This window comes from Taudactylus pleione, unplaced genomic scaffold (assembly GCF_031769625.1).
Source record: "Taudactylus pleione unplaced genomic scaffold, aTauple2 ptg000398l, whole genome shotgun sequence".
Taxonomy (NCBI): Eukaryota; Metazoa; Chordata; class Amphibia; order Anura; family Myobatrachidae; genus Taudactylus; species Taudactylus pleione.
Window position 1 is genome coordinate 1,748,718 of NW_028284800.1, and position 72,089 is coordinate 1,820,806.

Below are 72,089 nucleotides of genomic sequence, written 5' to 3' on the forward strand. Positions count from 1 at the left end.
TGTACAAGTATGCATCTAAATGCACAAGGACTGGGGCGCCCACTTTGAGCAGCTGCAGTTGCAACCATCGAAAATTGCACCATCCCTAAACTAGGTGCAGAATCTCTGTCAGAGTACGGCCTCCGATGAACGCCATTAAGTGTCTGTGTTCGTAACCATTCCTGCGATACGCCCGTGACACTAAAGTAACACACCCATCAGACAGAATATCTGTCAGTGCGACTCTATGTGTAGGCAGTTGCAAAAAATTGCCAATTTATGTGACCATTGGTATTGCGTTCAATTTAGAATCAGCATCCGTTTCCAGAATTAATCCAAAAATCACAATGTATATGCAGGACGATTAAACTTTTGAAAAAAATGGAGATAGATGCCCATCCCTACTCTTTATGCGCATGTGCAGTGAAGCTTTGTTTTGACTACACTGCACTTGCACAGAGGACAGGGATTACAGGCAGTGTGGAACTACCAACATAGTACATTGTGTGGCAGCTATATGCTTATCTCTGGCCCCTCTAGCTGCTGTGCCCCCTGTTCCAGCAGTAGTTCCACCATTTGGACCACGTTGCACAGTTAGGATCTGTTTCTCAGTTGCGCATAAAGTGACTGTATTTGTGGTCAGCCATGGAAGCCAGATTTACTATCTTATGCTAACGCAAGAATCGATAGGGCTAATCGCACAGAGCTTTTGATACACACCAATGACACTATCATGACACTCCCATGGCACTCCCAAGCAAGATTACATGTGCAATGTCATGGGAGAACTGATCCATATGAGTTCCGTACAGAATAGGCGGAGATACACCAAAATTTAGTGGGTGACAGCAATCTCACTCTATGAAAGTGCTGAATCTGCAGTTAACCACAGGGTGTGATGGCATACAATATCTATATTGCGCAAGGAACACGCCCATTAAGGTATCTGCCTTAATGATCAGAATGTCATTGCTTTTTTGGCCTTTAGTGGCAAAAATTCAGTAGGTTTTGTGAAATTTCAGATGTCTAATGAAGCCTTAATGGGACATGTGAAACCGTGGGTTTTTTTGTCTATGGAGTATTTATATTATGATTTTATACTATTTGTGATGGTGCTAAACTATTTATATGACGATGTTATAATATGTATATGGTGGTGTTATAATATTTATGTGAGAGTGCTATACTTTTTATTTATATGATGGTGCTGTATTATTTGTGATGCATTTTAGATGTATTTCATATAACATTTTAAATTGATCATTAATTATTTTATATTTAACTGAATGTATATATCATTACACATGGATATTTAAGATATAGAATAATACTTGAGAAATGGGAAAGAGGAAAAGGCACCTGATAGTGTAATATATTTAGTAGGAAGATGTTGGACATACGACCTCCTCCATCCACCAGCATATGGACTAAGAAACAGGCAGCTATTGAAGCGTCTGCACTAGCACTTTATTGGACTTTTTTATTCAGCTAAGTTTTTATGACTTTTTACTTAGCCATACCTAATATATACCTCGATTTATGTAATTTTGTTTTTTATCTATTGTACCTTCCCCCTCCATTTTATAGACCCCACGTTGTCATTACCCTTTTTGTCCCCCATATTCTATTAAAACTTTTTTATATACATTAATTATATTAAGAGTATTTTTTTCACTCCTTAATACACTATTATTAATATTATCAAATTTTTTACTATATATTTAAATTGCACGGGTCACTTTTTTTGGAATACTGGAATATTCATAAATGGAATATATCTACTAACTCCTCCTAAAAATCTGGTACGCATATAAAACTTACTTGTCATATGTCCAACATCTTCCTACTAAATATATTACACTATCAGGCGCCTTTTCCTCTTTCCCATTTCTCTAGATTTCATTTAGCTGGTGGCCTAAATCAGCACCCTGAGGAAAAAGCTGCCATCCCTTATTTATTTGGAGAAGTGTATTTTTATTCTAGAATTTTTTAATAAGGACAATTTTTTTAACAAGGACACCCCTTTTTTTTTCACTTGGACACTAATTGACTTTATATCATCAGAAAGCGCTAGTTCCTAGACTATTGTTTTTTTCATAGAATAATACTTATCAAATAACATTTCCATGTACTAATTCTTTGAAACTCATGTTTTACAGATTAACAAGTGTTGGGAGCGTTCATACTGTTAATTAATCTACTGGTTTTACCTGGCCCCTACCTACAAAAGGCAATTCCCCACCTACACAACTAAGAGGTCTACAGTATGTACTAAGCCTTGCAGAGAGAGGACAGAGATAAAGTACCAACCAATCAGCTTCTGTCATTTTTCAAACAAAATGACAGTTATGAGCTGATTGGTTGGTACTTTATCTCCGTCCACTTTATCTCTCTCCAAGACTTAGTACATAGACCGCAATAGTCTCCAGAGTGGATGTTTGATGATGTTTATACAGGGGAAGATCTGGATTCTAGACCACACTGCCGAGCATCATGCCCAATTTGGCTATACACATAGGTCACAATAAGTAATCGGCCATATTGCAAAAGTCATCCATGATTTTTCGCAGGTGCTACAGTAGCTGATTAAGAGGTCACAGATTTTTAATCAATACTGAACATATGAAATGAAAAAGTGAAACTCCTCAGGAATCTGATTATTCCATGGTAACAGCCGTTGCTTTATCCTGGTATATATAATAAGGAATTACGGATTGATCTTAATGAGAAGCGCTGCGGCCACAGGAACAGCTGAAATGACCGAAAATGAGCTGCTGCACATGTCGTCCTATGCACCTTTGCACCGTAGCACCATTCAGATGCAGCAGGCTGCGGAGGGGAAGATGGAACCAGATTGGACTCGATTGGCTGACTCTACAGATGATGAAGCCAGCACAGGTTAGTCATTTATATATTATTGGGATATTGTGGGGCGGTACTATTGGCATAATAGGAATAGGGGCACATCTATTGTTTTAATATTTGTTGGGGACACTAGTGTCTGGATAATATAAAATGGGAGCATAATGTGAATTGAGGACTCTAGTGAGTGGTATACTGTGATCTGAAGGCACTGCTGTGTAGCAAAAGGTGAATTTGGGACAGTGTGTGAATTAGGAGCAAAAGGCCTGATTCAGAGCCGGACGCAATTAGCACTCGCTCGTCCAGAAAATAGGGGTGGCTATTCAAATCAACCGTTCGCTCTTTGCGGTTTGTTCACGCCTCTAGGTCTGAACGAGCGAACAAAACTTGCGGTCGTTTTTTTAAAAAATACGCCCCCTGGCTGCTCGCATCCTACGTCATGTCCGCTATTTATTAGATTAATCGAGTACATCGACCAGGGTATGAACTGCTCGCTATTCTTGGGGTTGGTTTTTGCTACCACAATTTTGCGTGCAGTTCTGGCTATAAAATAACCCAGTGACGTGGTCAATGACGCTGCTGTTTTAATTATGCACACCCATAAAACGCCCGTTTTGACCTTTAAGCACGCCTGCGTTTGGATCTCCACTCCCCGTTTTCAAGCACCTTCCCCCGTTACCACCCACATACGCCTACTTCTGTCACTCAAATTATCAGGCATTCGCTATTTTGCGAGCACATGAATTTCGACTGCACTGACTGGTTCGCGCATGCGTATAACGATCCGTACGCATGCGCAGTTGGGCAAACATCGCTCGGAGCCCAAATCAGGCCCAAAGTGTGCTATATAATGTGGATTAGGGGCACAATGTGACATATGTGAATTGGAGACACTTAGGGCCATATTCAATTTCTGGCGAAAAGCCGTTTTTGGCGAAAATGTTTCGCTGGTGATGTCATTTCGCCAGGTGAGAAGTTATCCCCGTATTCAATTCCAAAGACTTTTCACCAGTGCGAACAGTCTGCGCCTTGTAACCAGCGGAAAAGATTTGCCTATGAGTAGGGGTCGGAAAAAAGTGCAGAATTGCGGTTTTGGGGTACACACTTCTGAAAACCACCCTGCACCCTTTGGACAGTCCTCCAAAGGTAAATTGCGTAAAATAAAAAATAAAAAAATACTTTAGAACACCCCAAAAAAGTACTTTCATTTTGGAGGCTAAAAAAAACCAGAGGTTGGGGGACTAAATTAAAAACTAGCAAAATAGACTCCAGAGGGTCCCCCAAGTATGCCCAAGCTGTTTTTTTTTTATTGCAGGTGCTTGCTGAAAGTGCGTTTTTTACGTTTTTTTAAAACCTCACTTTAGCAATTTTTAACCATGCTAGCACCCATTTTCATGTACCCCATATTTACTGGAACTACTTATTTTAGCCAAAAAAACCTGCTAAATGCTATTCTTCACCAGTTGTGGAAAGACGCTAAATAGCAGCAATTGAGAGCATTTAAGCACCCCAAATACCTTCAGCAGGGCTATACGGGGGTATCCATAGTGATCCCCCATGTCAGTGCATCTTTTGGGGGGTGTCATCTGACAGCACTTTTCGCCTGTTTGAGTTTCGCCGGGACACGTTTTCGCGTCCTTTGCAATTGAATAGCGTGAAAAGCGGGAACGAGCGCGATACTTATCCGGAGGCAAAACCAGCGATGATGGCGGAAAGCGCAATTGAATACGGCCCATAGTGGCATATCGTGAATTGGGGGCACAGTGTGGCATGTACTGTGAATTTGGGGCACAATATGCCTTATCATGTGAAGTTGGGACACACTGCGGCATATAACGTGAATTAGAAGCACAGTGTGGCATATAATGTAATTTAGGAGCACAGGGCTTGATTCAGAGCCGGACGCTCGCTCTGAATAAGGGCTTTTTTTTTTTGTGCGGCCTCCTGGCCGCTCGCATAGCTGTGGGTGACCATCCACAGCTATTGCGAGCGACCAGGTTGATGGTCGCGATGGTCAAGACCATTGCGACCATCGGGTTTGCGATGAGACCCTTGTGGTAGGGTCTCGTGGCCGCAAGCCCCAGAGAGCTTCTGGCTGTAATAGAGCCAGAAGCTCTCCCACTGACATCACTGGTGATATCAGTGGGGCCGCCCCCAAACGGGGTGAGCTGTCAATCACCATTGACAGCTCGCCCCCTTTGGTGCGAGACCCGGAGCGACGGAGCACCCGTCGCTAGCCGGGTCTCGCACATGCGCACGACGGAGCCGGCTCCGTCGTGCGCATGCCCAGTGGACAAACATCGACCCGGTTGCGAGCGCTCAGCGCTTGCGACCGGGTCTGAATCAGGCCCACAGTGTGGTATATAACATGAATTGAGGCACAGTCTTATAATGTGGGGCACAGTATGACATATAATGTCATTTAGGAGCACAATGTGGTATATAACGTGAATTGAGGCACAGTCTTATAATGTGAATTTGGGGCACAGTATGACATATAATGAGGATTAGGAGCACAGTGTGGTATATAACGTGAATTAGGGGCACAGTCTTACAATGTGAATTTGGGGCACAGTATGACATATAATGAGGATTAGGAGCACAGTGTGGTATATAACGTGAATTAGGGGCACAGTCTTACAATGTGAATTTGGGGCACAGTATGACATATAATGTGGATTAGGAGCACAGTGTGTCATATAATGGGAACTTTTTTGGTGGCCTAACATTTAAGTCTCAGCTGGTGGCAGAAGTGTTTTAAAAGCATCTAAAATGTAATTTACGATATGAAAGTCCCTAAAAGTTATGGGAAGTGGGGCTATGCAGCCCCCAGGCCCCTGTCCTTCACTTAAAATTGTCATTCCACAACAGTGTTTGTGTGCACGTATTATTCATCACTGTCATGTTTCCCTCATGTTTGTTTGCAGGGTATGTTTTAGTTCCAATATAAGTATTCTGCCAGAACTTTAATGAACAGGTTTCAAGGGGAAACTTTTTATGCCTCTGCGCAGTCTCAGGGTAGATCTGACGAACATTGAAATTTGAAGGAGGGCAGGTATCAGCATAGGATGTGAAGGGAGAAGGGGACTGAGCTGCCCCATCTCTCTAGGACCACCTTAAGTCCTGCTTATTTCAACTCTGTACCTACCGGAAAGGGATAGGGGTCCTAAAAAGTGTACTGGCCTCAAGTATACTAGCCCCAGGAAGAGCACATATATCTACTTTGGTAAGTCACTCTAAGGAAGAGGGAGGTCTAGGTTGTGGATTGGGGGCGTAGCATCTGTCAGATGCCGATATTCATGCAAATGGTCGATGTATTTCAACTGCACGTCTGTCTAAAAGGGCCGGTACACACTGGACGATGTTTTAGTGTGTACCAACTTCATAAGCGACGTGACCCAGTGTGGTTCCGGCATCGGCAAGTGCGTAAACCTTGCTGATGCCTGCAACGACGGCGAGGGCCATGCTGCATTCGGCCGAGTCCCATCTAGCCATCGGCCCCTCTGGCATTTGCCAGAAGTGCCAGTTGGCCAGTCAGGCCCTGTTGCTGAGTGTCAGGGTAAAATAAACTGGAGCCAGAAAAAAAAGTATTTCTGCATCCCAACCATCCTCCCTCTTAGCCTGGCTACATACCAAGTGTACATGGAATCAGTGATCTTATACAGCAATAATATATATTGGATCCTATGTGTAATTCAGAACAGATGTAATTAATATATTTAAGTGTGCTCCATCTTCCTTACATTGCCATGTATGTACAGTATGACCATTGCAGTTCTCACATAAAACCTCTAGCCCTGCCTGAGATGCTCGTTGCTCTGTATATAATGTTGGAGGGTTACCACCTGTACCGATACCATACTTGCCTTCAGGTGTAAATGCCTTTGGACTCGTACTCATAGGAATTTATAAGAACAGTTTATAGTTGGGATACGTCCAGTGAGTATAAACAGAGCCAGCAGGGCACTCCCTGAGCTGGCTCGGAGTGCCCCCGCCCATGTGACATCATGCAATAGGGGTCAGGAGCCAGAGCTCTGTGACGGGCGCTTCCTTAGGATGTGCCAGCCGCCTCTCTCAGTAGCGGGGTGCCCTTCCAGGTATGCCAGGGTTTTTCAGCAGGTACCACTGAAGCATTACTGGTCTCCCCCCTCTGCCAATTATACTTGGTATAATCCTGGCCTGCAGTCTCCTGTACATAAATGTATGATGAGATTTTCCTAGAACTGTGCCTTCTCCTGCAGGTGTCACCACAGCTGTCTGTGAATATGTTATAGTCAGTGTCACCTAGAGGATAACAAGAGGTGTCACAAACATTGTCAATGTTATGTAATATGGTCTTTTCTTATTCACTTAGCAGGAATCCCAAACTGCCTGGGAGGGCGACCAGATGGCACAGGACACAGGACTTGGAGTTTTACAGGACAGTGCAGGTAAGGCTTGTATAATACCCTGCTACAGACACTGTAAGATGAAAGCTGGCTGTACACGTAGCAAGACTACTGAAATGGCTCATTAGCCACCATGAAAGTTGTGACCATATATTTTGATTGCAGCTGATGATGGAGATGCCAACTTAGAGCATCTTTAGACAGTGAAATACCGCTTAGGGGCAACCACCGTCCGCATCATCAAAACTAGCGTCAGCCCCATGCTAGGTGCAGATAGTCCATCAGAGTATGGCCAGTGATGTCAAGAGCTCACACGCCCCTCTCACCCCCCAAAAAACCCCACTTAAGGTGGCCATACATGGCACGATATAGGTGCTATATCGTGCCGTGTATGGGCACGATATCGTATCTGATATCGTGCTGCGCGCTCCTGCGGGGTCGTACATCACAACCCCAGGTCTTCCTGCAAAACCATCTGACCTGGGATGCGAAGTACGATCCCATTCAAATGGTGGAGGGGGGAGCCGGCATATCGTGTGGTCTGCGGGGACCACACGAATGCCGGCAGTGACAGCACAATCCGTCTGCTGACGGATCGCACCCTGTTTGGCCAGCATTACAGCAGACCTCTAAGCAGCACTGCAAAGTGTCCCCCTCAGGAGCTGACCTTCAGAAAGTTACTTGCTCTTTTTTGCTTTACTCCCACCACAGAATCCGACTCACAGAGACACTTTCTGCTCTCTTAAGCGTCTATTTACAAAGCCTTGGATGGAGATAAAGTGGGCAGAGGTAAAGTACCAACCAACCACCTCCTAAATGTCATTTTTCAAACACAGACAGTTAGGAGATGATTGGCTGGTACTTTAACACTTTTTCTTCATCCAAGGATTAGTACATAGACCCCTTACTTTATGTTGGCACTGGCACCTGCTGAAAGGAATTTCCTACAATACACATAAACTACTGTCTTTGCTTGATATTGCAGATCGAAAACAGGCCAATAATAAATCTACCAGATGGCAAGAATGTGATAATATCGATGAAGCACTTCCTTCCGACATACCAATCTTTACCGAGTAAGATAAAGAATTTTGTTCAGAAGTTATCAAATGGGCAGAATATTGAGGACAAACAACACTTAATTGCCAAATAGATTTTTAGCAGAGGTTCTCTAACCAGTATTGCAGACAGGGCTGTAGAGTCAGTTGTTGAGTCAGAAGCAATTTTGGGTGGCCACCACACAAGGCCAGATGTGCCCACCAATTCCTGGGAACAGGTCCCCAGTGGCACCTGTGCCTAGACAGGGCAACTGCTACTTCTGAATACATACAGAGCAGCTCAGTATTTCTTTAAGCATTACACTATGTTCACAATGCTGAAGGGGGTAATGTTTGGCATAGTGGGTACGATGAGTGGCCTAGTGTACATAGTGGGGGCACTGTGTGGCGTAATTTGCGTAATGGGATAATGTTTGGCATAGTGGCTGCAATGTGTGGCATAATGTACATAGTGGGGGCACTATATGGTAGAATTTACATAATGGGGTAATGTTTGGCATAGTGGGTGCAATATGTGGCAAAGTGTACATACACTCCCTGCATTGGTTATAAGGCACAATGATCCCTATGGTTACATGCATTTTCTGAAAAGTATCAGTGTGTTTTCATCAACAAGTAGATCTTACTAACGGTTTTCAGCCTCATTTACATTTGGATGCAAGTCAATGTTATAGCACGCCTCTCACATGTAGCAGTACAGTCCACTTTACCGCGCTCATGGGTTTTGCTTTCATAATCTCCCTGTAATGCTTTTTCAAATGTAGGCAGGTATGATTTATATATATATATAGTTTTAGTCTAACTATAATGACATTTGGTGGATTTTCATTTATGTTCTCTTTTATTTCATGTCCTTGTTGGTTGCCTTTTAGAAGCGGCAGACCGGGTAGTGTGGAACCCCAGCGCGCCGTACCTACGGTGTCCCAGGATTCCTCTGCAGGAATACGGTGAGACTAGAGGAAACATGAATTTCTTTTAGCATTTTATTTGAGAACCCAGATTGTATCAGACAGAAATAAAATAGAGGCCATAACATAATGTACTATTTTGTTTCGTATCCCAGCCCATTGCCATATAATTTCATTGGCTCCAGCCGAACGGTCCCCGAGTCCGCTATTACTGCAGTATGCCTGGACATCTCTAGAGGATTAAGGTAAGAGGCAGACAGATATGGATTTCACTGTAGCATTTGGTTTATGTAACAACACCAGTCATTTGTCTGTATAATAATTTCCCCCGCATGGAGCAATGTGATATTTATCCTCATATATTGCTCATATGACAATTGAGAATTAGGGGATATTATGAGTCATGCTAACGTGTGTGAAGCTTTCATTCTGATGCTTGTAACCCGTCTACGAGTTGCGGAGCACAAGCGAGCGAAGCGAGTGGGGAGGAGATGGCGAACGTACGAAAGTAATTGCTTAGCTAGTAAAGTACGGAGAAGGTGAGCAGGGTACAGCAAAAGCTACATTCCTTTCTGCGGAGCTGGATTACTGAGATGTACATAATTGGGAGAAGATACATTTTTAGGGGCATTCTGTGTGTAAAACAGCCTATGGCTAGCTCTACTATACCATATGCCTTCATTACATTGGGACTGTTTATGTTACATGTCAGTTTTATGTTTTTGATTGTTTTATTATTACAGACTTTGTGCATTCCTACTTTTTACCAGATAAGATAAAATAGGTAAAGGAAATAAGATCACATTTTTTGTCAAATAGAAAATCATTATCCTATATATACTCTGAGACCAGGATGTAAGATACTATTTTAATTTCTTTCCTAGACATTTTTTTGATAACATATGTGATGCCAGAACACCAGATCCCGAATTCACCATCTCTTCAGGGTCACCGGACTCCTCTCAGGGAAGGTAAGTGTAGGACAAACCTAGATATAACTTGGGTGTGAGTGGCCTTATATTGCACCTGCCAGCCAGTAGTTCTGCTTCCATGCATCCTGGAGTGCCCAAAGGAAGCTCTATACAAGCACCTTGCATTGTGTACAGCCGTCCAGGGCGTCCAGACAGCTCTCCAGTTTTTACTGCTGCTGGCCCCGCCTCCTCTTGTGACATCACAGCTTCGGGGGCGTTGCCGGCACTGGGCAGCTGTGAGCTCTGCTCCATCGCTGACCATGTGCATTTAAAGACGCAGACTTACTTCCCAATTCCTGCTAATATACACATAGCTTTGTGTGTTTGCGAATACACTTGAATGCTCATGTTAAAAAGTTGAAACTTTACAAAGTCCAGCCTGCTAACATTTTAGGATCATGCCCTTTTAAAAACTTGTTTCTCATAATGAGAGTGTGGGAGCATTGGGACTGTTTATTTTGCATGTGTCGGTTTTATGTTTTTGATTGTTTTTTATTACATCCTTTGTGCATTCCTACTTTTACCAGATATGATATAAGCAGGTAAAAGGAATAAGATCATATTTTTTTGTCAAATAGAAAATCCTAATTATATATACTGTATACTCTGATGCCATGATGTAAATTACTATGTTGTTTTCAATCCCAGCACATTGTTTGATAACATTAGTGACGCCGAAACAGGAGACACACAGTCCACCATCTCATCAGTGTCACAGGACTCCTCTTGGGGAAGGTAAGAACAGGACAAATATAGATTTCACTTGGGCATTTGATTTATGAAATAGTGTATTACCCTGCAGAGGTGAGGGTACAGATGGCATGGTGAGGTGTAAATTGAAATTACCTCTGTAGTGTATAAATGTTCTCACTTCTTTCTTTGGCGGCAATTCTCAACTCAGTCCACACCTTGGCAAAGAGGCAAGGGTTCCCCAACTGAGCACAGACAAAGAGAAATAAAATGCATTCAAATATATTTTTTGATTTATTTCTAAAGACCTTAACCAAAAACTACAATGGGTCACTGAAATTAAATAATTAATTTGCAATATATTCGCAAATAACGTAGGATACTGTTTTCAGTTCGGCAATCTCACATTAACATAAGTAATGCTTTCTAAAAACGACTGCCTTACTAACTATATTATACTAACTATACCACAAATATGGATTAACTGGCTCCTCATCCAAAAGTATAATTTCGCAATGTTCCTACAAACCTACTATATTATGCATTAAGCCTTTCAATAATCAACAGACTATGGCCCTCATTCAGAGGCGGTCGCAAGAAGCGATCGCTCTCTCTGAACGAGGGCGGGCCCTTTTTTTTTTCTGTGCAGCATCCTGGTCGCTAGCTAAGCTGTGGGTTACCACCCACAACTTAGCGACCGACCAGGGTGATGGACCATCGGGGCTTGCGACGAGACCCTCTGGTTGGGTCTCAGCAACCACAAGCCCCAGGGAGCTTCCTGCTCTAATCGAGAAGGAAGCTCCCCACTGACATCACTGCTGATGTCAGTGCAGCCGCCCACAAAACGGCAAGCGTTTCGTCAGGAACGCCTCCGTTTGTGTAACCACCCCCCCGACCCGCCTACAAAACGGGGCGAGCTGTCGATCAACATCGACAGCCACCCCTTTTGTAGTGAGCTCTGGAGCGAGCGAGTATCTCTCTCGCTTCGGGGTTTGCGCATGCGCAGTGCGGCTGCTGCGCGTGCGCAGGACCAAAAGCGGTTGCGACCGACTCTGAATGAGGTCCTTTGACCTTATCACACTGTGTGCTCAAGACGGGATGTAAATCCTATCTGAAATGTCCAGAACATTCTATCATTCTACCAGTTTAAGAACCCTTTTTAGGTGACTTTTATGATCGCAACCCGGGTCACTTAGGGAGTTTTTGTGTGCACAGTTGGGGCCTATAAAACACCTGTTGCAGCGCTGTTATGTGTAGTACTTAACGCAGAAATGTCTATCACAAGGAAGCAGGTGCTGGTATGTACAAACAGAATGTTTTTCTCTCACCAAATTCTGAGGAGGAGTCTCAGAATGTAGTTTCCCAAACAAAAGATTAGTACAACTTCCCACTGGAACATTTTAACTCTGTGGCAATGCAATTCCCATAAAGACCCCTTCTCTTGTCACTTGTGACTGTAGCAACTCTGCAGCAACTTCCTCTATTTATCTCAGCAGATTCTATTAGTAGCTTTCATCTACTGTGCAGATCTGTAACTTTCTTCTACACAAACTCCACTGACAGGGGGATCTTAAGAGAGGAGGGGACCGTGTGCACTCCCCATGCAGGGCCCCCTCCTCTCTCACAGGCGGTTCACCACTGCAGAAGCAGTAGACTCTGGACACTAGAGTGTGCCCAGAGACTACTGCGCATGCACAGAACGCCAGAAAAATGGCCGCGGTGGCCATATTCCGGTGTCCTGTGCAGCACTGACACCCGACGCGGGACCATGGACAGGTGAGTTTTAAATAATATGGGTGCAGAGTGTGTGGTGCAGAGCCCCCCTGGATCCGGGGGCCCGTGTGCCACGCACAGCCTGCACCCATTATAGATACGCCCCAGTCCGCTGAGCTCCTGCAGTGCATTGTGGGGAGTGCAGCTTCTAACAGTTCCAGCTCCCTGCAGCCTAAATAGCCATGGCCACATCAGACAGCAAGAGAAAGCGAGGCCTGGCAAAATGTGGGGTATCACAATATGCCCAGTCATTTGACTATATAATCTGTATAGCTCGTAGTCACGTGACTTGTAGTTGTGTGACATTGTAAGGAAATCATTTTAGACTAACTTTAAGGAACCTTGATGGCTTTTTTTGTTACAATGTTTACCCCACCGAGATGTATGAACTAAAAGGGGGGGAGGGGGTATTGGTAAGCATAGCATTAGGTCTTCCAATAAAATGGAACACCTGTAAAGGTCCACTTTTGCTACAACCTGTAGTAACTAAAGGGCTCTAATGGAATCCACCACTACCTGACAGCAGATCGCACCACAGTTCCCAGTACTGAAGGACTTTGTTAGTCTGAGAGGGACTGGACCACCTCTTATACTCTGCTGTGAGCTGCGCTGTTGCTGGGTTGAAGATGGTCTGAGGTGTGATCCATCTCATGGCTTCAGGTTCTCTATGTCCTATGCAATTGGACAGGTTATATTAAAGGGACAAACCCATTTAGACTTTTTTTAGGCCTGTGCTTCCTCCTGGGCACCACATGCAGTTCCAGAGATGTAGCATCTTCTACCCTTTAATTCAGCTGAAGTGGCAGCATCTAGGAAAACAGGTTTTCAAAGTCTCAGGGTTCATCAGCAAAAGCGGGGAACAGTCCTGGGAAAACCTGCTGTGTCAGATCATTACTGGAACCTTCTCACTTGTAGGCTGTAATTCACAATTATGTTTTGTTCCTCAATGCAGAAGATCTAGGACTGGACGATGGGAGAGAAAGAGCTGGAAGAACTGGAAAAAATGTGAGGGTCTTTGGATAAGACAACACCCATATCGACACCTGCAATGTAAAACCCTCCCAGCTCGTCACCAGCATCAGATGACCAGGGGCTTCAATCCCTTTGAGGTCCCATCTCTCCTGTAGGAGAAGAACATCTATCCTACGGTGTATATAGCACTGGCTTGTGCCATCATCAGTAACAGGTCAGGAGATGCCCCCACACCCACACTAAATAAACTCTTATTTCTGCTCTACCACCAGGAGTTTCTCTGTTATTCGAGTTCTATATGACCATGCACCACATTCTCCACCACAGCTGTGCAGCCAGGGGACACTGCGCCGGGCGTGATGTGCACGTCCCTTTCCTGTTTATGTCTTGTTTGCATTTTTTAATTGCATTATTATATTTTCCAGTCTATTTTGAAATCTATGAACAAAATTTATATAATAAGCGAGAAAGCGTGTCTGTCTGTCTGTCTGTCTGTCTGTCTGTTTGTCCTTTATGCACGGCCAGAGTTTTGGACCTAGCTCCACTAAATTTGGCATGGTGGTGTAGTTTGAACAGAATTAGGGTTTTGCCTAGGTTTAAACTTTGTCAGGGCCACACACTGTCACACAATCCCTAAAAATAGAGACACAGGTTGCCCGGGTTGACAACAAGACCCTGAAATACACCTGCGGCCTTTATTTGTTTAAATTGTCTTAGTTTATAACCCCATTCCATTGAACCCGAAAAGGACCCCACTGTGACTAATAGCGCCATCTCCAGGTAGCGGTATCGCAAGTCTTCCTCTGTTATTTTTTTACAATTTGATTTTAGTAAATTTGAGCCCATCACATTTTCCATTACAAGGATGGGAAATGCAAACCGCTTACTTAAAAAAATGGGCTTGGATGAGAAATTTGTGATATCTCTTCCAATCGCTCATTGATACATTTAGGTGATACTAAAATAATGTGAAATTGGTGTGAAAACGCCCATTTTCATATTTTTAGTAGAAAAAAGTTGATAAAAAGCCCATTAAGTGAGTTATAGAGCCAAATTTGCCCACCTGGAACAATAGTAAGCCTATGTACACTCGCCAGATCTCTTCAAGGGCCCATACAGTGAATATTGGAAAAGCAGATGGGAGTATGCACTTGGCACCAATGCTGACACCCCACCAAGTCTCGGCACTGTAGGCTCCAGTCTGATCAGCCTAATGGTTGATCAGCCACTGGTTGGATGACCTGAGGGTCTGAGACACATGTCCCCCTCTTAATCTGGATCTTCAGTGTCCACTAGATTCTAGGCAGGGTCCTAGGTTTCATAATGAATGATCAGGTTCTGCGGAGAATATAAGGGGAACCAGGGGGAACTGGTCATCTGGCAACTTTGGCAAATGCCAAAAGTGATGATTTTCTGATAGGACTCTGTGATCAGCATACTTTCTTTTTGCCAAAATGTTAGTGGTCTAAGCTAAGAATTAATTACATCTTGTTTGCATATAGGACGCCCACTTTACCATGTGCACATCTGTAATACTTAGCAGAATAGCAAAACCATCGGTAAAATCAAGTACCATCGGACCCATACGCACACTTGCACAAACCCTGACCTTACTCAGAAATTGCTAACAGTCACGTATGCTTTGAGACCTCAGGCTGTGTATGGCTTCGCAGTGGATAAATTATGCATGCCCCTGAAACGCACTAGCATGCATGCATTCGCCTGACCACCCCCCAGTCACCACCCACAAATGGCACTTCCTGTCAGTCACTCTGCGATGGGTCTGCGTAGCCGCTGTGATCGCAGTCCCCATCGCAGTGGCCGGTTCGCACATGCGCAGAATGCAACAATCGGCTGACTGCATGCGTATTAGCCACTGCGATCCAAGCTAAATCAGGCCATTAGTCAGGATTAGAAGGCTTGCTACATAAAGCAAATAGCTCAACCGCAAAATACATGAGATTGTGAGTTCAAGTACCCTGATCTAGGTCTGAGCAAATGTTTATTTTAAATATAAGCGGGGATTTAAATGAAAGTTATTACTGATAAGGTGCACATATATTGCACTATTACTGATAACTCACAAGTTAGATTCCAGATTATGGTATATGAGGTTTGGTGTTCCAATCCATTGCTAGGAGTGTTGTGTAATTTAATAAAGTGGCATTAAGTCAATGAAGTACACTGGTACATTGTAGTTATAAAGAACATAGTGCAAGCATGTGCTACTTCATTACAGATAGCTCTCCTGGTAAATGGCTGACTGTGACATGTGTGGTTTGGAGTTTGAATCCCCTGTGGGATGATCTGTGTGTTTTAATACAGGTAACGATGAGCACTTGTATGTTGTTTTCATTTTAGTTATATTTGTAGTATAAGAGTGCAGACTAAGAAGCGCATATCTCAGGAATAGAAAGAGCAGGAGTCTATATTAATTGCTAAAACACTCCTAGCCAAGTAGCTCCACCTCCTGGCTCTCTGTTCAATGGACATAAGGCATTAGCGACGTCGTGAAATCACGTCACATCCTCCGATCACCATTACCATTACAGGCTGTGGCTCATACACAAAACTAAAGTTGAACGCAAGTCAGTTTATTGACATAGCATGTTTTCGCACTGCACATGCTCTGGAGTTGAGCACGTGCATCTACAGGTAATGCTGTATGCAACACACACTTAACGCCACTTGTAGCTGAAAGGTGTGACAGTTTGGTAAGGGGGCATTTACATGAGAGCTAGGAATAATAAGAGCTGGTTGAGGACATGTCGACACAGCTGTGGGTCATGCAGAGACGAGCGTGCGAGAAGATGCCCCTGCTCACTGATATCGATGACGGCTGAGAAACCACGTGTATGCACAGGGACGCTGCTGTGGCAGAGGTGTGTATAACTTGGAATACTGGCAATTTTCTGCATTGAAGGGGTGATTCAGTAGCGAACAGAATTGCAAAGCTGCACGCAGGCAGCTTTACAATTCGGTCTTTGCAAATATGCAAATGCAGCAGGAGTTGTTTGCGGCATGTGCGATCCCAGCAATAAGACCGAGGTCACAGGCTGGGATAACCATCACGACCTTCGCTTCTGGCCTCGCAAGCAGGGCCCTTGGGCAACAAACTTGTGGGAGCCCCTATCAAATATGTATATTATATATATACTGTATATATATACTGTGTATATATATATATATATATATATATATATATAATTTCACTCTAAACAGCGTATGATGCTTTCACTAATGGGTGCTTATTAGATGAAAGTTGTATATATGGTGATCTATATGTGTATGCATATACTTATGTACTGTATATGTGGCACTCCCTTTGTACAAGATGTCTGCTTAGTCAACAGAATGGTGGCAGTTGGATTCTGCCACTTAGGTATGAAAATGTATCAAAACAATGTAGTTGTTGACAAGCACCTATTAGTGTAATATTATTAATAATTTCTAAAGTGAAAGTGTGCAACATGTGCAATATTATGAAAAAAGTGCAAGCGTGCTTACTTGCTAGTATAATATAACTACTGTATAACCACATTAAAAGTGACTCAGTTCAAAATATATAAGCTTAATCTTAATATATACTGTAGATAAAAGCATATGAGGAACCTCATAGTACATAAAGAACTATAACTGACTTAAGGGTTCATAAGTTAAAAAATAAAATGTATTAATAATAAAAGTAAAAAGAAATGACAAATCACCCAAGTTTAACATTAAACACATAAGGAAAAATAAAAAAAAGTAAGTAAATGGAAGAATAAACTAAAAAGCAAATAAAATAAATATGTTTAGTTTAAAAAAATGGAAATTAGAGTTCAGCTTATCTTTCAGCAGTGCTTGGGAAAGTTCATAATGGCAGAAAGCAGTAAGCACGCTTGCACTTTTTTCATAATATTGCACATGTTGCATACTTTCACTTTATAAATTAAGCAGAATATTACACTAATAGGTGCTTGTTGTCAACTACATTGTTTATATATATATATATATATATATATATACAGTATATATATATATATATATATATATATACATACATACACATATATATATTGTGATATGATCGGTGTAGAGGTCCCTCTCCTGGGGTAGATGGACACCTCCTTACACACAGCAGCCAGGAAACAGCACTCCAGTCGTGGGTTTTCGTGCAAGCTGGTTGGCACCAGTTTTTATTGTGCAACACCAATAATCAAATAAACAAAACATAAAATAAATCCTAGCCCGTCTGGGCTCTAACTAGACAGTAGGTTTCCTCACTAACAGAACACAAAACAAGTTCACGTCCACAGTACCTTCAGGTTTGTGTCAAACAGTGTCTCAGAGCAAGCTAACCTGCGGGCCTGCTCTCCCAGGTATGAGACACTGCACCAAGACATTACACAGCTCTTATGAGCCACTTCCAGGTGTAATCACTCATTAGCCTGCTCTCAGACTGAAAGGCCTAACACTTGAAATGGTCCTGTGGATGGAGCCCTCCCTTCTCTCTCACATCCACACCCCCAGGACCCATTCTCCGGCTTTTACCAAAAGCCAACACTCAAACCTGTTTGTAAAACAGACTTCTCCTGAGGGCTAAAACACATAGGACAGGAACCTGGGACACACATACAAGCCATTCCACACTTCTCCAGTGCTTCTATCACAATATATATATATATATATATATATATATATCCAAATACAGAGCAGCAGTGGGCGGCACTCAGAGAAACTTATCAAAAATGACACGGACACACCGTGAATCCAGTCAATGTTTCAATTCTTTTAAAGAATTTTCATCAAGACCATCGCGACCATCGGGCTTGCGATGAGACCCTTGTGGTAGGGTCTCGTGGCCGCAAGCCCCAGAGAGCTTTCGGCTCAAACAGAGCCGAAAGCTCTCCCACTGACATCATTTGTGATGTCAGTGGGGCCGCCCTCAGATGGTAGGCGTTCTCATGGGAACGCCTCCGTCTGGGCAGCCACCCCCCGGCCCACCCACCAAAGGGGGCGTGCTGTGACTCAACATCGACAGCACGCCCCCTTTGGGACGAGACCCGGAGCGATGGATTGCCTGTCGCTATCTGGGTCTCGCGCATGCACACGACGTCGTGTGCATGCGCTCTGGGCCACCATCGACCCGGTTGCGAGCGCTCAGCGCTTGCGACCGGGTCTGAATCAGGCCCACAGTGTTGTAATGCCAGGGTCCAAGGGCTGTGCTGGGAGAGCATGCCCAAATTGTGGCTGCAAGCCACTGCTGACTGATTAGCACAAAGAGTGCTGGGACTTTTATGTTTGTTTATTTTATGTTATGTGCCTGTATGTGTGGAGGCCTAACCTCACATATGCTGCAGTGTCTGCTACCATTATAAAGACACTGCTTTACCAAGTACCTGCCTGTCTGGAGTCCTCATTTCTATACCCCGTGTTACTATATATTCAGGCCCATAGCTACACTATAAAGCGGCTGAAGGTAGGCGCTAGCTATGCCCTCCAGAGAGCTAGCCACATCCATGGCACAGAACACACCCCCTATGTAGAGTCCACACTGGTCATGTCTCCTCATCACTATTCACACTGTCACAGCACTAGTCACACCCCCTGCAGGGCCACGAAATAGACCCTTCATACATTTCAGCTCCAGGCCCATGTGGATCTTACTCTGGCACTGTTGGTCCCCCTGGACCAAGGGGCCCATGTGTACTGCACATCCTGCACTCATTATAGATACGCCAAAGATTCCAAGTGAAGGGACCCATACTGTACATCAGGCGGCAGGTTCCCTGATCTGACCATAATAGCCGATCTACCGGTCGGGATAGCTGATTGGCAGTCATCGCTGTTTGTCAATCCGTCGATGAATCTGTGAAATTCTTTATGCTAAAAATCCCTGATTTGTTGATGACGAAAATATTTTGGTCAGGGTCCGCAAATAGGGGAAATCCAACATGTTGTATTTCACCGATGCCCCGACCCCGGCGTCTGGGGTTCAGGGAAATGCGACAATCCGTCACTGATGTATGATGGCCTTAACTGTGATCATATATGCCAGCCACGCAAGGGTTAGTTTGCCCACATGAACCTAATGAATGTTTCAGTTGAGCTGAAGGCCCCCATACATCAAAGATGGATTGCAGCAATCGTGCAATTTGCAATCGATTGTATATAAAAATCTTTCCCTTTTTCAATCGATTGTGGCAATTCTGCAATCGATTGAAAAAGGGAAAGATTTTTATACACAATCGATTGCAAATTGCACGATTGCTGCAATCCATCTCTGATGTATGGGTGCCTTTAGTTATTGGTAGCACACTTCCATCTAGAGGACATATTGAATATTACATAGAGATTCACATTGTGCTGTGCATTATATTTTATTGTTTATCATTAGGAATGTGTCTGTATACTTTATTTTTACACTTACATAAGCAAAATAAAAAATGCCAGAAAAAATATTAGCAGATTTGCTTAAAATAGTTTTTTTTTTTAATATTCACCATTACCAGTGACGTCAATTACAAAACTTCAGTGCACAAGGAACAAAAATGGCAGCTGCTCCATCAATCTGGCAGGGAGGGGTCATACCAAGTAGAAATGTAACCCCCTATTGTTCCACAGCACACTGAATTATACCTGCAACAACATATGAAGACTATGTGGTAATAGAGATTCAGAGATATTAGTTGCATGCATTTGCAAATACATGGGAAGCTGCTAGACCATGATGCATGCAAGATTTTTGTTTTTAAATAATTGGTGCTTAAATTGGGATAAATTGCCAGAAATGTGCTGGTTCCTGCACCTGGCAGGCTGTTACATAAGGGCCCTGGGGTCTAAGCTGTATTGGAACCAGAGATTTGCCAGGATGAAGCTATGAATTCCACAGTAGTTACAGGGGTTTTGGGTTTATGGGCCTGATCCAGAGATGGACGATAATGTAGCCATAGATCAATAGCAGTTGCGGGAATAATCACATATATACCTCAGGTTTCCCTCTGTGCTCCCCATGTGATGGAGTGTACAAGCACTGAGTCGCCTACTTTCAGGTTCTGTGGTCTGTGCAGCTGTGATGGAGAATGTATACATTCCAACATCGGTCGCACTATCGACATTTGCGGTTGCCTAGGGTCTGTTCTAGTTACTCTCCTCAGATCCAACTAAACATGGCCTCTGAAGCAGTGGTTTTGTGATTGGGATTGTAGAGGCGTTACCAGACCCACCCATGACACTCCCATAACACGCCCATGAAACCGCCCCTTTTTGTGATCACTTTAGATCCCCTCCCAGTCTCCACCCTGAAACTCTCAGGGATCACAAACCCCGTTGCAAGTGTTGGCAATCCCATACACAATTGTGAATGACATTGGACACTTGGGTTCGGACGTACATTATATATATAAACATACATACATAAAGAAAGCCTCTGGTGCTTAGCTATATTTAATTAAAAGCATGCAAATATAATTGTCAGCACAGCAAGTAACAGTACTTACCCACTTGTATGTGCGTGAAACGCAGCCAGCCAATCAGCAGCGGCCGCTGCTGATTGGCTGGCTGCCGTTACGCGAGCTGTGATTGGCTCGCGGCCGGCTCCATATTTTAAATGCCACCAAGTCTCTTTTCTTCTTGAAGTTCTCTGGCTGCCCCCGGTGTATTCCAACAGTGAAGTGAGGTACTACACATCAATGCAGTTCACACCTCCGCTACTCAGGCCCCCTCTCTCTCCAGGCTCGGGACTGGAGCCCCGCAGCAATCCCTGATGGCGGCCCTGCTAGTGGATAACAAACTATGAGGCTTTCATAGAGCTAATCTGAATTCTTTATCTTCATCACTTAGGGCTTTACAGCGAATACTGCAGTGATATTGTGGTCTGGCAGACAAGCATGTAGTGTAGGATGGACACGAGACCTGCACAGTGACTAAGACACATGATACACAATTACAGCTTCTGTCTATACTACACTCAGGTCTGCTGCTTTACTTCTCACTATTGTGCTTTGCAGTTGTGTTGGGTTCTGGCCCATTAAGGAGCAGCAGACACAACATATTAGGACAATACTTATTTAACCACTTAACTGACGATTTTTCCAGCAAAACCAGACAGAAATTGCCTGGCCCGCAGGAAAGTCCGGTAGTCCGAAAAGATCCGTTCTGCACATGTATAGAACAAATTTTCTCTTCAAAAACACAGCCGGGGGGTGCGGACACACCTTGTCAGCTGAAGTACAGCTGGCTGCGTTCGCATCAAAACCGACAACGTCAGTTAAGTGGTTGCCGGCATGGGAGCGAATCTAGTAAATTAGCCTCGATTTTTTAAGTAGCCATAATATAAAAGGTAAGGCGTCCCGGTTTGCCTTTAAAAAAAAGAGCATCTTTAAAATTACGAACTAACTCACCAAAATTGTGCTTTTGAGTATATTCCTATTTCTCTTACCTCTGATCTCTTCATTTCTGTTATTACTGTCTCTGTGTATCTGATTCTCATCTGCCAAGTGGATATATAGAGAGGACCCATGGGTGTCTCAGTAACATATGCATACAGAATATAATACCAGTTTATTCTTATTCTTGCAGTAAACTTAATATTTTGTTATGAGCTCTAATAACATTTTATGTCATATCACATTTATGTACAATTTACCTACATCCTGCTCCCAGTCACCAAATGTATTATGTATTAATGGGGGAGATGTATGAAGCCCAGAAACGGTATCAGCGCACGTTATGTGCGCTGATACTGCTTCTCCCCGATGTATGATCGGGGTCTGGGCGGTAAATGACAGGGGTGCTATGCGCCCCTGTCATTATCGGCGCTGCTATCTACAAGATAGCAGCGCTGATAGCCTGGGCTATGTACAAACGGTCAGATCGTCTGACCGTTCGGCCAGCTGTAGCTGTCGTTATCGACAGCTACAGCCTGGCGCTAGCCTATCCGCACAGCAGGGACATCGCTGTCCCTGCTGCGGTGGCTACCGGCTCCAGGGCTCCACGTGGGGATCTCGCGATACTTGCGAGATCCCGCGCATGCTCAGTGGAGCCGGCCGGGACAGAGACACAGCGCATCAGCACTAGGCTGATGCGCTGCTGTCTCTAGCAGGTAGCGCCGGAGGGGGGAGTTAACGCTCCCCCTCTCCGGCCGATGAGATGTTTATACATCTCATCGGTAGTGCTTCCTGCTTCGCCTTGGTAAAGAGGCAAAGCGGGAAGCGTTATAGTGGCACGTTAAGTGCCGCTATAATACTTCTATCCCAATGACACACTGGGCCTGAGCTGCACATAATGCCCATACTCACACAGCGACTGTGCAAGCGCATAAACCCCTAAGCTCTGCACAGCCCACAGTGTGTACGCACAGAGTCAGGCCCGTCAAGAGCCGCACGTGGCCCCGGTAAAAAATGGGGGCATGGCCTAAATGCGGGAGGGGTGGCCATGCCCCCTTAGGTCAAAAAAAAGTTTGCGCTGGAGAAGGGGGCACAGTGAGGCCCCTCAGCCCGGCGCATAACCAGTGGGGGACGCGATCAGCTTGATTGCTACCCGCACCGCACAGGCATAGAAGACTGCTGTGGCTGCTTCTTAGCAGCCGTGAGCAGTCTCCCATTGTAGCCCAGCACACAGCAGCATGCGCTGGGCTGCTGTGATGTAAGAGGGAGGGGGGAGCGGTGCCGGACCCTGACCCCACCGGGCCCCACTAGCTCATGTTTTGGTTTTGGATCTGGATCTCCCCTGGTTTTGGATCTGGATTGGTTTTGCCAAAACCTCACCTCTGTTTTGTTTTTCGGTTTTGGATCTTTATTTTTTCTTAAAAAATTATAAAAACAGCAAAAATCACATAAAATGGGCATATTTTTGTTCCTACAGTATTATTAACCTCAATAACATTTATTTCCACTAATTTCCAGTAAATTTTGACCATCTCACAGCTCATAATATTGATTTTTTCATCTAGTTTAGGCCCAAAATTTGCACCAAGATAGCTGGCTGACTGCAGCAGTGGGCAGCACAAACACATGGCAGTTCAACTTCAAACATGTCACATCAGGAAACATTTTTATTATTCAAGAGAGGCCTGAGGGAGTTGGAGTATGTATGTAGTTGAAGGCAGGGCAAGGACAGGGAGGGTTGATTGGTAGTAAATTTAATTTTGTTTTTTGATTCCGAAGAAAATTTATGAAGGAGAAGGGGAGGGGAGGAGGCATTTACAAAAAAAATGTGGTACATTCACATCAGTCCTTGCCACAGAGGAATCCTTGAGCATGGCTGCTGCTGCCGGGAGTTGATTTTCTCATCCCAGAAGGGGACCAGGAAAAGTGCTTTCCAAAAAACAAATAAACAATTGACTTAAATAATCCTTTGCAAACCTTCTATAAAGACATTTCCCAACCTGTACAGGGACATAAAAAAAACATAGTTAGTTAGTGGCCTCAAAGTGCCACTTAACCAGCACAGACAGCGTAAGATCTTTGATTTAAGGCAGGGGTAGCCAACCCTGGTCCTCAAGAGCTACCAACAGTGCATGTTTTCCAGGTCTCCTCATAGAATCACAACTATAATAATTACCTCCACCTGTGGATCTTTCTAAATGTTATGGTGAGTAATGAATACACCTGTGCACCAGCTAGGTCATCTGGAAAATGTGAGCTCTCGAGGACCGAGGTTGGCTACCCCTGATTTAAGGCCTTACGTTGTGTCTTTCTTGAGAATCCTGCGCCTGCTCCTGCGGCTAGGAGTTCATCCCAGAAGGGGACCATGAAGAGTGCTTCCAAAAAACAATTGACTTAAATAATCCTTTGCAAACCTTCTGTAAAGGCATTTTCCAACCTGTACAGGGACATTAAAAAAACAAACAGATTTAGTTAGTGGCTTTCAAACATTTCAGATTTAAGGTTTAAGTCTTACGTTGTGTCTTTCTTGGGAATTCTTTCTTGAGCGCCATGCCTGCTTGCTGGGAGTGGATTTTTTTCAGCCCAAAAGGGGACCAGGAACAGGAAGTGTGCTTTCCAAAAATAGATAAACAATTGCCTTAAATAATCCTTTGCAAACCTTCTGTTCTGTAAAGGAATTTCCCAACCTGTACAGGGACATTATGGGAGTTATGGGAGTGTTTCGGTGGTGACTGGCAGGGGGCTAATCAGATGTATGGAGATATACCGTGTTACTGGCATGTTATGGGAGTGTTTGGGTGGTGACTGGGAGGGGGCTAGTCAGATGTACAGAGATATACCATGTTACTGGCATGTTATGGGAGTGTTTGGGTGGTGACTGGGAGGGGGCTAGTCAGATGTACGGAGATATACTGTGTTACTGGCATGTTATGGTAGTGATTGGGTGGTGACTGGGAGGGGGCTAGTCAGATGTACGGAGATATACCGTGTTACTGGCATGTTATGGGAGTGTTTGGGTGGTGACTGGGAGGGGGCTAGTCAGATGTACAGAGATATACCATGTTACTGGCATGTTATGGGAGTGTTTGGGTGGTGACTGGGAGGGGGCTCGTCAGATGTACGGAGATATACCGTGTTACTGGCATGTTATGGGAGTGATTGGGTGGTGACTGGGAGGGGGCTAGTCAGATGTACGGAGATATACCGTGTTACTGGCATGTTATGGGAGTGTTTGGGTGGTGACTGGGAGGGGCTAGTCAGATGTACAGAGATATACAGTGTTACTGGCATGTTATGGGAGTGTTTGGGTGGTGACTGGGAAGGGGCTAGTCTCATGTACGGAGATATACTGTGTTACTGGCATGTTATGGGAGTGTTGTGGGCATGTCACTGGCATGTTATGGGAGTGTTGTGGGCGTGTTACTGGCATGTTATGGGAGTGTTGTGGGCGTGTTACTGAAGTGGTTGTGAAATCAAAAGAGTCTAAAATTCACCTGGAGAAACTCTATCTCTCTCCTGACATCTTCTGCCGCCTCCTCCATCCTCAGCACGTCTTCCTAATAAGAAAATGTTAGGTGAAGAGCGTTACTGAGTAGAACAATACAAAACACTTGGTCAAGAAAACATTTCTAAGTCTGTCTGTCAGTGTCACAATGCAGTTCTACCAATAACATCAGAAGTCTCTCCTCATACAAGACAAGAGAAGGGAGAGTCACCTTATGAATGACGGGTTCTTACAGTTATAAATAAAACAGTCACAATTCCACTAGTACAATAAAATGGCAGGAAATGCATCCACCCAATTAGGTTTCCCACGATGTCCCCCATGGTCCTGTGATTACTAGAGATGTGTGCCGACCCCCGTGTTTTGGTTTTGGGTCTGGATCTCCCCTGGTTTTGGATCTGAATCTGGTTTTGGATTTTTTTCCTCCGTGTTTTGTATTCGTGTTTTGGTTTTGGATCTGGATTTTTTCTTTCAAAATCATAAAACAGCTAAAACCACATAATTTGGGCCTGTTTTTGTTCCTACAGTATTATTAACCTTAATAACAATGATTTTCAGGCATTTCTAGGCATGTTTAATCACCTCACAGCTCACAATATTGATTTCACTATTTTTCACCAATATAGGCCAAAGGCTGCAGCGAGCTGGCTGGCTAAAGCAACGGCACAAACGCACGGCAGTTTAAAAAAATATCAGACATCTATGAAACATTGCCACACAGCAGTGGCAGATAGGATGGCAGTTTAATAAACTATAATAATGTCAGTCAGTAATGCCCCAAATTGTGCCAAATGTAAAGGAAAGAGGTGCAAGATGGAATTGTCCCTCCCACCCACTCTTATGTGGGATATTAAAAAGGACATGCACAGTTTAACAAACCAAGCACTTTAGCCACTAGGACTGACACTTTCGTGGCTTAACTCCCTGCTTTGTTTGGGCCCCACAAAACATTTTTGGAAGGACTACCTTCAATTATTAAGGAGGAGGTTGATGATGAGGGTGTTGGTGGCGGAGATTGCATGTTATGGTCCAAACTGCTGGTAGCTGATACTGGACTGCTTGTTATTAATTTACAAATTATAATTTTGTTAAACAAATTTCATAAACTTGCTGCAAATGACGTAACAGGGAGGAAGTGCTTAGATGGTTAACGTCCCTTCCTCTGCTAACTTTGGCTTTACAAATGGAACAGATGCCTTCACAACTGTTGTCAGAATTTAGATTAAAACAATTCCACACCCAAGACGTTGCTTTCCTGGCTTTCTTTTTATCATTAGCAAGAACTGCTGCCACTGGTGGCTGATTTACGCAATTCACATCCTTATCATCAACATTCCCCTTCTGTGTCACGCCTGTCTGTCTGCCCCTCCCCTTAGAATGTAAGCTCTCATGAGCAGGGACCTCTTTCCTCATGTGCTTCTCTTTACATTTTCTTCTACTCTCTACTCCCCATTAGGGCACCTAACACGGGACTGCCAACTCCCGGCAGCTGATTATGAGTGCTTTAATCACTATTTCAGCAATGTATATAAGTCATGTCCTTGTCCTGCACTGTAATGTACTGAAAGTTACTTGTTTCTTGCTCACCTATTAGTTCTATGTAAGGCGCTGCGGAACACTTGTGGCGCTATATAAATACAGGATAATAATAATAAATAATAATAACATCCACATTAGCGTCAGATAGGACACAAATTTCCTCCTCATCCTCCTTTTGCACTTCCTCCACACTATCATCCTCATTTTTTTATTATTTCACCATCTAATGCTAGTACAGCCGTCATGGCATCAGTGATCCGCTGTGAAACTGGGTGACAGCTGTTATACTTACTTCCTCTATCAAAGGACTGTTTAATAGTCAATTGTTTTTTTTAAATTACTTCCGATCACGAATGAGGATGTAGATTATGATGCAGGTGTTGGTGTTGGAGATCGAAGGCGCTTGGATCTCACAGAGAGGGAGCAGGTAGGTGACACTGGACTTGTTACGTTTAGAGTTTTGGAACTTGGCGACGTACACTTTGATATTTGATGAATGAGCTCCAAGTGACGTAACAAGGAGGAGGTTCCTAGGTGGTTTATGGCCCTCCCTCTACTCACTCTTGCATGGCAATGGGCACATATGGCTTGACAACTGTTGTCCGGATCGGGATGGAAATAATTCCACACGTGAGAAGTAGATTTTTTTGTCTTTTGTCCCGGCATGACAACAATGGGCTTTGGCTTTTTCAAACCATGGGCAACAGCTGTTGCCTTACTTACACAAAGGACATCCTCGGCATCAACATCCTCATCACCAACATCTTCATCATCAACATCCCCTTCATCCTTAGCGCCTTCAACTACCAAAATATCCTCCTCCTCCATGTGCAATTCCACAGAAGCATCCTCAATGACTACGTGTGCAAGATGTTGATTGCTCTTCCCCACACTTACAGAGGGCACTCAAATGTTGGAACTTGGATGATCCTCCAGTACACTAGTATTTAGGTCGGGCTCACACATGGCAACCGCGGACACACTTGCACTCTCCACGGGGAATTGTGATTTCGATTTCTCAGGGCACACAGTTGGTTTTCCCAGAGCTGTCTTAACAACTTATTGGACCACCACCACTGCTACAATAACCAGAAGGGCTATCAGAATCAGCAGTCTTCATAAAGAAAGAAGGCCAAGCCCTTATCCTTTCCTTGCCACTTTGTGTAGTGAATGGCATATTGACAATTTTTTGTTTATCTAAAGGCAAATATTCTTTCAATTTTTTTTCTTAACTTTAGTAAAACCTGCTTTGCCATATCGATGGCGTGACTTAAGCCCTGGGGCATGGGCCTTCCTAGAGGACGAGGAAGTTGATGGCCTTGCACTGCTGGCGGCAGCTACAACATGTGGTTCTTGGCCTTGCTCTCCTGTCATGTGACAGCCCTCCATATTTTCTGCAGTTTTGAAGTGTCACAATCACCAACAGTGTAGCCAAGGTGCTGTTAAAAAATTCACACACGTGCAGTCGTACGGGCACACAAAAATATTAGAGAAAAAGACAAATGATGATTTATATATTTTGTCAGCTCCAGAAGAACTTGGGCCCAGAGCACCAATTGATCACGACTGGAGTTGGACAGCACAAGGTTGCAACATGCGTTGCTGGCTGGCTCTTGTGCGCTACTGAGGTTAAGCCTAACACAGACGAGCACACACAGAAGAAAAAAATATAAGACACTTTTATTGTTTGTTTTTTGGAGCAAAACAGTAGTCGGGCAGCACAAGGTTGTTGCAACGTGCGTTGTTGGCTGGCTCTTGTGTGCTACTGCAGTTAAGCCTAACACCCACAAGCACACACAGAAGAAAAAAATATAAGACACTTTTATTGGGTTTTTTTTGGAGCACAACTGTAGTCTGACAGCACAAGGTTGTTGCTGGCTGGCTCTTTTGCGCTACTGCAGTTAAGCCTAACACCCACGAGCACACACAGAAGAAAAAAATATAAGACTCTTTTTATTTTTTTTGGAGCATGACTGTAGTCGGGCAGCACAAGGTTGTTGCAATGTGTGTTGCTGGCTGGCTCTTGTGTGCTACTGTAGTTAAGCCTAACACCCACAAGCACATACAGAAGACAAAAATATAAGACTCTTTTATTGTTTTTTCTTTCGATTGAGCACGACTGTAATCGGGCAGCACAAGGTTTATTGCAACGTGCGTTGCTGGCTGGCTCTTGTCCGCTACTGTGGTTAAGCCTAACACCCACGAGCACACACAGAAGAAAAAAATATATAAGACACTTGTATTGTTTTTTTTTTGATTGAGCACGACTGGAGTCACTGGATCTTGTGTGCACTACTGTGGTTAAGCCTAACACCCACGAGCACACAGAATAACAAATTATGACACTTTAATTGTTTTTTCTTTATTGAGCACGATTGGAGTTGTTGGATCTTGTACGCTAATGTGGTTAAGCATAACACCCATGCACGCACACACAGAAGAAAAAAATATATAAGACACTTTAATTGTTTTTTTTTATTGAGCATGACTGGAGTCGCTGGATCTTGTGCACTACTGTGGTTCAGCCTAAAGGTGCCCACACACATAGCGACATTTTACACGATTTGGCCGATTTCGACGAATCATGACGACAAATCGGGTAAAAAAAGTACAAATCGTGAGTTTATACTCATGAGCACGATGCCGATGCCGATGCGCGGCCCCGCTCGTCGTATATCGCATCTTCTGATCTGCCGTGCTGTAGGGCAGATTAGCTAACCATGAACCTGATGGACGCCGATCGTGAGTGTTTTTTTCCTCACGATGAATCGTACGATTCATCACACAATGCAGAATTTGACTGACAGAAGCCTGGACACGCCCCATCGCCATCCTGTGCAGCATCGTGTATGGAGCAAGTCAGTCGCACTTTGGGAGCCTGTACACTGGATTTTTGTTTTGTTGGATATTTGGTGAGTATTTGTACAGTTTGCAACCACACTGACCACCAATATGTGCTCCCCACTGCCCACCAATGTATGCCCCCAGGCAATAAATGCATGACCCAGCCACCGCCCGCCGTATTGAGGCGGGCGGTGGCTGGGTCATGCATTAAGCTCCCCCACTGCCCACCAATGTGTGCCCACAGGCAATAAATGCATGACCCAGCCACCGCCCGCCGTATTGAGGCGGGCGGTGGCTGGGTCATGCATTAAGCTCCCCCACTGCCCACCAATGTGTGCCCACAGGCAATAAATGCATGACCCAGCCACCGCCCGCCGTATTGAGGCGGGCGGTGGCTGGGTCATGCATTAAGCTCCCCCACTGCCCACCAATGTGTGCCCCCAGGCAATAAATGCATGACCCAGCCACCGCCCGCCGTATTGAGGCGAGCGGTGGCTGGGTCATGCATTAAGCTCCCCCACTGCCCACCAATGTGTGTAATACCTCAAATAAATAAATAAACACGTTTTTTTAAAAAAAACACCATACATTACATTTAAAAACACACATTATTTCAAGCTGGGGGTCTTCTACCTTTCGGTCTCCAGCTGTTGTGGAACTACAGATCCCAGGATGACCTGCCACCCATCTTTGAAACTATTTTTAGGGCATCCTGGGATCTGTAGTTCTACCACAACGACAGGCCCAAAGGTGGAAAACCCATACTGTCAAAGAAAAACATTATATTACCAAGCAATAAACACATAACATTCCTGTAAAAGAAAACATGATTAGAATACCATAACAAACCTTTAAAAACCTGTAAAAAAGAAAATATTAAAACATTAAAAATGTGAACTATAACAACATTACATTTTACAAAACTATATACACAAATATTTAAATGTCCTTTTTTTTCTTATTCATAGATAATGTCCATGGATTCAGAACGTGAATTCGTTACAGGATTCATTGAAATCCTGCACTCGAAAGACTGTCTGTGGAAGATCAGTTCTCGGAAGTACCACAATAAGTCGCAGAAGTTGGCCGCACTCGAGGAACTGTTGGTGTATACAAAAAAATACATATCTGATGCAGACCTGAAAACTGTACGGCAAAAGATACAAAATCTCAGGACAGTATACATCAAAGAAAAAAAGAAGGTGGATGACTCCAAAAAATCAGGAGTGGCTACAGATGAAATATATACTCCTGCGCTGTGGTACTACCAAATGATGTCATTCATCAGTGAACAAGAGCCTCAAAGGGAATCAATCATCTTGATGTCTGAGCGTGAGGGAGATGAGGAGGTTGCAGAAGTCTTGGTAAGTAGTGACACAGTTTAAACCAAAATCCTTAATGTTTTTGTTGTTAAATCCCAAATGTCCAATTTAGTCAGTAGTTCACAGATAGTCCTCCTGCCATGGTACAGCACCTGGTCCATTGAAATAGGTCATGTACTCCTCCCTCACTTCTTTGGCACGTGCGGTGGATGTTGTTGTAGTTGTTGGTGCAGACACAGATGTCAAATGTTCAATGTCCTCCAGGGGTCCTACATCTTCTGGTCTAGCTGGGACTGGTCCTCGTTGAGTAGATTTTCTTCGCAGAAAGTTGTGCAGCACACAGCACGCCATCACGACCCAGTCTATCTTCTCCACATGTAGATTGATGGTGGTGTGGAAAATGCGGAAGTGGTTGCTCATTATTCCAAACGCATTTTCCACAATGCGCCGTGCCCGGGATAGACGGTAGTTGTAGATCCTTTTCTCTCTGGTCAGGCCCCTGTGTGCAAATGGCTTCATCACATGTTCATGTAATGCAAAAGCCTCGTCTGCAACGAAAACGTAATTTAGGCCGTGCTTTGTCTGGTCCAGTGAGGGCAGGTTGAGGGTTTTGTTGGCGAGTCTCTGGTAGAAAGCCGTCTTTTTGAAGGATCCACCATCTGAAGCACGCCCATTCTTGCCGACATCCACAAACAGAAATTCGTAGTTGGCATTCACCACTGCCATGAGAACGATGCTGAAGAATCCTTTGTAGTTGTAGTAATATGATCCGGAGTTGGCAGGTGGGTTGATGCGGATGTGTTTCCCATCGATGGCTCCTCCGCAGTTAGGGAAATTCCAACGTTGTTCAAAATCTTCCGCGATGCTAGTCCACTCCTCCACGGTGTTAGGAAACTGTAAAAATAGGAAAAAAGATGTTAAAACATGACTATAATATTTTTTATATCTTTTTTCCCTATATAGACTCCCACCCAAGACCCTGATTTAACATCCACACCGGACCTCAGTCTGCTCGGTGGCGACAGTGATCCGGAGAATAGCACACAAGTGGAAACTCCACTTCCACCTGGACCCTCATCTTCGCAACAACCCCAAAAAAAACAAAAAAAAGGCAGAAAGGAGAATTTTACAGAACGAGAGGACCATTTTTTACAAAACGCAGAACGGCTGCTGCAGAAACCCCCAGATGCAATTGATGATTTCACAGCTCATGTGAACAGCACATTGAGAAATCTGGATGCAGATATCCCAAAAAAATTTTTACGGTTAAACTACGACCTCTTGAGTCGCTGTATGAGCAAAAATATCTCAAATTCGACATACATTGCAGATCCAATGCTATTTTCCCCTGCCCCAAATAGGTATGTCCGCCCCCCCCCTGCCCAGTTAGATATTACTCCCCCACCAAGCACACCAAGCACCAGCATCCCCTTGTATAATGCTCTGCTGGATGCAGCAGATGAGTCGCCCCAATATACAGAGATGTAAATTTGTTCTATATTGTAATATCACCAAATTTTATGAATTCCAATCGGTGCTGCTGCATGGGATAGGGTGGTGATGACGCCATTTGAACAAGGTCACTACGCACATGGCACAAGTACACATAGCTGGAAGCCGGGGCCACAATGTGTACTTGTGCCATGTGTGTATTGGCCTGTTCAAACTGGCGTCTGACCCACCCTATCACATACAGCCGGCTACCTATTGGGATTCATTAAATTTGGTGATATTTAATTTGGTTGTTTTCTTGTCTTGATTTTAATGTCACCAAATTTTATGAATTCCAATCGGTGCTTGCTGCATGAGATAGGGTGGTGATGACGCCATTTGAACAAGGTCACTACGCACATGGCACAAGTACACATAGCTGGAAGCCGGGGCCACAATGTGTACTTGTGCCATGTGTGTATTGGCCTGTTCAAACTGGCGTCTGACCCACCCTATCACATACAGCCGGCTACCTATTGAGATTCATAAAATTTGGTGATAATGTTCTTTTGTAAAGTTGTAATAAAAAAGTATTTTGCACACAGTTTAGTGCACACTTTCAGTTGCCTGCAGGTCAGTGCACATTGTATTAAAAGGCAATTTCTTGCTTTATATGTTGAGTAAAAAATAAATATAAAAATTTTTCTTTGCACAAGAAACCAATGTGTGGTGTTTTTTTTTTAACTTACCTTGCAATACTGGTACTGTAGCACTTTTACGATGGCTTTGCAGGTCTCCGGAATGATGACGCCCAAAGACTGAGGTGAGATGAGTCCCAAACTTTAGGTCTTCCAGTGACCTTCCTGTAGCCAGGTATCTCAGGGTAGCCACCAGTCTGTCTTCAGCAGGGATTGCCCTCCGCCACCTTGTGTCCTGTCTCTTGATGTGGGGGGTCTCCAGATGCAGCAATTCTTGGAAGCTGGCGTCATCCATGCGCAGGTAGTTTCGATAGTCCTCCGGGTTGTTCTCCTTGATCTCTATCAGCAGGGACATGTGAGAGCGGGTATCCCTTTGTAGCAGCCACTCCTTGGTCCAGCATGCTCTCGTCCTTCTTCGCTGGGCCCTCTTCCTAATCTCCCGGACCCCGGCTTCAGCGACCAACACTTTATACTGATAGGGACGCATCAGTACAGAATTCAGGAACAGGATAGAATGCAGGTAGGTAGCACACACTTGCAGGTAGAATAAACTTTGTATAAGGCAAGCCAAATACAAAGAGCACAGTAGCAATGTACAGGATTCAGCAGGAATACACCTAGCCTCATCTAGTAGCAGAGCAGATTGTACACAGAGTTTAAAGGGTGCCTGCTTTTTATACTCCCTAGCTAGCCCCTCCCATTGTTATGGCTATTTAAATTTCCCACCAATAGTCAAGAGCCTGTTTTATTTTTTTTTTAAACTCACGATTTGTTATGTCCAATCTCACGATGCGTACGATCCGATAGATCGTGAGATCGTAAGACAGATTGGGTGTCTTTTTTCCCAAATCGTGATCACGACGGCAAGGGAGCTCCCGTGAAAGTTCATGAGGAAATTGGCCATAAAATCGTATCGTGAGCACATCGGTATATGTGTGGGCACCTTAACACCCATGCATGCACACACAGAAGAAAAAAATATATAAGACACTTGTATTGGTTTTTTTTTTGATTGAGCACGACTGGAGTCGCTGGGTCGTGTGCACTACTGTGGTTAAGCCTAACTCACATGCACACACAGAAGAAAAAAATATATAAGACACTTGTATTGTTTTTTTTTTGATTGAGCATGACTGGAGTTGGGCAGCACTGGCTGGGTCTTGTGCGCTACTGCGGTTTAGCCTAACACCCACGAGCACACACAGAAAAATATAATAAAGACACTTTGATTTTTTTTTTTTTACTTTTTTTTTTTGGAGTCCAGAACTTGGGCCCAGAGATGAACACAGCACAAGCCCAGGACACAGCAGACAGCCCTGATGTATCAGCAGACAGCACAGTGACAGTGACAGCATCGTGACCAGAATGGATCAACAGACAGCACAGTGATAGTGACAGCACCGTCACCAGAGACCGGAATGGATCAGGACTCAGGAGACAGCACAGTAACAGTGACAGCACCGTGACCAGAGACCAGAATGGATCAGCACCAGCCCAGGATACAGCAGATAGTACTAGCACCTCTCCCAGCCCTACACTACCCACCCTCCCTGTTCAGTCTCCACAGCCGGAGTGAAAAGGCGTCCGTCGCGTGGTCCCTATATACTACATTGATCATGGTTTTGCCTCGGTTTAGAGAACCGAGTAAGGCGGGAACTTCCGAGCCTGTTTGGATCCGGCTCGGATATGCTAAATTCGGGTGAGTTCGTTCTCTGGGAACCGAACCCGCTCATCTCTAGTGATTACCTCTCTCTGACATCATACTGTATGTATGACAGACGCCTGGCAGGGGCACCAAGCGCATGGCTAGAATGTGTCAGAAAGTGGGTGATCGCTGGAGCGCAGGTAGGTAACATTTAGTGTAACTCATTAACATTCAGTTGTAGTGGAATTAGCCTCTAAATGAAGCTACACATTAGTGATCCTCATCAGGCCTCTCACACCTATGACCAGCTATGCAAATATAACTAGGGTATTTGTAGTCTTATTATAGATGTACTGTACACCAGGATAGCAGGCTACATATGACTGGCTTTTCATCTCATAAGCTGCATACACACGTAAAGATTATCTGTCCAACCAGCCAACTAGTTGATTGGTTGGAATGAAAATCTGGTAAGGTATGAAAGCAAATGACAATCAGCAATTTGCTCCCAAACGCCGGAAAATGGACAAAAACTGTTGTTTGAACAAATTGTTTAGATTAAACATTTAACAAACTTGTCTGAACGACCATTTCCATCTGTTTTCTGGCATTTAGGAGCTAATTGCTGATCATCATTTACTCTCATACGTTACCAGATTTTTATTCCAACCAATTAACAAGTTGGCTGATTGGTCAGATAATCTTTACGTGTGTATGCAGCTATGGATTTAAAAACGTATATTGTGTAATATCTCGGTACAATTTGTATGTCTAATTGCATGCTCTGTTACATTAGACAATCATTTGAACTGAGAATGTACAATGAATGTGTGAGTAGATATGTGTGTTGTCTGTACCAATAAGGTCATGTTACTACAACACTTTGGATTCCTTCCACGGTCGCCTGTACTTACACATACATGGCCAGATGACCACGCTGTTGAGAATGCTGTTGAGAATGGAGAGTGCTGCTGCGCAGACTCCAATTTGATATTCCCAGGGGGGCTTCATACTCTATTCAAGATGACCTCTGACCTACAGTAAGTACTACACATGCGCGCTGCCATCTTGCCTCTGTGTTGAGTATCACAGTGGGAGACAGTAGTTTACCGCTTAGCTCCAGTGAAACTCGGTATAACCACTGACCCCGATGTGGTTCCAGCATCCCTACACCGCTACCCACATCTGCATACATTCACCGGCTGGTTAGCTGTATGTTACCCCTGCTCCACTCAAGCTCTGCTCCATGTTTCAGTGTGTGCAGGGGCATCAGAACAATTTATTTTGGGGGGGGCAATATAATTTAATTTTGGCTGCTAACCCCCACCCCCTCCCTCTCCCTATGTCCCTCCATCCATCCGTCCCTGTGTCCCAGAGCCGACCCTAGACATAGGCATAATAAGCTAATGGCTAGGGGCGACTTGAATGCCTAGGGCCATTCAAGGCTCTGCAGCTGCCTCGCAGACGTCGCTGCTGCGATCGGAGCTCCGCTTCGACCTGGCAGTGCACCTGTCAGCCGGTCAGGTGACTTTGACCGGTCAGAATGAGCTTCTGCACAGAAGCTCATTCTGGCTACAGGACAGGGGCGGAACTAGTGGCGGTGCAGCCGGTGCCTTGCACCGGGGTCCGCTGTGGTGCAGGGGCTTGTGACCACCTGCATCCAACAGCTCCGCTGCCCGCCGACCCGGTCCCCATTATTTAAATGGTTGGAGTCGGAGCAGGCCCGCTTCGGCTGCTCTGGCTCCACCAACATAACAGCCACCCGCCACGGCCCGGCCCCTTGTTATGACATGGCGCGCATGACGTCATGGTAAGTGGCGGCGGCTGCGCTGGTATGCGATGGGGAGGATGCAAGGCTGAGACACACTCTGGGTCGGGGATGCTGAGACATGCACTGGGGCTTGGGGGAAGGCTGAAACACGCACTGGGGCTGGGGGGGGAGGCTGAGACACGCACTGGGGGAGGGCTGAGACACGCACTGGGGCTGGGGGGGGTAAGGCTGAGACACGCGCTGGGGGGAAGGCTGAGACACGCACTGGGGCTGGGGGGGAAGGCTGAAACATGCACTGGGGCTGGGGGAGAAGGCTGAGACACAGGGCTTTATTCAGAGGCGGCCGTACGGTCTACGACCGCACGGCCGCCTCGATGTTTGTCCAGTGCGCATGCGCACGAGGGAGCCGGCTCCTTCGTGCACATGCGTGAGACCCGCTACGACCAACAGCGCCAGTCGTAGCGGGTCTCTTTCCAAAGGGGGCGAGCTGTCGATGTTGATTGACAGCTCATCCCGTTTGGAAGGCGGGCCGGGGGGGTGGCAGCCCAAACAGAGGCGTTCCCATGGGAACGCCTGCCGTTTGGGGGAGGCCCCACTGACATCACTAGTGATGTCAGTGGAGAGCTTCCGGCTCTGACAGAGCCAGAAGCTCTCCGGGGCTTACGACAAGTGAGACCCTACCCTAGGGTCTCATCGTAAGCCCCAATGGTCGTGATGGTCTCTGACTATAGCGACCATCACCCTAGCGGTCGTTAGAGCTGTGGGTGTAAACCCACAGCCTAACGACCGAAACAGAGGCGGCCGGTCAGGATGCAAGCGGCCGCCCAGTTTCTGAGCGACTGCTTGCATCCTCCGACTGCCTCTGAATGAGGGCCACACTGTGGCTGGGGGGGAAGGCAAGGCTGAGACACACTTTGGGGCTTGGGGGGAGAAAGAGGCTGACACGCTGGGGGTGGGGGGAAAGAGGCTGACACACTGGGGCTGGGAAACATGCTGGAGGAGAGAATGATGCTGACACACCCTGGGGCTGGGGGGAGAATGAGGCTGACACAGTGGGGGAATGGTGCCGAGAGACACACTGGGTCGAATGGAATGGGGCTCAGACACACACTAGGTCTGGGGGAATGGGGCTGAGACACTCACTAGGTTTAGGGGAATGGGGCTGGTGGAACTGCAAGGTGGGGTGCCAGCCTTTTATTATGTGTGTATATATATATATATATATATATATATATATATATATTAGGGGTGAGCGGGTTCGGATTTCTGAAATCCGAACCCCCCCGAGCCCCCCCGATCCGAGTCCGATCCGAGTCAGGCTCGACTTTTCCCGCCTGACTCGGATCTGAAATCGAGGCAAAACGTCATCATCCCGCCTTCCGAGTCTCGCGGGTTTTGGAACCTATATAAGGTACCCGCGTCGGCGCCATTTTCTCACTCGGCTGTGGACAGTGAAGAGGGAGGGTGGGAGTTAGGGCTGGCTGGGCTGTGTAGTGTAGTGTAGTGTAGTGCTGCTGTTGTCCACTACTTCAAAGTCCATAGGGGCTGGCTGTGTTGTGCTGTGCTGCTGTTGTTAATAGGGGCTGTGTCCACTACTTCAAAGTCCATAGGGGCTGGCTGGACTGTGTTGTGCAGTCAGTTCTCCATAGGGGCTGTGTCCACTCCAAAGTCCTGTGCAGTGTCCCAGTCCTAAAGGGGTGCTGTAGTGTTGTCCAGGGGGTGCTCTGTCCATCAGGGGTGCTCCCCCCAAGTGCTAAAAAAATAATATATTTTCTGTGTTTGTGAATTGTGTGCGCAGTAGCCGCACGTGCATCAACAAAGTAGTGCCAAGCGTGCGCCTGTGTCATAAGTAAAGGGCCGGCTGGCTTGACCGTTAAAGGGTGCTGTAACCCCCAAAGTACACTCCAGTCCAAACCAAAAAAATATATATTTTCTGTGTTTGTGAATTGTGTGCGCAGTAGCCGCATGTGCATCAACAAAGTAGTGCCAAGCGTGCGCCTGTGTCATAAGTAAAGGGCCAGCTGGCTTGACCGTTAAAGGGTGCTGTAACCCCCAAAGTACACTCCAGTCCAAACCAAAAAAAAAATAATTTTCTGTGTTTGTGAATTGTATGCGCAGTAGCCGCACGTGCATCAACAAAGTAGTGCCAAGCGTGCGCCTGTGTCATAAGTAAAGGGCCGGCTGGCTTGACCGTTAAAGGGTGCTGTAACCCCCAAAGTACACTCCAGTCCAAACCAAAAAAAAATATATTTTCTGTGTTTGTGAATTGTGTGTGCAGTAGCCGCACGTGCATCAACAAAGTAGTGCCAAGCGTGCGCCGGTGTCATAAGTAAAGGGCCGGCTGGCTTGACCGTTAAAGGGTGCTGTAACCCCCAAAGTACACTCCAGTCCAAACCAAAAAAAATATATATTTTCTGTGTTTGTGAATCACGCACGTGCATCAACAAAGGAGCAGCGCCAAGCGTGCGCCTGTGTCCCATAAGTAAAGAGCCGGCTGGCTCATTTCTTAAAGGCTGGTGTAGCCCACAAAGTGCACTACTCTCCAGCAAAAATAAAAAAATATTTTCTGTGTTTAGCCGCACGTATATATCAAATCGATATAACATAAATGGAGGACCAAACTTTCTCCGATAAAAATAAAATAGAGAAAGATCAAGAACCACTTCTTATCGTCTAGTCATGACATAGACGATAACATGCCATCAACGTCGTCTGCCAAGGCTGATGCCCAATGTCATAATAGAGGGCACATACAATCCCAAATGACAAAGTTCAGGAAAATGACTTTGAAAAAAACATTTAAATCAGCTGAAGAGAAACGTAAACTTGCCAATATGCCATTTACGACACGGAGTGGCAAGGAACGGCTAAGGTCGATCCCTAGTATGTTCATGACTAGTGGTTCAGCTTCACATGACGATGGAAGCCCTCCTCCCACTAAAAAAATCAAAAGAGTTAAGCTGGCAAAAGCACAGCGAAGAACTGTGCTTTCTAAGAAGATATCACAAATCCCCAAGGAGAGTCCAAGTGTGGTGGTGGTTGCGATGCCTGACCTTCCCAGCACTGGACGGGAAGAGGTGGCTCTTTCCACCATTTGCACGCCCCCTGCAAGTGCTGAAAGGAGCACCCACAGTCCACTTGCTGATATGCAAATTGAAGATGTCACTGTTGAAGTACAACAGGATGAGGATACTGGTGTAGCTGGCGCTGAGGAGGAAGTTGGCGAGGAGGATTCTGATGGTGATGTGGTTTGTTTAAATCAGGCTCCGGGGGAGACAGTTGTTGTCCGTGGGATGAAAAAGCCCATCACGGTCATGCCTGGGCAGAAGACCAAACATTCCACCTCTTTGGTCTGGCAATATTTCTATCCAAATCCGGACAACAACTGTCTTGCCATATGTACCTTATGTAAAGGTGGAATAAGTAGGGGTAGGGACGTTAACCACCTAGGAACATCCTCCCTTATACGGCACCTGCAGCGCGTTCATAATAAGTTACTGTCAAGTTCAGAAACTTTGGCTAAGACCGTAAGCAGTCCAGGGACACCTAAATCCCGTTGTCCTGTTGTATCCAAGCGCCTGCAAACCACACCGTCAACTCCCTCCTCGTCAATTTCCTCCTTAGTCAGGATCGGAAGTAGTCCAGCAGGCCATGTCACTGGCATGACTGACTCTCCTATCCGGGATTCCTCCGGAGGATCCTGCATTGCTACGCCTCCTGCTGCCGCTGCTGCTGTTGCTGCTGCTGGGAGTCGTTCATCATCCCAGAGAGGAAGTAGGAACACCACTACTTTTACTAAACAATTGACCCTCCAACAGTCCTTAGCGAGGAGGATGAAGTACGACAGCAGTCATCCTGAAGCAAAACGTATAACTGAGGCCTTGACTGCTATGTTGGTGTTAGACGTGCTTCCGGTATCCGCCATTAGTGCAGTGGGATTTAGACAATTGCTGGAGGTAGTGTGTCCCCGGTTCCAAATCCCGTCTAGATTCCACTTCACTAGGCAGGCGATACCGAGACTGTACAGAAACGTCAGAAAAAGTGTCCTCAGTGTCCTGAAAAATGCCGTTGTACCCAATGTCCACTTAACCACGGACATGTGGACAAGTGGAACAGGGCAGCCTAAGGACTATATGACTGTGACAGCCCACTGGGTAGATGTATCACCTTACGCAGCAACAGCAGCAGCGTCACCAGTCGCAGCATCTCAGAAACGCCAGCTCGTTCCAAGAAACTGAGGGAAATCATCGCCCAGTGGCTTACCCCACTTAGACTCTCCTGGGGATTTGTGATATCTGACAACGCCACCAATATTGTGCGGGCATTACATTTGGGCAAATTCCAGCACGTCCCATGTTTTGCTCACACAATAAACTTGGTGGTGCAGAATTTTCTGAAAAGCGACAGGGGCGTGCAGGAGACGCTTTGGGTGGCCCGAAAAATTTCAGGCCACTTTCGCCATTCAGCGACTGCGTGCCGAAGACTGGAGCGCCAGCAAGCACTCTTGAACCTGCCCCGCCATCACCTGAAGCAAGAGGTTGTGACGCGGTGGAACTCAACCCTCTATATGCTTCAGAGGATGGAGGAGCAGCAAATGGCCATTCAAGCCTATACATCCACCTATGACATAGGCAAAGGAGGGGGTATGCACCTGACTCAAGCGCAGTGGAGAATGATTTCCGTGTTGTGCAAGGTTCTCCAGCCCTTTGAACTTGCCACACGTGAAGTCAGTTCAGACACTGCCAGCTTGAGTCAGGTCATTCCCCTCATCAGGCTTTTGCAGAAGCAGCTGGAGAAAGTGAAGGAGGAGCTAAGACGGAGCGATTCCGCTCGGCATGTGGGACTTGTGGATGAAGCCCTTCATTCGCTTTGCCAGGATTCCAGGGTGGTCAATCTGTTGAAATCAGACCACTACATTTTGGCCACCGTGCTCGATCCTAGGTTTAAAGCCTATGTGGTGTCTCTCTTTCCGGCTGACACAAGCCTGCAGAGGTGCAAAGACCTGCTGGTGAACACACTGTCAGCTGAAGCGGAACGTGACACGTCAACAGCTCCTTCTTCATTTTCTCCCGTAACTGGGGCTGCCAGGAAAAAACTTAGGTATCCTAAGCAACCCGCTGGCGGTGATGCAGGGCAGGCAGGACCAAGTTTGGAAATCTGGTCCGGACTGAAGGACCTGGCAACAATTTCTGACATGTCTACTGTCACTGCATATGATACTGTCACCATTGACAGAATGGTGGAGGATTACATCGGTGACAGCATCCAAGTAGGCATGTCAGACAGTCCATACCTGTACTGGCAGGAGAAAGAGGCAATTTGGAGGCCCCTGTACAAACTGGCTCTATTTTACCTGAGCTGCCCCCCCTCCAGTGTGTACTCCGAAAGAGTGTTTAGTGCAGCCGGGAACCTTGTCAGCGAAAGGCGTAGGAGGTTGCTTCCACAGAATGTGGAGAAGATGATGTTCATCAAAATGAATTATCAGATCTTCCAGGGAGACCAGCCTCCAGAACGTACAGAGGGACCTGTGGTGGTGGATTCAAGTGGGGACGAGTTAATACTTTGTGAGGATGAGGATGTACACACTGAAGAGGGTGAGGAATCGGTGGATGAGGAGGATGAGGATGGCATCTTGCCTCCGTAGAGCCAGTTTGTGCAGGGACACATTAATTGCCAGCTTGTTTTGTGGGGGCCCAAACGAACCAATCATTTCAGCCACAGTTGTGTGGCAGACCCTGGCGCTGAAATGATTGGTTTGTTAAAGTGTGCATGTCCTGTTTATACAACATAAGGGTGGGTGGGAGGGCCCAAGGACAATTCCATCTTGCACCTCTTTTTTTTCTTTGCATTATGTACAGTTTGGGGCCTAGTTTTTCAAACTGCCATCCTGTCTGCCACTGCAGTATCACGCCTAGATGGGTCACGTGTTTGTGCCGCCCACTCGTGTCGCTTAGCATAGTCATCCAGCTACCTCGGTGCAACCTTTTGGACATAAAAACACTATTGTGAGGTGTTCAGAATAGACTGGAAATGAGTGGAAATTAAGGTTATTGAGTTTAATAATAGCATAGGAGCAGAAAAACCTACAAATTCTGTGATTTTAGCTGTTTTTATGCTTTTTTTCAAAAAAATACAGATCCAAAACACAAAACCCAGAACCCAAAACACGGAAGGGTGGTTTTGGCAAAACCAATCCAGATCCAAAACACGAAGAAAGATCCAGATCCAAAACCAAAACACAAAACACGAAAAGTGGCCGGTGCACACCCCTAATATATATAGTATAAAAAGAAGAGAGAAGGGGGTGCTATATCGTGCATGAATCAATTTATTACAAACATAAATATCCTCGTCTCCAAACACAAGAGGATGGACTCGTACCAATTTAATACACACTGTGGGCTGGATACCACATGATTTTTACTGCACCCATATGGCAGAACTCCGTCCCGGCTACTGATCTCCTCGGTCTCCACACCGCTCAATGAGCCCGCTCAGTATCGCGATCGGTTGAACCTCCGGAGCTTCTCACCACGAGGAGGATGCCAGAGGGTGAACACACTGCGTCAGTCAGGCCACACCCTAACGCGTTTTGTAATCCACTTCGTCAGAGGGCTGGCCTAGCTGACGCTCTATCTTCATTATAAGATCACACTAAGCCAATCACTGAGGAGCTCAGTCAGCTCATTTACATATATAAACACACGCTCTTATCAGCATATAACTCAGTGATACTGTGATCACAAATGGCCTCTCACAGATTAAAATTACAGTTCAAAAACAGCAAAATGCAGATTTTACATAGCATCAGTATGCCTTTCAACCAGTACAGTTTAAAAATGTTTTTGCTAAAATACATCATAATATATATCATCAATTACAATTACCTATATATATTTACTTCCAACAATTTATGTTTGGTAGTTGGAAAAAAAGCTCTTTAAAAACTTTTTACAAAAATAGATTGAATGGTTTTATATCTATTTTACACATCCAATCCTAAAAAACGTACAATCTAAACATTTGTTTGTAGACATGGCAGCTTCCACTTGCTTGACATATTTTTCCTTAAAAAATGGTGCGGCATAGTTATGTATATACTGCCGTTTTCTAGTTATGTCTAAAGAATGCTGTATACACTATGTACAATGATTAATATAATGGCAGTTAATAATTGTACATGTGTATATAATCCATATCCAATCTAAAAAATACACATTAGAAATTCTTGTTAGTGGACTTAACAGCCCTTACTCATGTACCATATTTTCCATTAAATAATAGAGGATTTAATGTAGAATATAAATTGAAGCCAGGGTCTACTCTATAAAGGGGGTGATTTCATACCCTTCATTCAGGCCGCTAGGCACTTGGGTATTGAGGGTAATGATCCAAAAGGTTTCTCTCTTTGTTAACTCTCTTTCCCTATCTCCCCCTCTTTTCAGTTTACCCACCACTTCAATCCCCTTAAAAGTGAGTCCCAGTACATTACCATTATGACAAGATTTAAAATGACAAGGTAGGCTATGATTCAAAACCCCATTTTTTATATTCCAAACGTGCTCCATTATACGGATCTTCAATGGCTTTTTTGTTTTACCAATATATATTAACTTACACGGACAGGTAATCATATCTACAATATAAGTAGAGTTACAATTAATATAATTATTTATTGTATATTCTTTCCCTGAGATTCCATGGAATTTTTTCGCCTGCCTTTCTCCATAACTGCACATTTTACAACCTCCACATGTATAAAAGCCCTTGATCTCACAGACTGATCTTTTGGGTTCTTCTTTTGATCCCACTGATTCAAGTAAACTTTTAGATACATAAGATTTAAAATTTTTTACCCTTTTATACACTATATTCGGACATTCAGGAAGGAGAGGAGATAAAATAGGATCTAATTTAAGTATATGCCAACTTTTCCGAAAAATCTCTTTTATACTTTTTTCTTGACTATTATACTGCGTAACAAATGGACAAAAAATTTTTTTATCATTTGAATTTCCTTTTTTTACCTTATATGTCAATAATTCTTCTCTACATCTCTCTCTCGCTCTTTTTTTTTAATTATCAATCAAGGGCTTTTATACATGTGGAGGTTGTAAAATGTGCAGTTATGGAGAAAGGCAGGCGAAAAAATTCCATGGAATCTCAGGGAAAGAATATACAATAAATAATTATATTAATTGTAACTCTACTTATATTGTATATATGATTACCTGTCCGTGTAAGTTAATATATATTGGTAAGACAAAAAGACCATTGAAGATCCGTATAATGGAGCACGTTCGGAATATAAAAAATGGGGTTTTGAATCATAGCCTACCTCGTCATTTTAAATCTTGTCATAATGGTAATGTACTGGGACTCACTTTTAAGGGGATTGAAGTGGTGGGTAAACTGAAAAGAGGGGGAGATAGGGAAAGAGAGCTAACAAAGAGAGAAACCTTTTGGATCATTACCCTCAATACCCAAGTGCCTAGCAGCCTGAATGAAGGGTATGAAATCACCCCCTTTATAGATTAGACCCTGGCTTCAATTTATATTCTACATTAAATCCTCTATTGTCTATTTAATGGAAAATATGGTACATGAGTAAGGGCTGTTAAGTCCACTAACAAGAATTTCTAATGTGTATTTTTTAGATTGGATATGAATTTTAAAGAGCTTTTTTTCCAACTACCAAACATAAATTGTTGGAAGTAAATATATATAATTGTAATTGATGATATATATTATGATGTATTTTAGTAAAAAATGTTTTACACTGTACTGGTTGAAAGGCATACTGATGCTATGTAAAATTTGCATTTTGCTGTTTTTGAACTGTAATTTTAATCTGTGAGAGGCCATTTGTGATCACAGTATCACTGAGTTATATGCTGATAAAAGCGTGTGTTTATATATGTAAATGAGCTGACTGAGCTCCTCAGTGATTGGCTTAGTGTGATCTTATAATGAAGGTAGAGCGTCAGCTAGGCCAGCCCTCTGACGAAGTGGATTACGACACGCGTTAGAGTGTGGCCTGACTAACACAGTGTGCTCACCCTCTGGCGTCCTCCTCGTGGTGAGAAGCTCCAGAGGTTCAACCAATCGCGATACTGAACAGGCTCATTGAGCGGTGTGGAGACCGAGGAGATCAGTAGCCGGGACGGAGTTCTGCCATATGGGTGCAGTAAAAATCATGTGGTATCCAGCCCACAGTGTGTATTAAATTGGTACGAGTCCATCCTCTTGTTTTTGGAGACGTGGATATTTATGTTTGTAATAAATTGATTCATGCACGATATAGCACCCCCCTTCTCTCTTCTTTTTTATACTAGATCAATTGTGCCCATTGGAATCCAGGGTATTTTGAAGGGGAGCTGCAGTCTAAAAATACAGGACCTGAGTGCTATATGCCCACGGATATTGTGGAGAATCTTTGTGCTGGACTATTGCGACTTTATATAAGGACAGCTTTATAAGTGATCAGCGCACGGGTACTTGTGTATTTGTTGTATATATATATATATATATATATATATATATACACAGTCAGGTGCATAAATATTGGAACATTGACAGAATTTTCATATTTTGGCCTCTATTCACCACCACAATGGCTTTGGAATGAAACAAACAAGATGTGCTTTAACTGCAGACTTTCAGATTTAATTTGAGGGTAATTACATCCAAATCAGGTGAATGGTGTAGGAATTACAACGGTTTCTATATGTGCCTCCCACTTTTTAAGGGGCCAAAAGTAATGGGACTATCAACTCAAAAGCTATTTCATGGACAGGTGTGGGCTATTCCCATTATTTCATTATCAATTAAGCAGGTTAAAGGTCTGGAGTTGATTCTAGGTGTGACATTTGCATTTGGAATCAGTTGCTGTTGACTCTTAATATGAGATACAAAGAGCTGTCACTATCAGTGAAGCAAGCCATCATTAGGCTGAAAAATCAACACAAACCCATCAGAGAGATAGCAAAAACATTAGGTGTGGCCAAATCAACTGTTTGGAACATTCTTAAAAAGAAAGAACGCACCGAGCTCAGCAACACCAAAAGACCCGGAAGACCACGGAAAACAACTGTGGTGGATGGCAGAAGAATTATTTCCCTGGTGAAAAAAAAACCCTTCACAACAGTTGGCCAAATCAAGAACACTCTCCAGGAGGTAGGTGTATATGTGTCAAAGTCAACAATCAAGAGAAGACTTCACAAGAGTGAATATAGAGGGTTCACCACAAGATGTAAACCATTGGTGAGCCAGCAAAACAGGAAGACCAGATTAGAGTTTCCCAAACAACATCTAAAAAAGTCATTACAGTTCTGGAACAACATCCTATGGACAGATGAGACAAAGATCAACTTGTACCAGAGTGATAGGAAGAGAAGAGTATGAAGAAGGAAAGGAACTACTCATGATCCAAAACTTACCACCTCATCAGTGAAGCATGGTGGTGGTAGTGTCATGGCGTGGGCATGTATGGCTGCCAATGGAACTGGTTTCCTTGTATTTATTGATGATGTGACTGCTGACAAAAGCAGCAGAATGATTTCTGAAGTGTTTCGGGCAATATTATATGCTCATATTCAGTCAAATGCTTCAGAACTCATTGGACGGCGCTTCACAGTGCAGATGGACAATGACCCGAAGCATACTGCAAAAGCAACCAAAGAGTTTTTTAAGGCTAAAAAGTGGAATGTTATGCAATGGCCAAGTCAATCCCCTGACCTGAATCCGATTGAGCATGCATTTCACTTGATGAAGACAAAACTGAAGGGAAAATGCCCCAAGAACAAGCAGAAACTGAAGACATTTGCAGTAGAGGCCTGGCAGAGCATCACCAGGGATGAAACCCAGCGTCTGGTGATGTCTATGCGTTCCAGACTTCAGGCTGTAATTGCCTGCAAAGGATTTGCAACAAAGTATTAAAAAGTAAAAGTTAGATTTAGGATTGTTCAGTTTGTTCCATTACTTTTGGCTCCTTAAAAAGTGGGAGGCACATATAGAAACCATTGTAATTCCTACACCATTCACCTGATTTGGGTATAATTACCCTCAAATTAAATCTGAAAGTCTGCAGTTAAAGCACATCTTGTTTGTTTCATTTCAAAGCCATTGTGGTGGTGAATAGAGGCCAAAATATGAAAATTCTGTCAATGTCCCAATATTTATGCACCTGACTGTATATATATATATATAGATATATAGATAGATAGATAGATAGATAGATAGATAGATTATATATATATATATATATATATATATATATATATAAAATACATGCTAGGGGGCATCAGCCAAAATTTTGCCTAGGGCACCGAATTGGCTAGGGTCGGCTCTGCTATGTCCCCAACTCCCTTCATCACAGCAGGAGGCAGGGGCTGTGCATTTTAGCAATAGTAGTTCTTCATCGGTGTGTCGGGGGGGAGGAACTTGAAGCACAGTGTTTATGAGTGGCAGAGCCCGCCCGCCTTGGAGTTTTAATATAGGGGAAGGGGGGGGGGGGAGTATGCATGGTGCAGGGAGTTGCTTGCTGGGCCAGCGGGCTGCCTAAACCGCCGGGCCCCATAGCAAGCGCACCCCCTGCATCCTCCATAGGTACACCACTGCCGTGTTGCCCATATCCTCACCAGTTTCTGTCCATGTAAATATTTCTACCCTTAGCCCTAACTCTTGTGATTTTTTGCGCATACATGAGGGGTTGTGTTACCTGTAATTGCCAGAGCATAGCATTGTTATTATACTGATGTATTTCTTATATTATTTCCATGTATCTGTAGTTGTGGAATCTGTGGCGTCTTTATGCCATATAGTATTTTATTTTGTGTCCTAGCTGCATCGCAGACGCAGGGAAAAGCCGCTCACAGTGTACCAGAGACACTAGGCTGCCACTGTAACAGCACAGGAATTGGTTTTACACATGTACAAAGTCACAGATAAAGCACAACAGAACTTGGCGTGAGAAAAAGCTGCGGCTGCTGGCATCGGAGACCTTTTTACACAGATTTGGACTGAGTTGCACACACATGTACAAATGTCGCACTCCCCAGTGGCCTGTGTATGCTAGCAATGCAGTTTTGTCACTACCAGTTGTTTTATTTATGCAAAGAAGATGCTCAGTGCTTCCGAGTCGCCCGGGACCTGGATCGCAGATTGGGCACGACTGAAGCAACAGTATAAAAGGACACATCTGTAAATAAATAATGATAATGATGATGATGATAAATGAAAGTAATCATACAGTGAAATCTAATGAAAAATCTATTTACCTGAAATAATACATGTTCTGCTGTCCAGTAACTGAACAGTACCACAATACATAACACAAAAAGAAACATAAGAACATGTGTAAGTTTACACAGAGTAAGGCCGGGATGTAGTAAAGGAAAAATGCGGTAAAAACCCTGTTTTCGGGGGTTTTACCGCATCTCTATATGTACTAAGCCCCGGCCTCCCTTTTTTTGGTGTGGAGGGTAATGCCATAAAAATCTGGCGTTACCCTATAGAAGCCTATGAGCTTCTTACCACGCCCCGCACCCGACACTTTGCTGCCGCCTCGCCGTCGCCCAGTGCTGTCCCCCACTCACCTGCTCTCCATGGCTGCCATCCTCCTCCTAATCTTCTTCCGGGTGCAGGGAGGAGGAGCCCAGGGCTTCCTACATAGGTCACCAGCAGGAAGTTCCCGGGGCTCGGAGGCGGCAGGGTCCCACGGAGCCCCCGTCACCCGGAGTCGGCTGCTTCGCAAAGGGCAGCTCTTATCGCAAGAGCTGTCCTTTGTGATACTAATCACATATGTTAGTACATATGTGATAGTAAGGTTGCGGTGACTGGCGGAATAGTCACCGCAACCTTAGTACATCCCGGCCTAAGTAATGTGCATTGAGGAGTATATCAGGGGCTAGTGAGTATGTATATACACACACAAGGACTTACAACAGACATTTCCCAGAATCCATGTTCCTGAAAGACAGAATGGGAATTATTAATACATAAATTTACCGGCAAATTAATTGCTTTTCTGGTATGAAAACAAAGTAGTGAAATACTTTAAAAAAGCAGCAAGCAAACCTAAAGGCTGCATCCAAACAGTGAGGTATAGATACTGCCTGACTTGCACTCTGCTCCTTAATGCCATTCTGTGATCCCCACATACACACACATACAGTTACACACACACACACTTTCCCGCCCCATCCCTCAACACCTTGCTCATTGGTTCGTATTGCTATGTCAGTCCTATATTATCTGGTTTTCTTATTATTTCCATACGTGGACCTTGTATACAGTGATTTTACCTGCTTCACATATGATCTCTTGGTATCACTTGTGTCCTTACATAATATGCAAGGACACAAGTGATACCAAGAGATCATATGTGGAGCAGGTAAAATTATGTTAACATTCTTTAATCTATGGTGTACGGCTGTTATCACTCTATAATCTGTAGTGGAATTATGTTATCATTCTTTAATCTAAGGTGTATGGCTGTTATAACTCTATAATCTGTAAGTTTACGACTGTTACAATTCTATAATGTGTGGTGTACAGCAGTTATCATTGTACAATCTATGGTGTACGGCTGTTATCACTCTATAATCTGTAGTTTACGACTGTTACAATTCTATAATGTGTGGTGTACAGCTGTTATCATTGTACAATCTATGGTGTACGGCTGTTATCACTCTATAATCTATGGTGGACAGTTGCTATTATTTTATAATCTATGGTTGAAGATAGTGGTATAACTTTGTCACTTAATTTCTTGTTGCTATTTTTTAAACATTTTATATGTAATACATGGCTGTATAAGTACTCCTTCAACTTTTACATAATTGAATCTTCAAGACTACATTCAGGACTGGCCATAAGGAAGGGCAGTGGGAACACATTGGGGGGGCCATGCAAGTTGGGGGGCCCGTTCTGCTTGCCAAGTCTTCCAGGATGAAACCAGGGGGGACTCGCTGAGTTTGTATCCCAGGTGGGGGGGGGAGAGTCTAAAGGGGAAGACTGAAAGCTAATAGTATGGCTATATATTCTAACTGTATGTCCATATGTCAGGGCCGCAACTAGGGGGGGGCTGGAGGTGCACGTGCACCAGGCGCGCTGCTGCACCCGGCGTCAGTGACCTCCAGCCCTTCGCCGCAGGGAGACTCTAAGGTGGGCGCCCGCTGAGATTTTATTACCAACAGGCGCCCGGCTGTTCTCTGCAGCGCCGCGCTAGCCGGAGGCTGGAGTTCTCTCCTGAACTCCAGCTTCCGGCTCTCCCCACAGGCACTATGGGAGAGACGTAATGACGTCTATCCCATAGTTCAGAGGAGCAGCCGGGTGGACCCAATGGCGGCGGTCACGGGAGCGGAGTTTAAGGTAAGTTTTTATTTTTTGTGTGTGTAAGCGGCACTACGGGGGCATTACCAGGCGGACTACAGAAGCATTACCGGGGAGCACTACAAGGGCATTATCAGGGGGCACTATGGGGGCATTACCAGGGAGCACTACGGGGGCATTACCAGGGTGCACTACAGGGGCATTATCAGGGGGCACTACAGGGGCATTATTAGGGGGCTCTATATGGGCATTATCAGGTGGCACTACAGGGGCATTACCAGGGGGCTCTACAGGGCATTACAAGGGGGCACTACAGGGGAATTACCAGGGGGCTGTACATGCGCAGTACAGGGGCATTACTAAATGGGCACTACAGGGGCATTACTAAATGGGCACTACAGGGGCATAACTAGGGGTATTACTACAGGGGCATTACCAGGAGGCTCTACAGGGGCATTACTAGGGGGCACTACAGGGGCATTACTAAATGGGCACTACAGGGGCATTACTACATGGGCACTACAGGGGCATTACTAGAGGGCATTACTATATGGGGACTACAGGGGCATTACTATTTGGGCACTACAGGGGCATTATTATGGGGGCATTACCATATGGACACTACAGGGGCATTACTATGGGAACATTACCATATGGACACTAGTACAGGGCCATTACCTCAGCGGGCATTACTATAGGTGCACTACTGAAGGGGCATTGCTATGGGGGCACTGCTGCGGGGGAATTACCAGGGGGAGGGGGGCGCCAAATTACTGTCTTGCCCCGGGTGACAAAAACACTAGTTTCGGCCCTGCATATGTACTTATGTTTTATATATGATTTCTATTTATATTATATAAATATGTTTTTTGATACCTATATAATAGGCCACCTATCTAAGAGAGGGGGCCCAAGATCAAAATTTGTCAGGGGGCCCATTCTTATGGGTGGCCCTGTCTGTAATGATAAAATCTCTCCTTAACAAAAGCGGTGTGATTGACAATTTCAGCATCTTGTTCAGTGTGATGGGGTTTGAAAAAGGTTGAAAATCTCTGCATTATTATTATACAAATGCAAAGAGAAATATAGAACATTTAGGGGTTAGAATGCCTTTAGACTAGAGACAATCTTTGCATGGAACATGTTTTTAACAATACAGGTATGCTGTGACAATACAATGTGACACTGCGCAGTGTCAGCTATATGTGTCTGCTATATTTGTTTCTTTGTAAATTGATAAAGAAGAGATACTCTGCGTTATCTGCTCTGCACCAATAATAAGGCTAATGAAAGTACTTACGGAATTGCTTTTATCAGTGATCTTAGCTGCAAGTGATAAATCAATGTGACACTTTAAACGAGTAAAAAAAAATGTAATGTTGTATTTTGTTCAGCTTCCATCACCCTCTTTCATAACACTCGTGTCCTAAAAATATGAATTATTGTAATATAGGATTTGTATTTGATGCTTAGCGGGATTATATGAGACAGTATACTTTTCTTTTAATGCCACTGAAAATAATTCATTTTAAATACGGAAGCAGATGAGCCAATTATTGCAGTTGCCTAACCTCTATATACTACAGCTCATACATAAAAGATTTTGGCTGCTAGTTCATCTGTCACCTTCTCCCGAGCACCTCGTCTATCATCTCAATGAAAATGTACCATTAGCCTTCCAGAGTCATCCAGCCCTTTTGTTTATGACAATCTCAGGAAAACATTAACCGTTTCCAGGAACGAGAATGCATTAAATACTTATTATTATTTGGATTTCACAATTATTGAGATGAGTTTCCAAATTTAGCTCACTGCATTGTTTCCTACTTCCTGTAATTAATATTTAATAGTGATCACATTTTTGAAGACTTCTTTACAGCATATAATGCAAAAAAAAAAAAAGAGTGTCTCTATGAAACGTGAAGACCTAGCAGGGTGGTCAGGCAGAGAAAGTGTGCCGAGAAAAATTAGGGTGAACAATTATTTATTTTAAATATGGATTCTGGGGCCGGAACAGCGTTAAATGTACGTATGTTTGTAGAGCGTATCTTGTCTGAATTTGCACTGCGTATGGTCCGAAAATAGGGATGCTGTATAATAAATATGCAGAACTGAGTTATATAATGTTGCATTCTTGCACTGTTTCTAATTGGTTGATCGAGAGCATTCTCATGCAAACGCAGAGCCTTGCAGAGCTATACATAATAAGCTCTATACCTAGGAGAAAATATGTCTGTTTGGAGAGGTACAGCATCTATTGCATCTAGTATAAGTAGTTGCAGGACTGCACTGATGATGAATGCTAGTAATAAGGGAAGCACACAAGCATCTCCAGATGCATACAACTGTGCGTACTGGCGAATATAGACATTATTATTTCCGTGCACGCGAACGTGCAAAGTGCACCCCAGTCTGCATCAGGCTCTCTGTGTTGATATGGAAGATCCCTTTTGCACTATTCAAACGTTATTGCAGAAACAATCATCTTAGATTTTATTATCATGCAGTTCCGTATGATATACAAATATGTGTTGAAATGTATATACATCTCATCCAAATATTGTTACAATTACGGAAATATATATAATTTTTTGAGATACTGTAAAAAATGAAAACATTCCTCTTAATTATTGACCGAGCACTTACTTCTCTTCTAACACCCCCGGAAAAGTGGCCTGGTCTCCCGCAATCCACCCACTTCCCAGTGAAGTGGACATGATTGGGAAATAATACCGGAAATGATTTGTCCATAGGGAGGAGGCGGGGCTAAAATATCGCAAATCGCTGCGGGGCCTAATACTGTGAGTCTGGTCCTGCCCGTAAAGTGCATCTCCTCTCTGGGGAGGAGAGTTAAAAGTAGGTATTTATCTATCTACAAAATAGGTTTCTGGGAAAAGCTAGGCAACTATTTTGGGGCTCATTTGCAGTCAGACATAAGCCAATTTTATGACACGCCTCTCAGAGTAGCAGTACACGTCCACTTCAGCAACGCTTCTTCTAAAGTAGGCAGGTATGATATAAATTGACAACTGATTAGATAGCAGTGGTTTATGAAGCACTGCATTACAACTGAGAACTGATTGCTATATCTGGAGGTTAGCCTTAATCATTGCATTTTTAAGACAATATTATTTTAGTGTGTCATGTAATAGAGAAGCTTGTGCCAGAGGCAGAGTATGCAGAAATGCACTGAATACGTCAGCAGAGGGCGCCAGTGCAGTAAATATAGTTCAGTGGACACAGGCTGTGCAGTGTGTTTTTTTTGCAGACACCAGGAATGAACAGCTGGTAATGTAGAAGACACTTCTGTTTTATTTTGACTGCTGGAGCTGTCAGTTTTCACTGATGAGTTGTGTCTGAGTTACAGAAACAATTACTAAATCAGAACTACCTTCAATGCGCTTTTCTCTTTTACCGTGCAGTTGTATATAATTTATTTCCTTTAAGCTAGGATATTCTGCATACTTTTTATTATCTTAGTTTTGAAACATGGTTGTGTTTGTATGTAGTATGTACTGTAGCTGTGGAAAGTCACAGGCTAAATTGTGTAATAGCGAATTACAACATGAACACCTCCATGTTATGAAAAATAGACTTGTGAAGTTACTAATGAGAATAATGACTTTGGGCCTGATTCAGACCCACTCGCGAGCGGCTGTCCGCTCGCAAGTGGGTCGATGGTCTGCACTGAGCATGCGCACGACGGAGGGAGCTCCGTCGTGCGCATGCGCCAGACACGACGAGCGAAGGACTTTCCTTCGCTCGTTGTGTCCGATCAAAGGGGGCGTGCTGTCAATGTTGATTGACAGCACGCCCCCTTTGGTGGGCGTACCGGGGGCATGCCTCCCTGACGGGGGCGTTCCCACGGGAACGCCTCCCGTCAGAAGCCGGCCCACTGACATCACTAGTGATGTCAGTGGGAGTGATTTTGGCTCTGATAGAGCCAAAATCACTCCGGAGCTTGCGGTTGAAAACCTCAACCGCAGGCTCCGGCTCGCAATTTCGATGGTCGCGATGGTCACGACCATCGCGGCCATCAAAATGCACGCTCGTATAGCCTGTGGGTGGTGACCCACAGCTATACGAGCGTCCAGGAGGACGCTCCATGAAAATGGAGCCCGGCCCTCATTCAGAGCGTGCGCTCTGCTCAGAGCGTACGGCTCTGAATGAGGGCCTTTATCTCCTATGACTCCAACAGCAATTCTCCTGACAAGGGTGGTGGGGCCAGGTTAGCACAGAGGGGGTCATTCAGACCCGCTCGCGAGCGCAGGACGCTCGCAAGCGGGTCGATGTTGCCCTACTGCGCATGCGCACGAAGGAGGGAGCTCCGCCGTGCGCATGCGTGAGACCCAGCGAACGACGGGGTCTCCGTCGCTCCGGGTCTCGCACCAAAGGGGGCGTGCTGTCGATGTTGAGTGACAGCACACCCCTTTGGTGGGCGTGCCGGGGGCGTGGCTGCCAGACGGAGGCGTTCCCATGGGAACGCCTTCCGTCTGAAGCTGGCCCCACTGACATCACTAGTGATGTCAGTGGGAGTGATTTTGGCTCTGATAGAGCCAAAATCACTCCAGGGCTTGCGGCAGCGAGACCCTACCGCAGGGTCCCCGTCGCAAGCCCGATGGTCGCGATGGTCTTGACCATCGCGACCATCATCATGGACGCTCGCTATAGCTGTGGGTGGTAACCCACAGCTATGCGAGCGACCATAAGGCCGCTCCATTTTCATGTAGGAGGGCCCTGATTCAGAGCGAGCACTCTGGTCAGAGCGACCGGCTCTGAATCAGGCCCAGACTTCCCACACACCAGCCACTGATTGTAGCTCCACCTGGTGAATTGCCGGGTATTTCCATAACAAATAGAACATGTAATTCATCCAGTATGTCAGCGGTTTCCAAACTCCTCCAATGCAGTCCAGGTTTTAAGGATATTCATGCTTGAGTCCAGATGGTAAAATCAAATTAACTGAGGTACACCTGTGCTCAAGCATGGATATCCTTAAAACATCGACTGTAATTGTGGAGCTTGGGAACCTCTGCAGTATGTCCTTGCCTGGTCATCCTCAGGGCCGCCTCACAGTGGGATGCACCCAGAACAGCTTGAGTGGGATCCGACAAGTGCACGGAATCAGTATGATGGCTGGCGGTTCTAATCCCAACAGCGGCAGCCCGGCAGAGGTGAAAATCCTGATCGTTCTTTTTTGGTAACTGTCGCTAACCTAATTCCTCCCCTAACCCTCCTTTAGGGATGCCTAACCCTTACCTTCCCCCCCAAGTGCCTAACCCTACCTCCCCTTCCCCGCAGCCTAAACCTAAGTCCCCCGGGGGGGGGACCTAACCCTAGCCTCCCCCAGGGGGTGCCTAACCCCCCCTTCCCCTAGTCTATCCCTAACCCTCCCGGGGGGGACCTAGCCCTAAGTCCCCCCCGGGAGCCCCTAACCTAACCCTCCCCCCAGCGGCTGTCTGCGCCTGGCACACGACTTACCTTCGATCGGGATGCCGAGTGTCAGGCTCCCGGCGCAGGTCTAATGACAGGTGTTGGGATTTCAACGCCTGTCATTAGTATCTTGCCAGGATTAGACAGTCGGGAAGCCGGCAGTCAGGATTTCGACTGCTTAGGACCATCAAAAAACTTCAGGTGGCTCCATGTAAAGGGTTAGGGGCATATTTAGTTACTTCCCAACTCGAAATGCTTTCATGAAAATAGCCACATGCTTTTACCATTTGTAAACTCCTCTCCGGGAGCAGCCCAGAGAGGAGATGCTGTTAGCCAGTTCTGGGGGCGGGGCCGGACTATAGACATCATTACAACCCGCCCTTTTCCTGGAAAAGTCAGAAATTCACTGATCCGTGAGGAGTGGGTGAGGCTACATAACGCGATTGGCGTCATTTAGCCATGCCCCCTCCCTATGGACCCGCAAATTCCCCATAAAATCTCCCCATCCTGCCCACCTCACTAGGAAGTGGGCGGGATGCAGGAGATCTTCCTACGCTTTCGAGGGTGTGGAGGGCTACCTGAAAAATCGTGAGCCTTCCGCGACTTCTGGGAGTGTAGGCAAGTATGACTTTTACCATGTCTTGGTGCTGGGACAGAGTTCCAAAAGAGCTCCGCTATCACTTTGCTTGTGGTTTGGACCCAGCACGTACTGCGCATGCGCGGCTATCAGCATTCGCATGTGTCAGAGGGGGCTGTGGGGGTTCAGAGAAGAAGGGTGAAATAGTAGCCCATAAGCTATCTGAAGGTGGCATTAGCTACGGGGGCCAAGCTACTGAATGCTTAACATTCCGGAGATTGGTAAATCCAACAGTTTAGTGGTCCCTTCTTCTTACATACTCTGGATACTTACCTTTTGCAGGTTTATATAAGGTATAGAATTTTAAATATGCCACTTAGTGCTTATTTGCAAAAGACATTTAATACTAGATCATTTTAATCAGTAAGTGAATGAAAAATCATATCCTTATGACGCAAAGGAGGATCTGTCTGATTTTAATTGTCACATTTATCCAAAATTTCAGAACGTTCTAAAATGCTACAAACTTTATAGTATCACTGTATATACTGATTAACAGTGGTTTTTTTACTATGAAAAAGGTGCCAGGACTTACAGTACCTTGGTTACAAGCTGATATAAGAATTATAGTACCTTCCATATTCTGGCCCATATATTTTATTCATTTCTGGAATGATTTCACTGATTTCTTCCTGTTTCCGTGGGCGTGTTATGGGAGTTCCAAAGCTTTGTCTGTGCTCGCAGCAGCATTCCCAATCGCAGAACCACAGTCTCAGAGGCCATTTTTACAGAGAACGTTGACTCAGAATCTCCACAACCCAGGACTTACTGGAGGAGTCGATGTGTGTCCGGTGTTGCGTAGATGGTGCTGCGTTCTCAGCCCCAGGAGGATCTGCACACAAGGCAGATAGGGGAAGTGGGTGCAGCTACATTTGCACAGTCAGATACACACTATAACAGGCAGGGAGTCTGTTGGCGGGTAGTAGCAAAAGTGACACGGATGGGAGGTATGTATTACTGCAGGTAAGCCAATCTAGTATTCTATATACTATGGGGGTCATTCAGACCCACTCGCGATCGGCAGTACGCTCGCAAGTGGGTCGATGGTCCCCACTGCGCATGCGCACGACGGAGGGAGCTCCGTCGTGCGCATGCGCAAGGCCCGGTGAGCGAAGGGCTTTCCATCGCTCCGGGTCTCGCACCAAAGGGGGCATGCTGTCGATGTTGATTGACAGCACGCCCCCTTTGGCGGGGGGCTCCGGGGGCGTGCCTGCCAGACGGAGGCGTTCCTATGGGAACGCCTACCGTCTGAAGCCGGCCCCACTGACATCACTAGTGATGTCAGTGGGAGTGATTTTGGCTCTGATAGAGCCAAAATCACTCCTGGCCTTGCAGTTGTGAAACCCGACTACAGGGTTTCACTCGCAAGTCCGATGGTCCCGATGGTCAAGACCATCGCGACCATCTTGTTGGACGCCCGTATATGCTGTGGGTGGTGACCCACAGCTATACGAGCGTCCAGGAGGACGCTCCATTTTAATGGAGGTGGGCCCTGATTCAGAGCGAGCGCTCTGGTCAGAGCGTCTGGCTCTGAATCAGGGCCCATATGCATAATTATGTTTGTGGGTACCACCTAGAACGTTCAGCATACCTTTTTCTGCTTTGTACTATGAGTTGGGATCTGAGATCCTGGAGAGAGAAGCAAACCTACACAAAGAACCCACACTACTTTACAAAGTGTTCATGTATTATTTATAGAGTATATTAATGGTTAAGGTGCATACAGTACACACATAACGATTTTTTGAACGATTTAACTATAACAACATCGTTATCGTTAAATCGTTTATAAAATTGTTCATCTTTTTAAGGTGAACGATGAACGATAATCGTTCATGCGCATGTTTGTAGTTCACAGTCCATTCTGACTGTCCAACATTCATGTTGTCATGCTGTCATGTTGTGCAGAATGAACGATAAACGATGAACGATTTCCATTCACTGTATGCATGATTAAAAAATCGTTCATCATTCATGAAAATCGTTCATTATTTTAGTAACCAACGATTTTTAGTGAACGATTTTCGTTCACTTTTTCAAGGGAAAAAATGAACGAAAAGCGTTCATTAAAATCGTTGGTTACTACCTTCGTTGTGTGTGTATGCAGCTTTAGAATTAAGTGCATGCACAGTTGAATATATATATGGTACTGTATATATTTGTTACCATGTAAATAATTGTAAAGTTCCATTAGTAATATCTGCTATTAATAAATGCTGCTTTTAATAAATGTGTTTAATTTACTTCCCATTAAGCGTTTCTATCATGACACCGTTCATCCATCTCGCCTCCAGGCTGTGCATAGATTATTATTATTGCAAGTTAAATATGCCTTGGGTTCTGTACTGTATGCCTGCATTTTATTGCATGTCATTATAGCTGTGAAGTAACATGAAACTTTGTTGCTGATGCCTAATACTTGTCAGGCTGCTGCATTTGGAAAACCTGTTTTGTCTAACACCCATTTATTATCAACAGACGCTGTGTACAAGGGGAACTCCGGTGCTCCTGACAGCGCCTCCAGATGTAACACACATACAGTACTTCTCATGCACAGACCAGTTTACAAGGTCAAACTGGTTGTCTGTCCCTATGGAGCTTGTTCAGTTGTTAAATAAAGTAGCCGTGTAGTATATTTACAGCATTACATTGTTACCTTTACAGAGCAGGAACTCTAAAGCCCTAGGATAATTCACCACAAGTCAGTAACAAGTAAGGGTCGCTTGGGTCGAATCAATTAGGAGCATTGCTTGGTATACCGGCAAAGTGCGCTATTTAGTGTGTTACTATGCCTCATATACAATAGCCTCTAAATCGCTAATTAGAATTTGCGCCCCTATGGAACTAGGTGGGAGGAGATGTATCAAACCTTGGAGAGAGATAAAGTGGAGAGAGATAAAGGTGCAAATCTACTAAGATCTGAAAAGTGATAAATTGGAGAGTGATAAAGTACCAACCAATCAGCTCCTTAAGGTGCGTACACACTTGCCGATATTTTGGACGACTGAACTATAATGATATCATTATTGTTCAGTCGTTTACTATATCGTCCAGTTTGTATGCAAAAACAATGAACGATAACGAACTACGACCAACGATGCTCCCGCAGGTCGTTGGTCTTTGTCGTTCATCGCCCGAACATGCAGGCCAACCTGACGATATTGTCAGGTTTTTGCATGTTCGGGGATGAGGGAAGGAGCCCGGCACTGAACGATATCATGCATGATATCAGTCAGTGTTTGTGCTCAATGTCGTTAACGATGCTGAGCACACCCCTGCCGGGGACACACTAGACGATGTCGCTCATGAAGCGAATCGTCTAGTGTGTATGCCCCTTAACTATCATTTTTCAAACACAGCCTGTAACATGACAGTTAGGAGCTGAGTGGCTGGAGGTTTATCACTCTCCAATTTATCACTTTTCAGAGCTTAGGGCCTGATTCAGAGCCGCTCGTAAGCGGCCGCTCGTTCGCTCCGAGCGATGTTTGCCCAACTGCGCATGCGTACGGATCGTTATACGCATGCGCGAACCAGTCAGTGCGGACAAAATTTGTTTGTTCGCTAAACAGCGAATGCCTGCTATTTTGAGTGACAGGAGGAGGCGTATGTGGGTGGTAACAGCAGAAGGTGTTTGAAAACGGGGAGTGGAGATCCGAACGCAGGCGTGCTTAAAGGTCAAAACGGGCGTTTTATGGGTGTGCATAATTAATACAGCAGCGTCATTGACCACGTCACTGGGTTATTTTATAGTCAGAACTGCTCGCAATATTGTGGTAGCAAAAACCAACCCCAAGAATAGCGAGCATGACGTAGGATGCGAGCGGCCAGGGGGCGTATTTTTCCAAAATACGACCGCAAGTTTTGTTCGCTCGTTCAGACCTAGAGGCGTGAACAGACTGCAAAGAGCGAACGGTTCATTTGAATAGCCACCCCTATTTTCTGGACGAGCGAGCGCTAATTGCGTCCGGCTCTGAATCAGGCCCTTAGTACATCTCCCCCAAAGTAACAAACAATCAGCTCTTAACTGTCATTATACAGGCAGTTTGAAAAATGACAGTTAGGAGCTGATTGTACTTTTATCTCTCTCCGCGGTTTGATACATCTCCCCCTGGAAATGAATATGTGCAATTTAGGGGTGAATTGTGGCAAAATAAGTGTATTTTATGTTGCCACCATTGCCAGTGTTACAATGCCATTGCAGTAGCACATCGTGGGCATAACATGCAATCTCCCCTAATTGAGTTAGCCCCTAGGCAAGAGACTCCTTGATCCGCTTAAATTGTTCAATTAGCTGGTGCAAACTTGTGCACACCCCACCAACACAACTATCTTGACCTGGAAATCCAGGAGCAAACCTGTGACTCTATGGACACAGAAGAACACATGGTCACACACTTTTATAGTTTGTATATAACCCTTTCTCTTATTATACAGAGCAGCTGTTAAGGTGCGTACACACCGTACGATATCTATGAACGATAACGATATCGTTCAACGATAAATCGTTCATATCGTTCATTTTTATGCAGAGAACGACCAACGATGCGCGTTCCCTTATGGACGACAAAGAAAGCCCAGGGTCGCGTACACCCACAATACTACAACTGTACACCCAATATCGTTTGTCCTGCACTACAGAAAGTTCAAGGGAAATCGTTCAACGATATCGTTCATTGAACAGATCGTACCGTGTGTGTATGCAGCTTTAAGTTACACAATACCTGTATAAGGAATTTTTCCTGACACCCAACAGCACTTATTTCCATACTTCTAGGAAAATAGCATGCATACCTTATCATTTACATCATACCGTATATTTTATCTACTGTAGGTTCTCCCTGCTCATTATAAATGTTTATATCAATAAAGTATAGTGCTATTGTATCACCTCCTGTATATGTTTCACTTTTGTTAATGGACCTAATTCAGAGTTGAATGATTTTCCGATTTTCACGCAGATTATCGTGGTCTGCGCATACATCACAGCCGCATTATGCACGTGCAGCGAATGAAATGCGATCGAGCTTGCTGTGAGGGTTAACTCGCAATTGATCGACAAGAAGAGACCATTTTGTGGTCTCGTTTTGAAGAGTTCCGGACAAAATGCGGATGTGTCTTGGCCGTTTCCTGGGTGTGTCCTAGCCAGCGTCTGTGATAGCGCATGCAGAGAGCAAAGCTCCAGTGACTCAATTACCGTGGCCATTCTTAGTGACCATAGACTCACTCGAGGAGTCGAAGTTTTCAGGATCTGAGTCCAATGATGCATTTGTGTACGCAGTTGCAGACAGCTGCGAGGGCTCTGGTGGGCATCTCAATACAAATTGCATCGGCTGATGCATTACCATATTTTAGCAATTGCTAAGCGGTAAAATGTGCAAATGTGTTTGCATAAGCATACAACTATGAACCAGGGCCATTATCTGCAAAGACATTTTGGTGGTGAATTAGCCTTTTAGGGGGAAATCCAATTGAGCCCGTTGTGCTGCCGGGCATCGCTGAAAGCATCATCTCTATAGGGTGTGAGACAAAACTGGCGCTGTAGATGGTCACCATTTGCCATTCCCCGTCGGCAAATCTAGTCCATCGTTGAGAATTGAATCCCTCCCTTAAGAGCCTAACTGAGGCAATTTTTTAAGTATCTGTATCGTGGTGGATATTTTCATTTCTAATGAAAATATCCCCGCTATGTACTAAGAGAAGCTCGCAGGGACCGCGGTTGTGGTAACTGTTATCCCTGTTAGTTATATCCCCGGCATTTTTCTGAAGTCAGTTTGTGACAGACTTCTCCGAGGGAAGCTGACATTGCGCATGCGCAGAGTGTCAGTTCTACCGCCGGCCCGGAGGTTGCGGGAGAGAGATCGGAAGCTCTTTCTCCTGCTTATAAGCCACCGTAGGCTAAAATCAGTTTGGTACATAGGGGTCAGACCATAAACCCCATTGATAATAATAGGGACTGCGATCTGTAGTGAAATATCCTGCATTGTGCTATTAGTACATGGCAATAATTCTTTAAATTATGCAGAAACTGCAGTTTCTACATAATTTTAGAGAAAAAAAAGCTTAATAGGCCCCTTAGATTGAAAAAGTACAGTAACTGCAAACAACACAGTTTACTGCAGACAAAGGTTTTATACTAAAGGCTTATCCATTAGATGACTTTTTGAACAATCCGACCAAAACCAGGAGGTTTTGGTCAGAACGTTCAGAAAGTTGTCTAATGGATAGCCGGCAAGGACCAGTGATGTGCGAGCATGCAGGGTCCTTGCCGACCACGACTATCTGTGGAACATGCTCGTCAAGCTGACGACGACCGCCAGGTTCCACATTTTCACAGATAGGAGGTAGGTCTCCTGCACAGAATGATGTTCAATGAACGCCGTTCAGTGCGGGCACCGCACCCGGCGACCTGAAGGACTGAACGCTAGACGTTTAGTTTTTCAGGTCGCCTAATGGATAGGTCCCTTTAAACATTATAAAGTTTGCCAACTATTTAATGATTGGCTGGTGGGTAAAAGTTCTATTTAACTAAAAGTGCACAAGCTTACTACTGGACATCAAAGCACGTACATTATGTACTAAATAAGTAAAATGAATGAAAACAAGTGTGTTATTACTGTTTATATTCTTAAAGTTTGTCTACCTACGCTACGGGCCAGATCTATTAGAGGTGTAATGGCAGTCGAAGTGCCAGCATTCCAACTGCTTCTCCAGCACCTCCCCATATAGGTGCACAGGAAACTTTGCAATGTTAAATGATGTGTGCAGATGCCGCACATTGTAACCGATAACTGAATTACCCACTACGAGTAAAAGTGACCTGTTTGGGCTCTTGTGTCTTTTTGGAATTCCAGCACCAGAGTTCTCCCTGCACTGTACCATGCTGTAAGCGTTTCCGCAAGCAAGTTCTTAAGAAAACACAGATATTTATAGTCTATGTGGGAATTTCCAGGTCAACTTCAGTGAGTGTGCAATGTGTGAATGTGTAAGAGAAAGAATACATAGATGTATTCACAATCTGTTATATTCACAGGTGCAAACTTCTGTCTCAGTTTCCTTTCCTTAGCATAATACATTTTCTTTCCTTTTTTTCATTTCTTATTTTCCTTTCTAGAAACCATGAACTCAAATCAAACATTTTATTTGTAAAAAAACAGGTTGTTTTTTACAAATAAAATGAGGGATTTGTTTTTTTTCGTTGCATTATTACAATATGAAAGAAAATGTCTTCTTTTCCAGTGTAGTGCACACAACAGGGCAGCGAGGGCAACTGTCCCGGGGCTGAACTCCAGAGAGGCCAGAAATGCTGATGTTATTTAAATGAAAATCTGTTCAAAAAGAGTTATTGTTTGCCTATCTCAGCTGCATATGTAGTAATGACCTAGAAAGGCTAGGGGCCTGATTCAGAGCCACTCGTAAGTGGCAGCTCGTTCGCTCCGAGCGATGTTTGCCCAACTGCGCATGCGTACGGATCGTTATACGCATGCGCGAACTGGTCAGTGCGGCCAAAATTCATGTGCTCGCAAAATAGCGAGTGCCTGCTATTTTGAGTGACAGAATGAGGTGTATGTGGGTGGTAGCAGGGGAAGGTGCTTGAAAACGGGGAGTGGAAATCCGATCGCAGGCGTGCTTAAAGGTCAAAACGGGCGTTTTAAGGGAGTGCATAATTAATACAGCAGCGTCATTGACCACGTCACTTGGTTTTTTTTAACTCAGAACTGCTCGCAAAATTGTGGTAGCAAAAACCAACCACAAGAATAGCGAGCAGCTCATACCCTGTTCGATGTACTCGATTAATCTAATAAATAGCGGACATGACGTAGGATGCGAGCGGACAGGGGGCGTAGTTTCCCAAAAAACGACCGCAAGTTTTGTTCGCTCGTTTAGACCTAGAGGCGTGAACAGACCGCAAACAGCGAACGGTTTATTTGAATAGCCACCCCTATTTTCTGGACGAGCGAGCGCAAATAGCGACCGGCTCTGAATCAGGCCCTAGGTTTCATTTTAACTAGCTTCTATGGGTGCCTACACATGATGGACCTAACCTCCAGTTGAGCTGTATTCCATACAAATTGCAATATAATGAGCAAAATTCTTTAAAAAAATAAATAAAACATTAAATAAAACTGATCATAGATCCCTATGGTACTCACAGGGGCCATTCATATGATTACCATTGGGCCACTTGGGGCATCACAGTATGCCCTTAGGGACCTATTGATCAGAGTTTTCTCCTGCATTAGGCAGAATAATAGAGACTATGGGGGAGATTTAATAAAGCTTGGAGAGAGATAAAATTGGAGGTAATTAGCACCAACCAATCAGCTCCTAGCTGTCACTTTACAGGTTGTTTGAAAAATGACAGGAGCTGATTGGTTGGTGCTATTTACCTCCAATTTTGTCTCTCTCCAAGCTTTATTAAATCTCCCCCACAGTGTATGTTGGGAGGGCCGGGACTTCTAGCCAATCACAAGGGAAATCACATGTGATTGGCTGGCCTTTGAATGGGAGCCCCATAGATTGTGTATCTTTTTTTTTTTTTTTTACTCTTTTGTATTGTATACTGACAACGCCGGGGTGGCACTGTCAGTGCCCACTCTGAGTGCTCACTCTACTTTGTTGTTAAATACCTAACCTCTGGCAAAACTATTTTCCAAAAACCACTCCACTATTTTTAATGATTGAATTAGTTCAAGAACATCTATTTACAATGTATCCAACATGATTTTATATATAAAAAAAACCACTTAACATTGACATCGATTTTTTTTCTATATCGGTCATCAATGTATCAGGTTATTGAAGTTTGGAACATCGAGACCATCGCAATTTTGATCTCCCCAGCAGCTGCTCCTCTGAGCAGCTGCCAGGTACAAGCTGGAGGGCTGAGGAGTGTTCATTTACATTTCCCGTGTGGCTGCTACTCTCTACAGTTCTTGGGGAGTGGTCCTGCTGTGCTGCTCGATAAGCAGTGATTGGTACAGCAGTCACTAGAGGAGGGTGCAGAGATGCAGATGGGCCAGGAGGTCCCTCTGCTCTTGGCAGCTGCTGGAAGATTATTTTCCAGCAGCCGCCCACTGTGCATATCTGACAGGTTGCATCGTTTGCAACTGTCAGTTAATGCACTACCTGGTGTGGTCGCAAAAGATGCAACCAAGCTAAGCAAATGGTTAAGCAAATGCAGTCAAATGGAATTGAGGGTCAGGAAGGGCCTGAGGGTGAGACACTCATTGTTTTTTAATTATTTCATTATTTAAAATCTAAATAGTGCACCATGCATGGGCATTGTCGTTATTACAAGTGTCACTCTTTATGCTAATGCGAATGCAGCGACCCATTCTGAACCGTCTCGTGTGCGTTTGTAGATGCACCATTGTTGCGTCTACAAACACCCACTGAAAATTCCACCTCTCTGCGACTAAATTTGTTCTGAGTCCCCCATCGGCAGTCATAGAGATGCATGTGCAGACTATAAAACAACAGCATTTCCAATTCATTGTCTATTAGTAGCAGCGATCCATAATAACATGGCCAGTAAGATGCCTATCAGTAAAAGCAATGTCCTGTTAGATACTTGCTAAAAGCAGTAATGGCCAATAAGTGGTCCATTAGTTGTCAGTAATGACCAGTAAGATGACCATTAGCTACCAGTAGTGCTAATCACTATACGCACAGAGAAAGGAATAGTAGTAGTAAGGGCCAGTACTCAGCCCATCTTAAGATATTCTCCCTTTGCCCTTGTCCATTTATTCCAGTCTCTGATACTGTAGCTGCTTTTCTTCCATATAACACTTATATTTTATACAACTAAAACTATAGATCTACCTTCTTCATTCGCTTGATTGTATTTTCTCTTCACTCAGCCGCATTTCTCTACTTCCTTCCTCACTAGCACCCACTCACACCTTCATGTCAAGCTCCTTCCTCACTAGCCCCCACTCACCCCTAGCCCCCACTCACCCCTTCATGTCACATTACTTTCTCTCTAGCCACCACCAACCCCTTCATGTCACATTCCTTCCTCACTAGCCCCCACTCCCCCCTTAATGTCACGTTCCTTCTTCACTAGCCCCCACTCACACCTTCATGTCACTTTCCTTCCTCACTAGCCCCCACTCACCCCTTCATGTCACATTCCTTCCTCACTAGCCCCCACTCACCCCTTCATGTTAGATTCCTTCCTCATTAGCCCCCACTCACACCTTCATGTCACATTACTTCCTCACTAGCCCCCTCTCACCCCTTCATGTCACGTTCCTTCCTCACTAGCCCCCACTCACACATTCATGTCACTTTCCTTCCTCACTAGCCCCCACTCCCCCCTTCATGTCACGTTCCTTCTTCACTAGCCCCCACTCACACCTTCATGTCACTTTCCTTTCTCACTAGCCCCCACTCACCCCTTCATGTCACATTCCTTCCTCATTAGCCCCCACTCACCCCCTCATGTCACATTACTTCCTCAATAGCCCCCACTCACCCCTTCATGTCCCGTTCCTTCCTCTCTAGCCCCCACTCACCCCTTCATGTTACATTCCTTCCTCATTAGCCCCCAATCACCCCTTCATGTCACATTACTTCCTCACTAGCCCCCTCTCACCCCTTCATGTCACGTTCCTTCCATTCTAGCCCCCACTCACACCTTCAGTCACTTTCCTTCCTCACTAGCCCCCACTCCCCCCTTCATGTCACGTTCCTTCTTCACTAGCCCCCACTTACACCTTCATGTCACTTTCCTTCCTCACTAGCCCCCACTCACCCCTTCATGTCACGTTCCTTCCTCACTAGCCCCCACTCACCCCTTCATGTTAAATTCCTTCCTCATTAGCCCCCACTCACCCCTTCATGTCACTTTTCTTCCTCACTAGCCCCCTCTCAACCCTTCATGTCACGTTCCTTCCTCACTAGCCCAAAATCACCCCTTCATGTCACGTTCCTTCCTCACTAGCCTCCATTCACCCCTTTCTGTCACGTTCCTTCCTCACTAGCCTCCACTCACCCCTTCATGTCACGTTCCTTCCTCACTAGCCCAAAATCAACCCTTCATGTCATGTTCCTTCCTCACTAGCGTCCACTCACCCCTTCATGTCATGTTCCTTCCTCACTAGCCCCCACTCACCCCAAGGCCCCACTCACCCCTAGCCCCCACTCACCCCTTCATGTCACATTATTTTCTCTCTAACCCCCACTCACCCCTTCATGTCACATTCCTTCCTCACTAGCCCCCACACACTCCTTCATGTCACATTCCTTTCTCACTAGCCCATACTCACCCCTTCATGTCACGTTCCTTTCTCACTAGCCCCCACTCACCCCTTCATTTCACGTTCCTTCCGCACTAGCCCCCACTCACTCCTTCATGTCAAGTTCCTTCCTCACTAGCCCCCACTCACCCCTTCATGTCACGTTCCTTCCTCACTAGCCCCCACTCACCCCTTCATGTTACATTCCTTCCTCATTAGCCCCCACTCACCCCATCATGTCACATTACTTCCTCACTAGCCCCCTCTCACCCCTTCATGTCACGTTCCTTCCTCACTAGCCCCCACTCACACCTTCATGTCACTTACCTTCCTCACTATCCCCCACTCCCCCCTTCATGTCACGTTCCTTCTTCACTAGCCCCCACTCACACCTTCATGTCACTTTCCTTCCTCACTAGCCCCCACTCACCCCTTCATGTCATGTTCCTTCCTCACTAGTCCCCACTCACCCCTTCATGTTAAATTCCTTCCTCATTAGCCCCCACTCACTCCTTCATGTCACGTTCCATCCTCACTTGCCTCCACTCACCCCTTCATGTCACGTTCCTTCCTCACTAGCCCAAAATCACCCCTTCATGTCATGTTCCTTCCTGACTAGCCTCCACTCACCCCTTCATGTCATGTTCCTTCCTCACTAGCCCCCACTCACCCCTAGGCCCCACTCACCCCTAGCCCCCACTCACCCCTTCATGTCACATTATTTTCTCTCTAACCCCCACTCACCCCTTCATGTCACATTCCTTCCTCACTAGCCCCCACTCACTCCTTCATGTCACGTTCCATCCTCACTAGCCCCCACTCACACCTTCATGTCACTTTCCTTCCTCACTAGCCCCCACTCACCCCTTCATGTCACATTCCTTCCTCATTAGCCCCCACTCACCCCCTCATGTCACATTACTTCCTCACTAGCCCCAACTCACCCCTTCATGTCACATTCCTTCCTCACTAGCCGCCATTCACCCCTTCATGTCACATTCCTTCCTCACTAGCCCCCACTCACCCCTTCATGTCACGTTCCTTCCTCACTAGCCCCCACTGACCCCTTCATGTCACGTTCCTTCCTCACTAGCCCCCACTCACCCCTTCATGTCACGTTCCTTCTTCACTAGCCCCCACTCACCCCTTCATGTCATGTTCCTTCCTCACTAGCCCCCACTCACCCCCTCATGTCACATTCCTTCCTCACTAGCCGCCACTCACCCCTTCATGTCACATTCCTTCCTCACTAGCCCCCACTCACCCCTTCATGTCACATTACTTTCTCTCTAGCCCCCACCAACCCCGTCATGTCACATTCCTTCCTCACTAGACCCCACTCCCCCCTTCATGTCACGTTCCTTCTTCACTAGCCCCCACTCACCCCTTCATGTCACGTTCCTTCCTCACTAGCCCCCACTCACCCCTTCATGTCACAGTCCTTCCTCACTAGCCGCCACTCCCCCCTTCATGTCACATTCCTTCCTCACTAGCCCCCACTCACCCCTTCATGTCAGACTCATTCCTCACTAGCCCCCACTCACCCCTTCATGTCACATTACTTCCTCATTAGCCCCCACTCACCCCTTCATGTCACTTTCCTTCCTCACTAGCCCCCACTCACCCCTTCATGTCACTTTCCTTCCTCACTAGCCCCCACTCACCCCTTCATGTCACGTTCCTTCCTCACTAGCCCCCACTCACCCCTTCATGTCACGTTCCTTTCCCACTAGCCTCCACTCACCCCTTCATGTCACGTTCCTTCCTCACTAGCCCCCACTCACCCCTTCATGTCACGTTCCTTTCCCACTAGCCCCCACTCACCCCTTCATGTCACTTTCCTTCCTCACTAGCCCCCACTCACCCCTTCATGTCACTTTCCTTCCTCACTAGCCCCCACTCACCCCTTCATGTCACGTTCCTTCCTCACTAGCCCCCACTCACCCCTTCATGTCACGTTCCTTCCTCACTAGCCCCCACTCACCCCTTCATGTCACGTTCCTTATTCACTAGCCCCCACTCACCCCTTCATGTCACGTTCCTTCCTCACTAGCCCCCACTCACCCCCTCATGTCATATTCCTTCCTCACTAGCCACCACTCACCCCTTCATGTCACATTCCTTCCTCACTAGCCCCCACTCACCCCTTCATGTCACATTACTTTCTCTCTAGCCCCCACCAACCCCTTCATGTCACATTCCTTCCTCACTAGACCCCACTCCCCCCTTCATGTCACGTTCCTTCTTCACTTGCCCCCACTCACCCCTTCATGTCATGTTCCTTCCTCACTAGCCCCCACTCACCCCTTCATGTCACGCTCCTTCCTCACTAGCCACCACTCCCCCCTTCATGTCACATTCCTTCCTCACTAGCCCCCACTCACCCCTTCATGTCAGACTCATTCCTCACTAGCCCCCACTCACCCCTTCATGTCACATTACTTCCTCATTAGCCCCCACTCACCCCTTCATGTCACGTTCCTTCCTCACTAGCCCCCCCTGCCCCCTTTTTGTCACTTTCCTTCCTCACTAGCCCCCACTCACCCCTTCATGTCACATTCCTTCCTCACTAGCCCCCACTCACCCCTTCATGTCACATTCCTTTCTCACTAGCCTCCAGTCACCCCTTCATGTCACGTTCCTTCCTCACTAGCCCCCACTCACCCCTTCATGTCACGTTCCTTTCTCACTAGCCTCCACTCACCCCTTCATGTCACGTTCCTTCCTCACTAGCCCCCACTCACCCCTTCATGTCACGTTCCTTCCTCACTAGCCCCCACTCACCCCTTCATGTCACAGTCCTTCCTCACTAGCCCCCACTCACACCTTCATTTCACTTTCCTTTCTCACTAGCCCCCACTCACCCCTTCATGTCATGTTCCTTTCTCACTAGCCCCCACTCACCCCTTCATTTCACGTTCCTTCCTCACTAGCCCCCACTCACTCCTTCATGTCACATTCCTTTCTCACTAGCCAATACTCACCCCTTCATGTCACGTTCCTTTCTCACTAGCCCCCACTCACCCCTTCATTTCTCGTTCCTTCCTCACTAGCCCCCTCTCACTCCTTCATGTCACATTCCTTCCTCACTAGCCCCCACTCACCCCTTCATGTCACGTTCCTTCCTCACTAGCCCCCACTCACCCCTTTATGTTACATTCCTTCCTCATTAGCCCCCACTCACCCCTTCATGTCACATTACTTCCTCACTAGCCCCCTCTCACCCCTTCATGTCACGTTCCTTCCTCACTAGCCCCCACTCACACCTTCATGTCACTTTCCTTCCTCACTAGCCCCCACTCCCCCCTTCATGTCCAATTCCTTCCTCACTAGCCTCCACTCACCCATTCATGTCATGTTCCTTCCTCACTAGCCCCCACTCACCCCTAGGCCCCACTCACCCCTAGCCCCCACTCACCCCTTCATGTCACATTATTTTCTCTCTAACCCCCACTCACCCCTTCATGTCACATTCCTTCCTCACTAGCCCCCACTCACTCCTTCATGTCACGTTCCTTCCTCACTAGCCCCCACTCACACCTTCATGTCACTTTCCTTCCTCACTAGCCCCCACTCACCCCTTCATGTCACGTTCCTTCCTCATTAGCCCCCACTCACCCCTTCATGTCACGTTCCTTTCTCACTAGCCTCCACTCACCCCTTCATGTCACGTTCCTTCCTCACTAGCCCCCACTCACCCCTTCATGTCACGTTTCTTTC

The 72,089-nt window shown here is 45.3% G+C and overlaps 1 protein-coding gene across 3 annotated transcripts; it reads left to right on the forward strand.

Annotated features, from left to right (window-relative positions):
• Positions 1–2,540: 2,540 nt before the first annotated feature.
• Positions 2,541–30,848, forward strand: LOC148506670 (uncharacterized). 3 transcript variants are annotated; one of them, XR_015869756.1, is made up of 9 exons: positions 2,541–2,877; positions 7,196–7,271; positions 8,215–8,305; positions 9,160–9,234; positions 9,351–9,440; positions 10,080–10,166; positions 10,815–10,901; positions 13,582–13,815; positions 30,827–30,848. XR_015869756.1 is itself a non-coding variant. In XM_088446407.1 (8 exons), exons 1-8 carry the CDS (start codon positions 2,746–2,748, stop codon positions 13,754–13,756), a joined length of 813 nt encoding a protein of 270 aa, XP_088302533.1. In that variant the 5' UTR covers positions 2,541–2,745; the 3' UTR covers positions 13,757–13,822. The 3 variants fall into 3 exon arrangements, 1 of the variants encoding a protein (XP_088302533.1); XR_015869757.1 differs by having other exon boundaries at positions 7,199–7,271; XM_088446407.1 differs by lacking the exon at positions 30,827–30,848 and having other exon boundaries at positions 13,582–13,822.
• The last annotated feature ends 41,241 nt before the right edge of the window (positions 30,849–72,089 follow it).

Coding starts and splice junctions, on each gene's coding strand:
- LOC148506670 (XM_088446407.1), top strand. CDS start 2,746: ATGAGCTGCTGCACATGTCGTCCTATGCACCTTTGCACCGTAGCACCA. Junction 9,235..9,350: donor GATTCCTCTGCAGGAATACG/GTGAGACTAGAG, acceptor TTCGTATCCCAG/CCCATTGCCATATAATTTCA. Junction 9,441..10,079: donor GACATCTCTAGAGGATTAAG/GTAAGAGGCAGA, acceptor TTTCTTTCCTAG/ACATTTTTTTGATAACATAT.